At 35.4% G+C, this 72089-nt stretch overlaps 1 long non-coding RNA gene across 1 annotated transcript; it reads left to right on the top strand.

Moving 5' to 3' along the window:
- Nucleotides 1-11950: 11950 nt before the first annotated feature.
- On the top strand, nucleotides 11951-46498 carry LOC126949370 (uncharacterized). Its single transcript, XR_007723689.1, has 3 exons — nucleotides 11951-12047; nucleotides 44333-44427; nucleotides 46456-46498. It is a non-coding gene; the product is annotated as an uncharacterized LOC126949370 (long non-coding RNA).
- Nucleotides 46499-72089: the final 25591 nt, after the last annotated feature.

Here is a 72089-nt window from a genome sequence, read left to right on the forward strand (position 1 = left end):
AGGAAGCCTATAACCCTATCAGAATGTTCTAACGAGAAAATTGATATTCAAGATAGAGTGTCAGAAAGAAGATCCTTTTACATTGATTCTTCACATATCTTTGGGCAATTCATAAACTTCTCATAGTCTAAATTGATTAATTTGAAAACTGAATAATAATAATTTCTCTAAAATAGCTCTTCCCAATGTGGTTGCAGGGATCAAAAGGACAATATGTAAGCATTTTAAGTATTCTAGAATGCAGAAGCACATTCTGAAGGAAGACAAAGCCTTTAAAAAACAGAATCCAGCTTATATAGATAGCTATGCAGAAAAGCAATTTAAAACTAGCTTTCAAGAGCTTAGAACTTCTCTACAACCATTCAAAGCATGCATAGTCAATAGATGTAAACTGACTTCATCATATTTCAATGGCACAATGGTAGAGCATGCATAGGTCTACATTATCCCGGTAAAATAGAAACAGTGCTATGTGCACAACTATATGCCTCTAGGAGACAATTCATACCAATTTACAGACTGACAAAATTGATTCAGTGGACACCATAAACCTCTACTCTCTAGTAGAGCCTGTGGAAGAATCTATTAAGTTTTAAACAATCACTTTTTAAATCATGAACAAGGTGTCCTAACCTATATAAAGTACAGTATAATATAGTACGTGCATGTTACTGAAGTACTGCCCAGTAGAGTCCTATGAAATCATTAAACACTACACTCAAAATAAAGAAAGATTCCATTTTCAGAACATTCAAGTTGCTGCCTGAATTTGGCTCTATAGATTCCTGGCTCAAGCTGAACACTTAGTCATCCTCAGTTAGAAATGTCCCCTGAATCTGACCTCACACATTATGCCCAATGCTATAAATTGTTGTTGAGTTGTAATGTTCACTTACTCTGCTTTATTAGATACGAAATGATTATCATTGCGCAAGCTATAATTGCCTTTATCGAATTTGACCACTTGAAGACAATTGATGAGAGATGCTCTGTTGCTTGCATGCTGTTACAAATTTTAGTCAGAAAGCCCTATCTATTCCAGCTAGCGAAAAAATTGTATGAAAAGAATGGCTTCAAGTTCACACACTCAAAGTCTAAGTCACTGTCTCAGAACCACAAAAACTGATAATTACACACATGGGTTGAAATTGTCTAATGTTCATATGCAGCTAGTCTTAAAATATCCATTTATAGCTAAAATATGATAATACATGCCCTGTGAGCATTTGTTCAATTTTTAAATGCAGTATTTTAGAATATAAGGGCAGACCTGATACCTTATTTGCATTAGAAAAATAAATACATTTTCCATATACGATCAAATTTTCTGTATGAAATTTTGAATTCTGTAGATTTTAGCTTAGGCAAGTAAAATATAGTATTTGTACAAATATCCAAATATCTGGAGGAAGACAATGATATATGGTGGTTTTCTTACAAATTACTATCTTATGTAGTACTTTTTGTATTGTTTTTCTAGGGCAGTTATAACAAATTACAACATCTTAAAAACTAAAGAAACTTGTTTTCTGACAGGTTTAGAGGGCAAAGTCTAAAATGAAGGTGTCAGAAGAGCCACACACACCCTGCAAAGGCTCTAGGGGAAGATCCTTCCTTGCCTCTTCTAGCTTCGGGTGGCTCCTCAGCTTGGGGCTGCATAGTTCCAGTCTCTTCCTATGTCTTCACATGGTTTGCTCCTCTGTGTGTTTCAAATCTCCTGCTGCCTTTCGCTTATGAGGCCTTATAAGAACATCTGTTACCAGATTTAGTACCTACCCTAAATCCAAGGTAACCTTATCTTAAGATTCTGAATGTAACTATATCTGCCAAGACACTCTTCAACTAAGGAAACATTCACGAGTTTCAGGGTTTAGAAAATGAACATTTTTGGGGAGGTAGGGAATGGCATCCTCACTATATTCTTCTAAACTCACTATACTCTTCTAAAATGTTTTAAGCATTCTTTTTTTTTATGTCACGGAGGTTACTAATACAAAAACTGTAAACTTCTTTTAAAAATTAGTTATGGCAGCTTAGTCTATAAGCTGAAATAGATATTACTTGCTCTATATTACAAGAGTGTTATAAGAATAAAATAAAATATTAAATTTAGCAATAAGGTGAAATAAAATTATATATGTGAAAGAACCATAAAGAGTGAAAGTTTACTAAAATAGCATGCATGAACAAGGGGCAGAATTATTATATCTTCATTTTGTTTTGTTTATGATAGTCCCTCTAGCTTGAAAAACAAATGATAAGATGGAAAAAGAATACTCTGTCAACGATAGTATTCAAATATCGGTTGGACAGACAAATCAGGTGAGGTGACACAATTCATTTAAAATATGCGCTATAAAGGAGTATCACTAACTTTCAAATCTTTTAATGTACTATTAATAGATTTAGTATCCATAAGTATCAGCTTTATTCACAGTCTGAATTAATTTATTTCAAATAAAAAGGATATGGTTTAACTCTCTTCAAAAATTTTACTTAAATTGTCATTAAATTTCAACTATTCTGTAATATCGTTATATTACTTATATGATGAATAACATGTTTTGAAATATGTTCTTCAAAATATGATGCCTTTTGTCAAATACATAGTCTGTTCTTAGGATAGATTTTCTAAGAGATTCTCTAACTGCTGTGACTTGGATAATTGATAAGTTGTTCTGTGCACTATGGCAGCTTAGTTGGAACTGCTTAATTCAGTCCACAATGCTTTATGCCTCTTCATACCGGTAATTCAACTTTACTATCAAGAGACAGACAATTTCATTAATCAAAGATAATGAATTTGTAATCTACACATTTATATTTAGACAGAATATTATCTTGCTGATGATTTTACTTAAATACAATGTAATGTCTTTCTCTAATAATTATTTTCTGATTGTTAACTGACTCTTGTTTCTAATTACATATTTTGACACTTTTTTCTCTTGTGATTTCCTACCCCATCTCCTGAGGTTTGCATGCCTGTGTAGACTAACATCCTCAGATGCCTGCCCTTCCCCACTTATATGTCCTTGCTTTAGTTTAGCTTAATGCTTTGGGTGTACTTAATATTCTCAATTTTTTTGGTAATCACTGTTCCCTGCTTCTATAATAGTCAACCCGCTTCTCGGTGTAGCTCAATGTGATATGCAGACAGATGTAACGGTCTGCTACTCTCTGAAAGCTCATGTCTTTCTACCTCTAACATGCTAAACTTTGAAGACTGAAAGAGAATTTGGCAATTCTCTAAAATATTCACAATTATATCACAGAAAATTATTCTAATTGTGAAAAGGCAAAGTAAATGGAAAAAAACAACAATATGAATGTTTATGTGAGTGCGGTTCAATTCCATATGTACAAAAAACAAACACAACTCTATAAGTTGGATAATCATATTGTCTGACATCTCTAAATTTTTCTATGAAGATGCCTTTTGGTGGGAAAGTCCTATCTAATAAATAAATATAATTAATTATAGATCATCATATTCCGCCTTTTTTGAAGGTGAAAATAAACCTACAAGATAAAATGACATGTACGACCCCAACATTTTATACCATGGCTTCTAGATAAGGAAACCATGAACAATGCCAGCAAATGAACTAATGAGCATCTCTCTTCTTCTCTTCCCTATGTATCAACAGCAATAGAAAGAGAAAATATCAGCATAATCTTATTGATAAACGAACACTCTTGATTCCTATCCTTGTTTCCAAATGCTCATAAATTAAGATTCTTTGCTTCTAAAATTTCCAAACGTAATAGTTTATAGGATCCCAGAAATCAAGCTTTGGGGACTTTTTTTTCTTATTAAGTGAGATCAAGCAATGAAAATACATACTCATACAATATGAAGCTTTTACGTTCCTGTTAGCCAGCCAATTTCAGTCAGCCAATTATTTTTTTTTCAGCCACTCTTGGCAGTTGATGTGCTATTCTCATGTTTGCTCTTTATTATGCTTCATGAAATATGAACGATATCAAGGCAGAACTATATGGTGGGCTCCTCAGCTAACTTCTTAGCTGAATTAAAAGAAACGTACCTGTAATCTGCACACAAGTTTTATGACTCTAACATGGTAAGCCATGTTTGAGTTTTCATTAATGATCTCCTGAGTTTAGATCTATGTTCCTTTGATGCTTACTCAAGTGATGCCAAAATCAAATCGAGCATGCATAGAAGCAGACACTAGTGAAAAAGCTAGTAGGTATCTCTAATGATATATTTTTTAAATATTCTTTCATATTAGAAAGACACATAAAAATGACTTTTAAAGGGCATTTCAATGAAATATGCCTAATATATAAATATGAAATACTAACAACTGAACAAAACAGATACATTTCTTCTACTTATTAGAAATCAGTTTAAAACTTCTGTATCATAGATGAGACTGTATAATCTCCATTCATAATGAGATCATCTTGTCTACAAAGTACATTTCAATGTTTACTTTGTACTACTGCATGCTTGAAATTCATTTTTCTTCTAATATTTTTAACTTCAAGAATCTATATTCCCTTCATTTTTGATAAATTATTTATTTCTCTTTGGAATATTCTGTCTTTTTTCTTCCTTTCTTTCAACAACACTATTTTTACAGTCGTTTCTACGTAGTGGGACATCTGAAAAGGCTCTGAAGTAACTAAGATGACTAAGATGTGGTGCTTTCTATCAAGTAGTCAACTACTGCGGAGCTTAAGGAAGGTGACAATTATAAACATTGATTATCTTTCTAGTTCAAATAGAGACAAAACATATTTATATATAGACATACACACACACAAAGGAATATCTTACTTTGGTATGGGGGGCTATTTCTTATACAATAACAGTAATATAAATTTACAAACACAAATTTAGCTACAGATCATGATCTTATGACAGCTCTGAAGGTTAATTCTTTTAGCGTCTAAGTAAATTCACTTTTGCATGTACGAACGTGTGTGTGTGTGAGAGAGAGAGAGAGAGAGAGAAGGGGAGAGAGAGAGAGGAGTGGAGGGAGAGGAAGAAAAAGAGTTTTGCTATATTACAGCTTTCTTAGGAGAAACAAAAATGGCAGTGTTGAAATTCTTAGCTATAATATACTATGTTGAATGAACTCTTAGGAAATATAGCCTACATTGTTACATATTAAATATGGCACCTGAGAAAATAGTAATAGAATAAGTGCACATGATTTTGGTTTTTCTGAATGAGAAATCATTAATCCTTACAGCCCCTTTAAGCAAGTAATTTAAGACAAAGTGTGCTCAACATTTTAGCCACCCTTATCTCCAACCAAGGTGCTTGACATCCCCTCACAGATTTCTCAAAGCCATATTTGTATTTGTTTGCTAGGGCTACCGTAACAGAATAGCATAGACTGGGCAGCTCAAACAACAGAAATTAATTGTCTCACAGTTGCAAAAGACAGAAGTCTGAGATCAAAATGTTGGCAGGGTTAGTTTCTTCTGGGGTCTCTCTCATTTTCTTGTACATAGCCACCTTCTCCCTACATCTTCACATGTTCCTCCCTCTGTACATCTGTTTTTTCTTGTAAGCACACCGGTCACACTGGATTAGGTCTCACCATAATGACCTCGTTTTAATTTAGTTACCTCTTTAAAGACCCTGTCTTCAAATACAGTCTACATTCTAAGGAGCTTGGAGGATAAGACTTCAACATATGAATGGACAGGGGCGCAGTTCAGTTCATAATGCCCTATTCTGTTGCTTGGTGGGAACAAAAGCACCCGTTTGATACAAGACACAAGATCAGAATCTTGACATTTTGTTGTTCTAAATTTGACTCATAATTTATCACAGTTCTTTGAGATCTTGAAATCTCTTGAGCAGTAGGTTTTATATTAAAAAAAAAAAAGTTAAATCCTTTCAATGGCATCAACCCAGCTAAGAAGAGTATTAGGCAGTATTTTGAAAACTGAAAGAGAATTTGGCAATTCTTTAAAATAATCACAATTATGTAACACTGAAAATTATTCTAATTGTGAAAAGGCAGAGTAAATAGAAAAACAGCAATAAAAATGTTTATGTGTTTATGTGAGTATAGTTCAATTCCATATGTACAAAATCCAAACACAACCCTTTAAGTTGGATAACCATATTGTTACAGTCATCAGTGCTGAGGACAAGAACTTTAGAAGTTATAAGGTAGTAGCTAGGGAAATTTTTATGTCTAGTGGTCAATTATGGCCATTTAAATTTCACTATATAGGAAATAGTTTACATCACTCAGTATAAAGGCCAGCTCTTCCCTCATTAAAATGGAGAAATCATCAATCCAATATTATGTCTAGATAAGTAAATAAATAAAAATCCTAAGAAATAAGCATGGGAGATATCGGGGTCATAAGTATTTATGCACTATGGTTTTTTTGCCCCCAGTTTTGCAGTTATTTCAGTTTAAAAACTGCACTTCCAGTTACCTTTCCTGTAAGGTGAAAGATGAATACCCTCTAAAAACAATATTAAGCCTTAAGTACAAGTTACCCACCATGCTGGCAAGTGAAGTCACACTACTCACCTTCTGTCTTAGTGAACATAGGAATGAAATTATTGACATAATTTAAATAGATGTCAGGATAATATCCTCACATTTTTGCCCAAGTTATTTCTATCTACTAAAAATAACTTTATGAACACACATCTAACACTATAGTTTATGGTGGTAAATTGGAAAAGTCAACTTATATGTGCATAATATATCTGTGTGTATATATGTTTTTCAATCATCATTCTATAACACAGAAAAACATTCTGTGTTTGGATATTTTGGTTTTTCTTGTATAGTGTGGTGAACACCAGGAATTAACTAAATCAGCCATCATCCCATTCTTTTTCAATCTGTAAATTAAGCCCCATCTATTTAATGCATTTTTGTGGAATTTGAAACTACAGGTAAATGAAAGAGAAGCCAGCTACTTGCTCTTTAGGGGCTATTTTATTTTTCCTTCTTGCACAAAAAATGTTTATTAACATGAAGATTCTTTATACCACATTGCAGTCCCTATGGTATCTATTCTTCAGCTTTCTGGATGTTAAAAGATAGAGTAGTAGCAATGCCTTTGGATTTCTAAATTCTACATAGCAGTTTAAGGCACAGAGTTTATTCTTAAATTCAAATTCTGATCTTCAGAGTAGCTTCCCTGGGGGGTCAGTTCTAGTAGACAGACCTGCAGTTTAAGATTAAGGTCTACCGCTCCTCTAGTCCTTCTAATAATTTTGTAAACATCTGATTATCTCTATTTAATCTCTATTAAAATACCTAGTGTGGCTCCTGTTTCTTACACTGTATTTTGAGTGATAGCAGTGGTTGGTAAGTGAGTGTCAGCCTTTAAGGAATGAAATATGGTTTCATTGAATATCACATCAGAGAACATTTCCTTATTCCTAAAAACAGAATACTATTAATTTATGGCATATAAGGGCAATATAGTTACTTAAATTGTCCCCTAGGGTTATATGGAACAAATAACTTATTTATCTCACTGAGGTAGAAAGTAAAATGATGATTACCAGAGGCTGGGAAGCATGGTGGGAAGAAAGAATAGAGGGACTGGGAAATAGGTAAAAACATACAGTTAGATAAAAGGAATAAGAGCTAGTGTTCACGATCACAATAGGGTGACTATGGAGTTTGGAATGCTCCCAACACAAATAAATAAATGTTTGACATGATAGATATCTTAACTATCCTAATCTGATTATTACACATTGTATGACTGTAATATCACATGTGTTGTGTAAATATGTACAAATGTGTATCCATGCAAATTTAAAAACTTTCAAATTTTAAAGAATAAACTATTGTAGACAAATATTTAGTAGAATTGATAGGTGATCAAAATACTGTTATAGTGGAATTAATGAACACAAGAATGAAAAATATGACAGCACTGAGCATTTTAAAAATTAAAAATTTTAGAGTTTTACATTCTCAGATCAAGATATGGTCAGAATATCAGAGAGTTTCTATGACTACACACACATGCACATACACACAAACACTCATAGTTCTTTTAAAAACAAGGTCAACAAAATGAAAATATCAGGAACGGAGTCTAATCATGTAGATTACTTAATTACAAGTGGAATTCTCACCCTGTTCGGGTTGCTTCTGTAGAAGTTTAATCACTTTAAGCGAAACTTGAGAGTGCAAGCACCAGAAAACTAGGAGAGCCTCTCCTTGAATTTCAGCACAGTACCTATTTTCCTGTTTCTCCACTGGATTAATATCTTTGATCATATTAGAAATTGAATTAAATTTGCTTTTCAATGCCATTTTGGTTGGATATATCACCTAACTTTTCCAAACTTCAAAGGTAAGTTTAGGCCTTTTCCTTCAGGAGAGCCATTTAACTAAAATACTGTGAAACTTATCGATCTCAAAACAGTCAGAATACAAATAAGATGAACTTCAAAACCTTTAGAACACGAAGATGCCACACTGGGAATCTGATATGCCTCAAGACTATGAGAGCATGAGATTTTGAGGCTGAGAAAAATCAAGGACTGTATTACCCCAACTGTGAGATTGTGAGAATGCACATTAATAGAATAACTGCACACTGAGATTCCAACGCTGCAGGAAACTTTGAGATAGTTAGATATTAATAGTGCAGGACTGTCAGAAACTGATGTCAGGAGACTGCAAGATTTCTCGACCACATGATTTATTTCCACCCTCCTGTCTCTAGTCTCTATTTTCTCAGTAAAAATCCCCATTTAGGATAATTAGTTGGCAGAGAGCATTGTCTTTGCTTTGGATGTTACTGTAGATTCAAATCCAGCACACAAACCAATGTGTCAAAAGATTGACCAGTGTTTTCCAATCTAAAAAAAGGCATCATTCCATGGTAGGATTGTTCCTCTGTCTGTCTAGTACCCAACATCATCTGGTATCAAGTCTGAACACATCTTTCGTTCCTTAGTTATCTAGGGATAGCTCAACTTTATGGTTTCCAGGGCTTTCATATTTCTTTATTTTCAGATCTCTCTTATGGTTTTAAAGAAAAGAGTGGATTTTTAAAAGTGTATATGGCGATAATGAAAACTTTCATTTTCATTTATATCCTAACTAGAAAAAGACCCATATAATATGTTTTAATATTTGGTAGTTGTACTCCTCAGGATTCTTCAGTAGTATAAGTGGTTTCTGTTTTGTGTTTCTGTTTTTGATTTCTCATTGTTTTTCTTTTATCTTTACTGAAAAAAAGTTATTAAGAAATAACTAGAATATGACAAGAACATTACTGATACAATTTTTTAAACATTATTTTGGCGTATGCCTAGTTGTACCTAGAAACAAAGTGTTTCTTTGTATCTGATAGCTCATGGACAGAAAAAATATCCAGTTAATACACTCGCATACTCGTGTCATTCTCTTCATCGTTTAATAATAATGTGTACCATGGGAATATTGATGAATTTTAAGTAAATGTATTACAGTATTATGTCAGAACATGAGGTACTGTCTTCCTCCTACTGCCTCCATAAGGGGACTCAAGGACAGCTATATATATATAAAAACTTTCCTCATTTATAGCAGACAGCAGGAATTAAGACAGTTAACTTAAAAATCAGAAGTCCTGAGATCAAATACTAAATCCACAGCCTAATATTTTGTAATCTTGACCAATTTCACTAACCTCTCTACTCCCTAAGATTTAGTTTGTCTGTACATAAGAGTTAATGATGGCAAATACCTTAGAGTATTATGTCAGATGTAATGATCGAATGCAGGCAAAGCACTTATAACTCTGCATTTAATGACTTTTTCCTTCTAATCCTCTCATCTCCTTGCCTGTTGCACTTCTTGTGATCTCTCTGCTTTTAAGTTAAAATAGATGCTTTTCTGATAGTATACTGTAAATATTTGTAAATAAAACTCTAATTGTCTACTGATCTTTTGTAATCCTCACATCTTGTAAAGAAAAATAATTTGCCAGGAAAAAAATGTAAACAAAACTATTTTCTTTTGTAAAACCCAATTCCATTGAATTTTCTTTAAAAATGTTCTGAAACTTGAAAATAGCTTTCAATTTGTGATTTGGTGAAGTAGGCTATGGAAGTGATTTCATGTCAACTAGTTGTGTGACATCAGATTTTCTCTGTTGTCCTCTGGTATAAATTTCTTCAATTAAAAGTGAGAGAATATTTGGTTATGATCACTTAGAACCTATTTGTGTTTTAAAATACTTTGAAAATAAATACAGGTAATACTTTGTTTTATTACCATTTTAAAAATCAGTTTAACCTAGTTAAATCTTGAAGCTATGAGAATATTTCTTAAATCTGATTCCTTAAAATTACTAATATTTTGGTACATACCCCAATAATGTGACTTGCCATGATTGAAATAAGTATGAAAATTTTGAGGTTAGAACTTTTTTTAAAACCTAGACTGATCATTCTTGAAAATTGCTGTTTAAATTGAAGGAGTCAAAGATTACTAAAAAAGTAACATTATTTGTCAAGGTATATTTAAGTGTGTGACAGTGACAAATAATAGTACTTGGAGCATTTATCTTCAAAGGAAGGAAAGAAAAATTAGGGCCTAGAATAAAGTCTATGCAGCATAGCTTGCCTGGAGCAAGGATTATAATCTTTGTTCTGTCTCCTTCCTTAGTGGAACTCCAGGGAGTCCACAGCCAAGCCCAGTAGTTGTCACAAATGCCAAAAGCACAACTTTATCAAAGTAATGTGCTTGCCCTTGCCACTAACAGGGCTATATGACTAAATTCTGCCTGAAGTGTACAATGTGAGTTTACTGTGTGACAACAGGGGTGTTCTTTGGTTCCTATTCAAATGTGACTTATTCCATTGTGGAAGAAATAGGCAATTCTTTATTTCTTTATTTCTTTATGGTGAGTAGTATATTAATATTTGAAAAACAATGCAGTGAAAAATTCAGTCAGAGCTCTGTTTCTATTCCTTCCCTGGCCAGAATTTAAGAATATTCCTTAACCCAGATTCTGGGTAGAGTGAAGATAGCTCAATCCTATTACAGAGAAAAATTAAAGCTATCAGCCCATAATAAATTTGTGTGTGTGTGAAATAAGAAAATTCCTGTCATAAAAATAATTATCACTAGAAATCATAAAAACTATACCTGATAATTGCAAATACTTTTGTGAATGAATGAATGGACCTGGGCATTGTTAACAATTCAAATAATTTAGTTGTCACATATGGGCTATGAAATACACATTGCTCTTTTTTTTTCATACACTAGTTTTCTGCAGAATGTGACTGAGTATGGTCATCTATCATTGATATTAAAATATCATATACTTATAATTAAGTTCTCACTTGGGAGAAATAGCACATCATATTCCTGTGGCCATGGATGGAGTAGACCTCAGCTTCAACTTCTGTAGTGCCCTTAAAGACAGAAACAAATACACACAATAAAATCTTCAACTTTGAATCTTCGTAAAACTATGGAACAAGTGAAATTCTTAAAGGTAGACTCCTAAGGTTGAAGTATATTACTTAGGTTTATCACTTTGTTGAATATATGTAAGTTGAGAATCAGTTACACTTTTTTATAAGGCACAGACACTCAATTGATGCTTGAATTGCTTGAAAGAGTGAAACAGTGACGATACAATGAAACTCACAACATAGTTTTAATATGTAGACATCACTCTAAAACACTGGGAAAAGTCCCTTCTGAGGCCTCTACAGGGTATGTTCAAGAATAATTACAACTTGGATGTAAAAGTTGGGATAGGGTTGGGGGATGTTGTGAATTTAATTGTATCCTCTCTCCAAATTTATATATTGTAGCCCTAATCCCTAGTGTGACTATGTTTGGAAATAGGTTTTTTAAAACGTAGTTAAGTGTAAATGAAGGTTATTACAGTGGAGCCTTTTGTCCTTACATAAGGAGGAAGCGATAGCACAAGTGTGCGTGCTCAGAAGAAAGGCTATGGGAGGGCACAAGGAAGATGCCCATCTGCAAGTGAAGGAGAGAAACCTCACCAGCAGCTTTTCCTGCCAGCACTATGATCTTGGGCTTCCAAGCTCCAGAACTGTGAGAAAATAACCTATATTTTTTAAACGAACTAGTCTATGGTATTCTGTTACAGTAGTCTTAGTACACTAATACAGAGGATATAGGAGTTTGGGGCAAGGAAGGCATAAAAGTCAACCAGAGTTAGGCAGGGCACAGTGGCTCACGCCTGTAATCCCAGCACTTTGGGAGGCCAAGATGGGCAGATCACCTGAGGTCAGGAGTTTGAGACCATCCTGACCAACATGGAGAAACTCCGTCTCTACTAAAAATACAAAATTAGCCAGGTGTGGTGGTGAGCGCCTGTAATCCCAGCTACTCAAGAGGCTGAGGCAGGAGAATCACTTAAACCCCAAGGGCAGAGGTTGTGGTGAGGCAAGATTGCGCATTGCACTCCAACCTGGGCAACAAGAGCAAAACTCAGTCTCAATAAACAAGTAAATAAATAAATAAATAAATGAACCAGAGTCGTGGTGTTAATATCTATCAGTTGGGTGATCCCAGATTGGCACATGAGACACTCAAGAAATATTTCCTTATATTGTTTTCCCAATAGCTATTGTCAGTAAAGAAGCCTTATGAATAAATACTAGGTCTCTGGGTATGCTGATTTCTCATACTGTTACTGGATTCTGTTCAGACTCAGAAAACTTAGACTTCAAAACTTGCCAGACATAGTACCCCAAATCAACCTTATCTCTATAGGGCACAACAAGGTGGTTAAGCAGACGTTCATTTGGATTGGCTCATCTCAACTAACACAAAACCAAGCCCATTTACTAAAGCATAGTTTTCTGTTTCTGTATATAATTTCATATATCATAGCCCTTTGATGTGTTAAGCAGTTGACTCAAGAGTAGATATTTGTGGGTTTTGTTTTTTTTTTTCCCCAAACCTAGATGCTCTACAGATAAAAGCCCACCACAGTCATCATCTTGAAAAAGTTTAGAAGTTGGATATGGCCTATAGTCTCTTGACTGGTTGATAGAGAGATGCTTACTCCAACATCCTTATAGTCCAGACTTGCATAGAACTTTAACCTTTTGATTCTGAAATCTTGACTCTTAAATATAGGAAAAAGTTAACAGTTGGTGAATATCACCCTGGGGTTGGCATAAAAATATAAGAGATCATCAGCAAAAGACAAGCTTGTAACCTAATTCTGCCCTCAATCTTTTGATTTATTGTTCTTTATTTGTGACTGTTCAACAGAGACACTTGGTATTACTTTGCCTACTTTCGTGCAAATATAACCAGACACAGGATTGATTGACTCTGATCGTATTTGTTTCCCTGGAGACTTTTGTCTCTAAAACTTTATTTTATCTATACCATTGACCAAATATAATTCATTGTACGGCATAGTTGCCCACTAAAAACTCAAAATTCAACCGAAGCACCAGAATATGTACTCTGTAAGTGTTTTCCAGTCCAAATTCATTGCAAGATACCATTACAGAAAAGAAAATAAGTACATGGGGCAGGGTCTTGGGAGTGAATTTTTTAAGGAACATTTTATCTCTTTGGTAAAGATCATTAATTATCATATAACAAATACATGTAATCATCCATGGTGAGTCTGTTTCTGAAAAACTCAACAATCAATAAAATAAGGATTATAGGAATTTTCTAATCTATTTAAAGTGTTCCAAGGACAAAATCATGATGATTCCAGGCTAATGTAATAAATCATTTGCATGGAAAGGATAAAGCATGAAGCAACAGTGGTCTAGAGAGGACATCTATTGTCTCTAACAAGCAGGGATCAGGCTATTTTCCTTCAGATTTTCACTTGCTTTCTTCCCCTAATTATATAGTGATTCTAAAAGCTGAGGTTCTCATGTAAATGATGAGTGGGAACATGAGGCAATTTGACAGAAAATGGGCCCAGTAGCTATTCTTAAAGTTAAATATAGAGCACATTTTTCTTATCTGCCATCATATTTTATGGCACACATGAAATATTTACATTAACTACCCTTCAGTTATTTACTATGTATATCCTCCAACGCTTACTTCTCATGCCATCCCCCAGGTAATACTTTCAAAGTTTAAATACGGTATAGTCAAATCACTATTTAAAATCCTTAAACCCCTATTGCTCTGGCGATAAAGACCTAAATTTTTATGTAACCATCATGGTAGCCATTGTTTACTTATCCATCCTCATCTCACACCATGTCTCTCTTAGCTCCACATAGCACAATCACACTAGTTCTGTTTTTTATTCCTGTAATGTGTCAAACTCTGACCTGCCACATGAACAGTGCACATGTTATCCTGCACTGAAAAATTCTTACATCACCTCTGCCCCTTTCCCGTCCCTTTTGACAAGATCCCTTAGACCTCAGCTTAAGTTTTAATCATGCAGGAATGACTTCCCTGACCTCCGAGTCTTAAGTTACTAATCTTTGTTACCTTTCCTCATAGGACAGAGGCCCTTTCCTTTACAACAATTGTAGCAGTTTGTATTCATACATCACTTCTGATTACTTGATTAATTCTTTCCCTACTCTTATAAAATCAGGGTCACATCTTCCTCAGTACTGTCCCCTTCATTCTGAACATATCTGTCAAACACACACACAGAGCAAGTGTTTGTGAAATAAATGAATGAATTTATACTTTAAAGGATTATACATAACAAATTCCCAAACATCACTAGGTAATGAGGGTAAATCTGTGTATAATATACAACTAGGAGTTTTAAAGAAAGACAGCTATTAGTATGCATCTTAACTAACCAATGATAAATTGTTAAAGTAATGGAAAACAAATACATACACTTCAGGCTTTATAAAACCTGATTAAAAATGATTAAAAACAGGAACATGTAATTACTAATGACAACTTTAATAGATTCTGAGGATACAAATAGGTAGAGGGGTTGTGCACCTAGGTATTGATGCCAATCTAGTTTTAATGACTGTCATACTTTAAATCAAAATTCCTTCATAAATGATACCTTTCTGGTACCGAAACTATCTATATGTGCTGAATTTGAAGGCAGCATTGTTTTTCTCACACACCAATTTCCTGCAACTCCTAGCTCAGCTCAAAGTCTTAGTATACTATGGGAATAATTTCAAAATTTGGTCATTAAACAAATCTATAACAAGAGATATGTCATTCTTATTCTTGATAACAAACAGATGTTCAGAGCAGCTTGTGTCCAATTATGATACGAATGCTTAAAATCTGCGTTAATATACAATCTCCAGTCTTTGTAATCAGAGGCAAAGATGAGCATGCTTTTTCAGAGAATTTATTTTAATGATGCTTTAATGGGTAGTACAAGCTACAATGAATAAAGTCAGTGCTGACAGGTGGCACAAAATCCAAAGACAAGCTATCTTTCCATACTCTACAATGAAGATTTGGTGGTTACATTTTTTTTCACTCTACTCTTACTTACTTCTTTTTTTCACTCTACTTCTCTACTTCTTGACCAAAATGGCCACAGCAACCATACATCACCTCCAGTGTTTTTCTAAATTACATTATGGAATGAATGGCTTATCATAGAATCTCTTGTGGAAAGCAAACAAATGTCACAGGATAAATTAGGTTACACTGGAAGAACCATATTCATTTCCTAGGAAAAGAGAAAAAAGAAAAATTAAGAACATACACTCAAAAGACACAAACACTATCTTTAGTGTTTACAGGTTTTACCTTGTAATTACAATAAAATTGTTTGTGTGTGCCTATATGTGCCTGTGTGTGTTGTATGTGTAGTTTCTAAAATACTGCATGGGATTTCTAGACTTTATAGTAACAACTTTAGAAGTTGTCAGTTTAGAATTTCCTCACTCAGAACTTTGTCAAAAGACTGTGATGTGCCTCACAGAGAGCCTTAAGGACACATGCTCAATAAGTATTTGTAAATTACATTTTGTAAGCTTTTGGTCTATTGACTGTATTCACTTTCAACAATTTACTCATAGGAATTAGAATTTCCTTTAGAATACGGTGAATTATCTAAGAGCAAAAAGCTGTTGAATTTCTAATAAAGGATCACCCTCATCAATCCTGATTTATTGAATTATCTTTTATTTCATCTGGTATCGATACTATGGTATGATGGTCTCATTTATCAAACAAGCTATAGAATCAATAGTAATTAATTGAATAATTAATGAAGGGGTGGCCTGCCCCTCCACACCTGTGGGCGTTTCTCGTTAGGTGGAACGAGAGACTGGAGAAAAGAAATGAGACACAGAGATAAAGTATAGAGAAAGCAAAAGTGGGCCCAGGGGACCGGCAGTCAGCATACCGAGGACCCATGCCGGCACCGTTCCCTGAGTTGCCTTAGTATTTATTGATAATTATCTTTACTATCTTAGAAAAAGGGAAGTGACAGGATAATAGGATCATCGTAGGGAGAAGGTCAGCAGTAAGACATATGAATAAAGATCTCTGTGACATGAATAAGTTTAAGGAAAAGTGCTGTGCCTTGATATGCATATGCAAACATCTTCGTAAACCTTTTTAGTGCATAAAGAGCAGCATCGGCCGGGCGCGGTGGCTCAAGCCTGTAATCCCAGCACTTTGGGAGGCCGAGACGGGCGGATCACGAGGTCAGGAGATCGAGACCATCCTGGCGAACACGGTGAAACCCCGTCTCTACTAAAAAATACAAAAAACTAGCCGGGCGCGGTGGCGGGCGCCTGTAGTCCCAGCTACTCCGGAGGCTGAGGCAGGAGAATGGCGTAAACCCGGGAGGCGAGCTTGCAGTGAGCTGAGATCTGGCCACTGCACTCCAGCCGGGGCTACAGAGCAAGACTCCATCTCAAAAAAAAAAAAAGAAAAAAAAAAAAAAAAAAAAAAAAAAAAAAAAAAAAAAAGAGCAGCATTGCCCTAGCAAGTCCCACCTTTCACCCTAAGGCGGTTTTTCTCCTTTCTCAGTAAACAGAACATACAATCGTGTTTTACACCAGGATGTTCCATTGCCCAGGGACGGGCAGGAGACAGATGCTTTTCTCTATCTCAACCGCCAACAACCGCCAAGAGGCCTTCTTTCCTCTTATACTAGTCCTCCTCAGCACAGACCCTTCACGGTGTCAGGCTGGGGGACGATCAGGTCTTTCCCATCCCACGAGGCCATATTTCAGACTATCACATGGGGAGAAACTTGGACAATACCTAGCTTTCCTAGGCAGGGGTCCCTGCGACCTTTGGCAGTGTACATGTCCCTGGGTACTTGAGATTAAGAGAATGGTGATGACTTTTAACCAGCAAGCTGCCTTCAGGCACTTGTTTAACAAAGCACACCCTGCACAGCCCAAAATCCTTTAAACCTTGAGTCACCACAGCACATGTCTCTTGCAAGGACAAGATTGGGGGTAGGGTCACAGATTAACAGCATCTCAAATACAGAACAAAATGGAGTCTCTTATGTCTACTTCTTTCTATATAGACACAGTAACAGTCTGATCTTTCTTTCTTTTCCCCACAATTAATTTACCAATTAAATTCCTTAGATAATGAAATGAATAAAATCTTTTTATATTAGGTAGTTAAGTATACATTCTAGAGAAGAATATTGATTCTGTTAAACTCAATTGTTTAAAAGTTTGATACATTTTAAAATCTTATATTGAGATTATAATTGACCCAACTACTATTTTTTTAATTTTTTTAAATTACAGAGCATTAGTGGTATATAAGTAATACAAACTATCGTAAATGGAATATCAAATGATAGTAATTATTATTAATAATAGTGTTATCTATATCTAATAATAGAAAGACTACATCATGGCTTTAGAAGATTATCTTTATAGTAATTATGTTCAAACTTATGATTATGTATACAATAATTAATCTGTTTATTGGAACAAAAATCTCGAGATGGACTAGTGATTTTTGAACATTTATGTATGAGTGAAATTATTTTACCTTAATAGCAAGCCTTCTCTCTAGGACAACATTTTTGTATATGTATTTCTAAATAGATAGGATTTACTTAAAAGATGTTTTATATTTTACAATAGAAATAGAAAATAAAAGTATAATTAATTGATGTGTTAGTTATTTCCCATATATATATATTGAATATAAGATTAATGCTTACATGCAGGTGAGCAGTGTAAACATATACATTGTTTGAATAGTGAAGAATAACCAAATCATTCCTAAGTTATCACATTTCTGATAAGTTGACCACCATGGGAAGATCTGCAGAATGAAATCAACTACGAAAGGTATAACTTCTAGTGATCAATATGACTGGGACAAAAATTAATAATGTATTAATATTCTTAACATCTGCCTTTCTCTCCAACATATTCTTTGGCATTTTATGAAACTGAATAATGAAAATAATAAGAAGAGGCAGAGGGGAAATTTTTTTCAGAATAGAGTTGAAATTACTTAAGAGGGCTCTAGGGAAATTGTGGAATTAAGAAGAAATGCCAAATGAACTGGATAAAATGAGTTTTATATGACTGCTAATATTTGAGGGGGAATCATCAACATGTAGGGAAAATCGACAGTGGGTAAGACTTTAAGAAAAGTATTAAGTATATTTTTTTCATTAAGATTGTTTTCATTTTGATTTCCATGTCCTCAAGGCATGGTTTAATGATTAAAATGAGTTTTAACTCAACTTAGTTGCTGATTTGTGCTTCTTTGAAACCATTTTATTTAGATACTGGACAAGCTGAGTATCCACTTCACATTTTTGTTACATACACCAATGTCTATAATAAAAACTAGACATCTCACTTCATTTAAAAATCCAGTATTTTAAAGGATGTGTTAATAGGTCAATATTCTTTGCTTAGTTTTTTTAATGTAAAAGTATTTTATTAATGTATTATACTTATTAGAAATAAAGTCTGTGAATAAATGTGGTTAATAGTTTCACATTAAACAAGTCAATTACATTATGACAGAAAATTAAAACTATTAATTGTACTCAAATTGCAATGGAAACAAAAATATAAAATTTTTCACAAGTTCAAATAAGTGGAAGCTGTTATACATAAGGAGCTAAGCAAATATCTACATCAATTTTTTTTTGTTTTTTTTTTTTTTTTTTTGAGACGGAGTCTCGCTCTGTCGCCCAGGCTGGGGTGCAGTGGCCGGATCTCAGCTCACTGCAAGCTCCGCCTCCCGGGTTTGCGCCATTCTCCTGCCTCAGCCTCCCGAGTAGCTGGGACTACAGGCGCCGCCACCTCACCCGGCTAGTTTTTTGTATTTTTTTAGTAGGGACGAGGTTTCACCGTGTTAGCCAGGATGGTCTCGATCTCCCGACCTCGTGATCCGCCCGTCTCGGCCTCCCAAAGTGCTGGGATTACAGGCTTGAGCCACCGCGCCCGGCCTACATCAATGTTTACTTGTCATCTCAAATCTATAGATCTATTTCTATAAGTTTATAACAACATTTTTCAGAGGTGCAAAAATCTGAATGTTCTGCAGTAAAAAAAAAATTAAATGACATATGTTGCATACATAATTGAAAACACTATGGATTTTAAAGAGTGAATTATATTTTTATGGATTTATCAGAGGTACAACCATAATTTATTTTACAATTTAAAAAATCAATCTTTTTAATAATGTGTTAATGCTATTCTGTTTTTATTGTACAAGGAATCATAGTATGTATATGTTCATGTATTTCAATGTTTTTGAGGATAGACAATTGTGTAATCAAGATCATACTACATATGAGTTTTAATTTTAAAGGAGTTAGAACTTGAATGATTAAAGACATATTATCAACTTCTTGTTTACAAATTCATAGTGTTTAATTTGTTACGATTCCCACTTATTTTTGTCTTTTTACAATATTCAGTAAAGTGGAGAAGGAAAAATGTATTTCAGACAACTCAAGTATTTATAGTTGGTATACAAATGTACACTGCTTAATTATAAATTATTACATTTGCTTGCTACAACTTAAATAACTGTAGCAATCCATGTTATCTTTACAGTATCGAAACAGTAAATGTCTGCCATTACTGATTTGATAAAATATAACTTCCTTTGTGAGTGCACTATTACAGTGAAATTATACTTCCGTTGATGTCACATTATATGATTATCTAACTCTTTGTAAATATAAGATATTCTGTGCTTGGATACCAACTTCTAATATTATGAAAGTAATACTGTCTACTATGAATTACAGGAACTGTAGAATAAAAATCAGTAAAGGAAACTGGGTCTAATAACTACAAATTTACTGTGTAAGTAAAGTGACCTTAAGATTTATGGTCAGAAAGCACAGGAGAGACAGAGCAATGTTTTTTCTTCTTCCTCTGTTGATCATTGTGAGAAGATAGATACATGGGCTCCTCAGATGTAAAATTTAACATTCTGAGATTCCCCGCTATTTCGTCCACCTTAGAATTGCAAAGATGTTTTAAAGTTATCCGTTATTTTCTACAGTTTTTTGACCCAAGACAGCAGCAGTTCTTCCTTTTTGTGACAGTAAAATTAAAAATTAAGGCAATCACATAGACTATTTTTCTTCAAGAGTTTTGTAAACGCATGATTCCCTGTTTCTCTCTTTTATCTCTATCTAATTTAAGGGGTAAAAGTGGAAGCAAATAGCCCAGTTCTGTGCCTATTCCACTAATGCAGGCAGGAGGGGTAGGTAATAGGAAGTAACACTTAAAGTCATGTTCTGGAGATATTGGAAGAAGACTCAACAGGATTTTCTGATGACCTAAATGTCAAATTTAAGACTGAGGCCAAGAACTGCTCTAAGGATAACTGTAACTCTAATGTCCTATGGCATGTCAACTGATGCCATAAAGAAGAGAAGAGGTCCCCAAAAGAATGACAGAGATTAACTAGTGATCAAGTAGGAAAATCATGAGAGTGGCATTCGGATGCAATGGGAAGAAAGTGCATCAAAGGGAGACAATCATCAATGAGATCAAATGCCACGTAAAGATCAATAAAGACGAAGACTCGTAGAGATGAAGAAAACTAATTAGATTTTTTTTTAATGGCACTTGCAATAACAGTTTTAGTCAATTGTTGAAGACTAAACATAAAAAAAAATTGCAAGGAGATCACCTACCTTACTTTTAGGCTCAGTTTTATGAGAATTATGGGAGAAACAAAACCTGATCGAATTTGTAAAAGCTGTGGGGAACACGAGTGCCTTCAAGAGGGGGGAAGTCTCTGTTAGAGTGAAAAAGTTATGAGGATGATCAGAAAACAGTTTGAGTTTGAAAACCATAAATAGAAGGAAAGGTAAAGAGTTACAGGAGCTGGCAAGGATGAGATTGATAGAACAGAATATTTGAAGATCATACAGAGATTGGGCTCATGGGATAAAGTGCCCTCTTTTGTTGACTGATATAAAAAAGATAAAAGATATAATGAAACACTGAAAATAGTGTCATTCAGACATACATATTTTAATATTACATATACACCCATATATGTATATCCACCTGTTCCTGATTTTCTATTCTCATCACAGCTGGAATCTGGGCATTCCAATTTCATAGTGCCAGTCCCACAAACCAATCATCTTTCAAGTGCCCCATAGCTTTCCCAAAAGAGGAAATGCATGTTACTTTCTCTCTGAGTGATTGCTTCTGTTATGGCACTTTCTCACTGGTGCAGAGCCAAAGCTAAGGGAAATGGCTGTTTGTATTGTTCTCTCTTTGCGGGCCAAATGGAAAATAGCAGCGTTTTTAAACACCTGTTTTGAGACTTCTCTAGTTACAGAAAATAGTTGAGCATGACACAGATGAGCAGTGAGAATAAACTGAACACTCAAAGAATAATACAATGATACTCAACTGTGAAACAAAATTAAAACAAACAAAAAATTGCATGGATCTTGTACGAGAGGTACACTGAATGTTAAATAAAACACTTCCTGAACTACTGCAGTTGCCTGCCACCCAGGATGCCATCTGCTACTTAGAGTGTGACTTTTCTCTTTTTTTTTTGGCATATTGATGGGAATAAACATATCTAGGTAAACTTGCTGTGGTCTAATTAATCAAAATTTCATAATACCTCTTGAATTAGGGTGGCAAGTCAGGGAAGAGACAGAATTTAAATACTTATTAGTCTCTAGTGAACATATCTGTGCCCTAAGCATTTTCTCTAAATTGATTGACTATTTCTCAAGTATACAGCCCCACGTGAAAATGTATGCAAATGCTCCTCCAATGAATACAATCACAACATTATTTTAAACGTTGTTACATTTGTAGGCATTTTTGCCAGTATGTTTTCTCATTAAAACCACATCTGGGAATCTGATGTTTTCATGTTTAAAACATTTTTTTTAAGTATGTATTAAGCTATTTAGAGGGAACTACCTTTTTGCCATAGTAGAGTGATAATGACTTTTTAAAAGAGGGAACACTTTGACTTTGGTAAAAGGTGAAATCATAATTGTAGATCATGAGCTAACCCTTCCTTGACTCATCTTACTCAATATTGATCCAATGTTCAGTATCTCCCGAATTTATCAAAATATTCAATAAAGCAAATTAATAGTAAATATATTATAAGGTATAAACCCAATCACTCACACCAGTCTTAAATTCATACAGAATAAACTACTATTCAGAGAAGTGACAATCAGATGTTTTCAAACCTGTTTATGTTTCAGAACACAGGCTCCCAGGCTCCCTCTCAGATGTACTGAATCATCTGAGGAGTCTCATTATCTGTAGTTTATACGGCCCTCTAAGTGATATAATGCATAACGGAATTGGAAAACATGGAGGTAAGCGATGTGAACGTATTTGTCTGGCATAAGTGTACTTTCAGGAAAAAGAAAGCAATGATATGGAAGATACTCTCCTTTTGGTTATTAATCAGTATTCAAAAGTTATAATTATCCATCTTGAGAGCTTAATATCTCAGCTTGAATTAGTTTATCAAATCCTTTATTATCCAACAGTTCTCTTCAGGTGGCAGAATGGGTTACATTTAGTTTAGGGTGAAAAGAAGATACCAAATATGAATAAGGAGACAGAAGGCATTGCAGGTATCTCTTGCATTTTCACAATTATGTATGAAATAGCTTATGTTAGAGAAAAAAGCCAGGCTCCAGTTAACATTAAGTGACACCAGTGCTTAGTCTACTTCATTATAATTAAATTTCTAGATGAGAATACTGACCAGTATAACTAGGGAGGAAGGATGGTTTACAAGTAGAAAGAGTTCCTCAGGTATATACTAAAATGGAATTAAATATTGGAAGTAAATTACCTTTAGTCTTGATGATGATGTAGTTACTATAAGTAATCAAAAATCACAAAGTGCCAAAGTGCTTCTGTGTACTCCAATACATGTTTTCAAATGCTACTGGCTAATTGATCAGAAAGCTCGTGCCACATTTCTTGGCTGTGTTACGAGATTTTCTTAAAGTGAGGCGACATACACAGGGGTCTGCACAGGGAGCCTTGACATGAGCCTGAAAGTTTTTCATCCAAATCTATCCCCTGTTGCTAAATTCGGACATTCCATAATAATTTATGTTGTCATTCTGTTAAGTCCTGTCTTCTTTTTTTCTAAAATTACATAGAGGTAATTATTCTTATGAGAAATAATATATTATTTCACTAGCTTAATAGTATAAATTAATGTATAAATATTTCTGTTTCTGTTAAAAGAGATTAGGTGAGATTTGGGTACTTTATGGAAAACAAAACAAAAAACAGCAAAATGAAAAATAAAAAAGAAGGAAGACCACCATTTTCATATTAATAATTTATCTTGAAGCAATCCTTTTTCCTTGGGCAACACTTACTCTTCTGCCTTTCGAGCAAAACAGTAGGACTCTGGTCACTGCTATTATCTAGGCACCCAATATTCAGATTCCCAAATACCCTCAACATTTGGCATTCCTGTTCACATCTCATTCCCAATGACAATGAATGATTTTTAAAATGATTCCCCAAAGGAAAGCTGATAAACTGTTTACCCCACTGGGACAAAGGAATATTTTATTCCATGTATTTGGGTATTTTGTTGATATAGTATTTATGAATAAAACTATATAGTTTTTCTTAGAAAAAGACAAAATAAAATATAATTATTAATTTGACATTTTCTGTAGGATTTTAAAAACAAGGAAACAAAAAATACTACACTTCCTTTGAAAGTTTCTAGAATTAGAATTTGATCTAAATTTGTGACTTGGTGGACGTAGAGAGAACAAAAAGGCATATATATTTCAGCCCAGAGGCATATGTTTTTCTCTGAACTAGCAGATTGTTTTCAGAAACATTCCACAGACTGCCGGGAGCTTTGCTCTGTATTCTGTGCCATTCCAGGTAGGGTCAATAGATAATAAAGCTTCCCCAACACATTATCTAATCATGGGCGAGGCTTTTAGCTTTATTGCAATCACTATACTGTATGATAGAATAGAACTAGTAATGGCTTAGCTTCTCTGGACTGGAGGCAGGAAGTACTTTACAAATTTGTCTCAGCTGCTTTGCATCAGTTGCAAAAGTCATTTCTCTATCGAACCGCACTTCTGTTAGTGCTTTGCACACACACAACTGGGACCAAGAATAAATCAGTCATAATTTAAATTGATCAAAACTCATGTTCTATATTCACATTTTAAAATTTAGTACAAAAACTCAGTCTCCAGAGATATCAAAGACCCCTAATAATTCAGCAGTTTATTTTCAAGATGCGTGGTTCAATTTGATTATGGCTTTTTTACTAATGCTAAAGACCAATTTTGTGTTGACATAAGATTTAAAGGTTGAAATTAGAGATTGAATATTAGAACAGTGCTTTAAGTAATTAATATTTTCAAAATATATAGAGAACATATGAATATAATTCTGATTTGGGCAGATTTTGACATGGGTTTTTTCTAGTTCATGAAACAATTTTGTCATTTTTAAGCTTCAGATGAACAACTCTCAGTCTATTAAGACCCCAAATCTAAAATTAAGTCTAAGTGTATTCCATGCAAAAACTAACCATCGGGACTGCACCTTCAGCGAATGAGGTCGTGGAGTCTGACGTAAAACTGGAGTGCTTTTTAGCTCCTAGTTTGGTATAAGAATATGACCCATTTGCACTATCTTTAATATTCTGTACTTTTTTGCTTTAAGAAATTATACTTATTTTAAAAAATGAAAGAAAAATCATCAAAAGGGTACAATTAAAATAAGCATAAATAATAAAAAGAAATTTATCAAATGTATTTTTATTGTATATATTTAGATTTATAATATGATGTATTGCTATACATATACACAATGAGATGATGGCTATAGTCAGGCAGATTAACATATCCATCATGTGGATATCCATTGCTACAGTCAAGTAAATTAACATATCCGTCTATACTCTTTGTGTGCATGTGTGTGTGTGTGTGTGTGTGTGTGTGATAACAGTACCTAAAGTCTACTCTCTTAGCAAACTCCCAGCAGTATATAACACAATATTATTAACTATAGTTCTTATGCTGTACATTAGATCTCCAGGCTTATTTATCCTCCCTGACACTGTACCCTTCGACCTTCATCTTCCCATCCTCCAAGCCACTTTTCTACTCTCTGTTTCTATATATTTGAGAATTTAGGGGAGACATTTGAGTGTGTGTGTGTATGTGTTTTGATTCCACACACAAGTGAGATCATGCAGTATTTTTATTTCTGTGCTTGATTTATTTCACTTAGCATAATGTCCTCTAGGTCCTTCATCGATGTTGTCAAAATAGCAGTATTTCCCTTTTGAAGAATGAATAAATAATAATCTGTTATACACACACCACACGCACACAAATATTTTTCTGTATCCATTTTCTTTATCCGCTCAACTGAAGTGTCCACAAATTCATTGGACACTATTTGTGCATTCTCTTTGTGGACACTTCAGTTGTTTCCGTATCTTGACTATTGTTAACAATGCTGTGATTAACATGGGAGTGCGTACATCTTTATGAGGTGTTGATTTCATTTCCTTTGTGTATATATGTAGCAAAATGATTACTGGGTCATACATCAGTTCCATTTTTAATTTCTTTGGCATCTCTATATTGTTTTCCACAATAGCTACACCAATCTACATTCCCACCAACAGACTACAAGGGTTCTCTTTTCTGCACACCCTTGCCATCACTGTTATTTCTTGTGTTTTTGGTAATAGCTATTCTAACTGGTGTGAGGTAATATTTCATTGCGGTTTTGATTTGTATTTCCCTGATGATTCCTAATACTGACCAGCTTTTCCTATACTGTTGGCCATTTTTACTTCTTTTTTAGAGAAATGCCTATTCAGGTCCTTGGATCAATTTGATTATATTATTTTGTTTTTTGATCTTGAGTTATCTGAGTTCATTAGATATCTTGAATATTAACCCCTTACGTGATATATGGCTCACAAATGCTTTCTTCCAATCAACTGGCTGCCTTTTCATTTTGTTTATTGTTTCCTTTGCTGTGCAGAAGCTTTTTGGCTTGATGTAGTCCCACTTGTTTACTTTCGCTTTTGTTGTCTGTGCTTTTGATGAGATAACCCAAAAATTCTTGCTAAGGCCAATATTAAGGAACTTTACTCCTATGTTTTTTCTGGGAGTTTCAGATCTAGTGTTCAGCTCTTCAGTATTCATTTTGAGCACATTTTTGTGTATAGTGTAATACAAGGGTCCAGTTTCTTTGTTTCATTTTTCTGTTTTTTTTTTTTTTTTTTTTTTGCATGGGAATATCCAGTTTGTTTAACACCATTTATTGAAGAGACTACCATTTATCTATTGTATCTTATTGGGGTGTGAGCAAAAATTGGGTAAGCATATATGATTGTGTTTATTGCTGGGCTGTCTTTTCTGTTATATTGCTCTTTATGTCAGTACAGACATATATTTTTATGTCAGTACCATATTGTTTTGATTATCATTGCTTTTAATATAACTTGAAATTAGGGAGTGTGATGGCTTCAACTTTAACTTTCTTTATTAGCATTACTTTGGCCACTTGGGGTCTTTTGTAGTTCTATACAAATTTAAGAATTGTTTTCTTTTCATGTAAAAAATGTCAGAGCAATTTTGACAAATATTGCATTGAATCAGTATATCACTTTAGGTAGTATGGAGATTTTAATATATTAATTCTTCTGACACACAAAAACTAGATATTTTTTTCATTAACTGTGTCTTTCTCAATTGCCTTCATGAATGTTTCATAGTTTTCAGTATAAGCATCTTTCACTTATTTGGTTAAATATATTCCTAAGTATTTATTTCTTCTTGATGCTATTGTGAATGGAATTGTTTTCTTGACTTCTTTTTTGAGCATACCATTAGTTGGTGTAAAAAATCAAACTTATTTTATGTATGTTGATTTTATATCCTGAAACTTTACTAAATTTGTTTATTAATTCTAACAGTTCTTTAGTGGCATCTTTAGGGTTTTTTATACATAGGGTCATGTCAACTTGCAGACAGGAATAAAATGAACCTTAAGGAAATCTTATTAATAATTATATTCCAAAAATTAGATAATCTAGAGAAAACTGATACATACATAGAAACTTTAATCTATGAGACTGAATTAAGAAGAAAGAGAAAGCCTGAGCAGATTATTAACAAATAAAGAGATAAAAGTAACAGTCAAACACCTCCCAACAAAGAAAAGCCCAGGACCAGAAAATTTTATGGCTGAATTCTGCAAAATATTCAAATATGCATAATACCAATCCTTCTCAAACTCTTCCAAAAAATAGAAGTAGGAATAATAACTTCAAACTCACTTACAAGGCTGGCATCATCCTAACACCAGAACAAAAACACCACAAAAAGAGAAAACTACAGGTAAATATCTTTAATAAATCTATAGGCAAGAATCCTAAATACTAGCAAACCAAATTCGGCGACACATTAGAAAAATTGTATGCCATGAACAACTACAATTTATCCCTGGGATAGAAATTTGGTTTAACATATGCAAAGCAATTAATGAGATACACCATAATATCATAAAGAAAGATAAATACCACATGATTAACCCAATAGATATAGAAAACATATTTGACAAGCTTCAACATTGTTTCTTAATAAAAGTGCTCAACAAAATAGGTTGCTAATAGGTCTAGTACCATGTTAAATAGTAGTGATGAGGGTGGGTATCCTTGCTTTGTAACTACAGAAAAAGCTTTCATTTTTTTCTGATTAATTATAATGAACACTGTGAGTTTTTCATTATTGGTCTGTATTAGGCTAGAGACTGTATTTGTCTGTTCTCATGTTGCTATATAGAACTGCCCAACACTGGGTAATTTATAAAGGAAAAAGGTTTAATTGACTCACAGTTCCGTATGGCTGAGGAGGTCTCAGGAAATTTACAATCATAGCAGAAGGGGAAGCAAACATTTTCTCCTTCACATGTCAGCAGGAAGGAAAAGCACTGAGCAAAGAGGGAAAACTGCCTTATAAAACCATGAGATTTCATGAGAACTCACTCACTATCATGATAACAGCAGCATCGGGGTAACGACACCATGATTCAATTACCTCCCACCAGGTCCCTCCCACAACACATGGAAATTATGGAAACTACAATTCAAGATGAGATTTGGGTGGGGACACAGCCAAACCGTATCCCACCTTAGCCTCTCCCAAAGCTTATGTTTGCACATTTCAAAACACAATAATGCCTTCCTAACAGTCTCCTAAAGTCTTAGTTAATTCCAGCATTAACCAAAATGTCCAAGTCCAAAGTCTCATCTGAGATAAGAAAAGTCCCTTTTGCCTATGAGCCTGTAAAATCAAAAGCAAGTTAGTTACTTCCTAGATATAATGGGGATAGATGCATTGGGTAAATACACCCATTTCATATGGGAGCTATTGGCCAAAATGAAAGGACTTCAGACCCCATGCTAGTCCAAAATCCAACAAGGCAATAGTTAAATATTAAAGCTCTGAAATAATCACCTTTGACTCCATATCTCACATCCAGGTCACACATATGAAACAGGTCATCTGGCACAGCCTTGGGCAACTCCACCCCTGTGGCTTTGCAGGGTACACCTCCTCTCCCAGCTGCCTTTACAGGCTAGTGTTGAGTGTCTGTGGCTTTTCCAGACACATGGTGCAAGCTGCCAGTGGATCTAACATTCTGGGTTCTGGAGGACAGTGACCCTCTTCTCACAGCTCCACTAGGCAGCACTGCAGTGGGGACTTTGTGTGGGGCTACGACCGCATATTTCACCTCTACACTGCCCTAGCAGAGATTATCCATGAGGTCTCCACTCCTGCAGTAAACTTCTGCAAGGACATCCATGCACTTCCATACATCCTCTGAAATCTAGGTAGAGATTCCCAAACCTCATTTCTTGACCTCTGTGCACCCACAGGCCCAATACCATGTGTTAGCCACCAAAGCTTGGGGATTGCACCCTCTGAAGCAACAGGCTGAGCTCCACTTTTGACCATTTTCACTGTCGCTGAGACTTGGGGCACCAATTCCCAAGACTGCATAAAGCAGCAAGGCCCTGAGCCCATCCATTTTCCCTACTAGACCTCCAGGCCTGTGATGGAAAGGGCTACTATGAAGACCTCTGACATGCCCTGGAGACATTTTCCCCATTGTATTGGTGATTAACATTTGGCTTATTTTACTTACACAAATGTATGCAGCCAGCTTGAACTTCTCCTCAGAAAATGGACTTTTCTTTTCTATCCCATTGTCAGGCTGAAAATTTTCCAAACGTTAAGCTCTGCTTCTCTTTTAAGTTCCAATTCCAAACCATATCTTTGTAAATAAATAAAACTGAATGCTTTTAACAGTGCCCAAATCACATATTGAATGCTTTGCTGCTCCTAAATCATCTCTCAAACTCAAATTCCACAGATCTCTAAGACTGGGGCAAAATGCCACCAGTTTCTTTGCCTAGCAAGAGTGACTTCTAGTCCAGTTCCCAACAAGTTCCTCATCTCCATCTGCGACCACCTCAGCCTGGACTCCATTGTCCATATCACTATCAGCATTTTGGTCAAAGCCATCAATGAGTCTCCAGAAAGTTCCAAACGTTTCCACATCTTTCTGTCTTCTGAGCCCTCCATGTCTCTAGAAAGTTTCAAACTTTCTCACATGCTCTGTCTTCTTTTGAGCCCTAACTTCTGCCTGTTACATAGTTCCAAAGTTGCTTCCATATTTCTGGGATTCATTACAGCAGCATGCCACTCTCTGTGGTACCAATTGACTGTATCCATTCTGTATATAAAGAACTGCCCAAGAGTGGGTTATTTATAAAGGAAAGAGGTTTAACTGACTCAGTTCTGCAGAGCCTCAAGACACTTACAATTATGGCAGAAGGGGAAGAAAATACATCTTTCTTCACATGGTGGCAGGAAGGAGAAGGGGTGAGCAAGAGGGAAAAAGCCCCTTATACAAACATCAGATCTCATGAGAACTCACTATCATAGGAACAACATGAAGGTAACCCCTCCATGGTTTAATTGCCTCCCACTGGGGTCCCTCCCATGACATGTGAGGATTATGGCAACTATAATTCAAGATGAAATTTGGGTGGGGACTCAGCCATACCATATCAGAGACTTTTTTTTCACTATGAAAATGCTTTTATTGGAGTGCAATGTCAACACACACAACAAACAGCAAGTGAACAAATAATGAGACATGGGAATTATACAACAGATTTTTCATGAATAAAGATTTCACATTTCTTCTACTCTTTACCCAGTTACAGAATGCTCTAGCCTACTTCCCCTTCAGCCCAGTCCTCCAAACTTTCCTCCTCCTTGGCCATAGCATGCTGGTGCTCCTGATACTTGGACACCAGGTTGTTCATGCTGCTGTCAACCTCAGTGAACTCTATCTCATCCATGCCCTCATCCAACTACCAGTGCCAGAAGTCCTTGCATCTGAACATGGCCATGAATGGCCCCAAGATACACCTAAACAGCTCATGAATAGCTGTGTTGTTGCTGATAAAGGTGGCAGACATGTGGCAGACTTTTGCAACATAACAAAGGCCAATAGTAAAAAGCCCACAATTTATATTACAACTAGAAGAAAAAAAAATGAAAGCTTTTTCTCTAATACCTGGTATATGGCAAATATGCCCACTCTTATCACTACTACTTAATATGATACTAGAAGTACTAACTAGAGCAATTAGACAATAAATAAATAAATACATACATACATACATACATAAATCCATAAAACATCCACATCAGAAAGAAGAAAGCAAATCCATTTTATTGCATATTAAAAATAAAACATTATATCGTACAAATTATCTAATATAATAATAATAAATTCCATTGTAATATAATGTCTTTTTGGAAATTATTTAAAATCCTGCCAGTGAATGATTTTCATATCACCTTAATAAGTTTAATTCATGTGCCCAATATGGGTTTCTTCACAATTTGAACATACTGCATATAAAAGTAAAATTTTTATTTTTGGCTATCTATTTTATAGCTAATTTTAATTAAACAGCTTTTTTTCTAATATTTCTTGAGATAATAGGAGGGTGTTTATAATGCCATATATACAAGATTTTCACAAGTGGGTTATCAGGTTGTCTCATAAATTATATCATAAGTTTGGTCTAAATTTTTACGTTGTTATAGATTCTATAAAATCATTTACATTTTACATATTTTTATCTTGCAAAACCCTTCTGGGTTTAAATGACAGTGAATGCTTAAACTTGAAACACATTTAAAAAAAAAACTTGTTTCCAAAATGGTGGCATAAATGTAAGCTGGCTTCACTCATCCCCACAGAAAACCAAAAGACAATTACGTAGCATTGAGATCAACATCAGCAGTATCCCAAAACCCAAATATGAGGTTGAGTCAGTTCTGTGGGCCACAGAAACATAAAAATACTTCAAGCAGAGGATAAGGGAATCGGATTTTTGTATGAATGATACTCCATCCCCAACCTGCCTGGCATCAAACACAAAGGAAATTTTCCCAAACTTATGGTTTCTTCACTGGAAATAGTGAGACTGAGGAGGATGACTAGCTTCCAAACCATCTTAGGCTCTTTGACAGGAGAGCTGTTGATGAGTCAACCCAAAGGAAGCATCATGTGAGCCTAAAGAGAAATATATATCTGACAATAGAGACCAAGGAGAGAGGCAGGACTGTCATATCCAGTCCCTGAAACCTCTGCTCTGTAGCTCAGCCAAAAGAAATGGCAAATTAGCATGGCTATTCAGCAGAAACACATGTCAGCAGGTACATTCCACACAGGGCCTCTGAGCACAAGCCCCTTGCCAATACCACCACACTGATGATGTCCTTTTGGGACCTTGTCCATTCCATATTGGCAAAGCTCTGGTCGATTGCTAGAGCTGAGACAGACCTGGCCTTTAGGCCCCATCTAGTCCCAAAATAGAGGAAGTGACCTAGCATAATAAAATATAAGAAATTCAACAGATAATTTATGAAGACTCTCTAAGCAAAGATAACCAATAAAACCCAAATCAAGTCAGAGATAGAAGACTGGAATAAATAATCTTTCATTGCAAAGTCATAGACATGCATCCACAAGCAACAACAGAAAACAGGGAACCACAATTTCCCAAACAAGCAAAGCATGGAACCACTGAATGGCCCTGAAAAGATGCCAATACATAAGTTATCTAACCAAGAATTCAAAATAGCAGTTCTAATAAAAATCAGCACTCTCCAAAATTATACAGAAAGGCAATTCAAAAATTTATATGAGAAATATGACCAATAGATTGAAATAATTTTTAAAATTGAACATAAATCTTGGAATTGGGAAGTATACTTGCTGAACTTTAGAATTTATTGCAGTATTTTCACAGCATAATTAATCAAGTGAGGAAAAAAATCAGTAAGCTCCGACAGGCTATTTGAAATTACACAGACAGAGGAGAAAGGAAAAGAATAAAAAGAAACAAAGATCACCTATAAGAAATAGATAATTAACTAAAAAGACCAAATCTAAAAATTATTGGTGTTCAAGAGAAAGTTGAGCAAGAATATGTGGTAGAAAGATTATTAAAAAAAAAAAAAAAAATGGAAAACTTTCCAAAACTTGAGGAGGACATAAATATTTAGAGACAGGAAGGACAGAGAACATTAAACAAATTTGACCCAAATAAGTCTATGCTAGGGCCTGTAATAATCAAAGACCAAGAACAAAGAAGTAATTTTTAAAAAGCAACAAGTTAAAAAAATATAGCATAGAAAGGAACTCCAATTAATACGACAACAGACTTCTAAACAGAAGCCTACAGGCTATAAGAAAGTGAGTGATATTTCCCAGTCATTGGAAGAAATAAAACTGTCATCGAATAATACTTTATCCAGCAAAGCTGTTTTTTCAAAAAACGAAGGAAAGACAATGTCTTTCCCATACGAATGAAAGCTGAAATAATCCATCATCACCAGACCCATCTAACAGGAAATGCTAAAGGGAGTTCTTCACTCTGAACAAACAAACAAACAAACAAACAAAAACAAGCAAAAGAAAGCAAAACACTGATGTACAAAAAGAAAGCACTTGAAGATATAAAACCCACTGGTAAAATAATGTGCAAAGAGACAACCCAGAATACTGCAACACTATTAGTGTAATGTACAATTCATACTAAAAATAGTTTTTAGTATTAAAGCTAAAGTACAAATATATCAAAACAATAATAGGTACATCAACTTGTTAAGAGACAGGCAATATGAAAATATGTAAATTGAGATGACCAAAAGTTAAAAGATGGGGAATCAGAGTTAACATCTAGATAATTGTTTTAAGTTCTTTCTTTTTTAAATTTTTTTTGTGATCTAAATAAGTTGTCATCTTATTAAAATAAGTGGTTAGAGCAATTAAGATATTTCTTAAAGTCTCATGGTAACCACAGTGCAAAAGTCAATAATACATACACTGACAATAAAAAGCAAAAAAATTAAAAAAAACAAAAACATACTAATAGAGAAAATAATTGAATCACAAAGGATGACAGTAAGAAAAAAAGAAAGGTAGAGAAGAGTTACAATGCAAGCATAAAACAAGCAGCAAATTGGCAGTTCTTAGTTATCAGTAAGTTCTTAGTTATCAGTAAGAACACGAATGTAAGTGGACTTAATTCCCTAATTAAAAGAGAGTAGCTGCAGTAATAAGAAAACAAGACCCAACTATATGCTGGCTGTAAGAAACCCACCTCACCTATAAATACACACATATTTTCAAGGCAAAGGGATGAAAATACATACTCCATGCAAACGGAGACCAAAAAATAGGAGTAGTTAAAATAGACTATAATTAAAGACTAAAAAGAGACAAAGAAAATTACTGTATAATTACAAAGGGGTCACTATAGGATTAGGATATATTAATCATAAATATTTGTGCACCCAATACTGGAACAAGTATATAAAGTAAACATTAATAGATATAAGAGAGAAATAGACTGCTATACCACAATACTAGAAGACTTCAGCAACCCATGCTCGGTAATTGACAGACCATGTAGACAGAAAATCAACAAAGGATCATCATAGATAAATGACACACAAAACCAAATAGGCCTGACATTTACAGAACATTCACCAGACTGCTACTGAGTACACATTCTTTTCATCAGCACATAACATTCTCCAGAATATGCCATATTTTAGGCCACAAAACAAATCTCAACAAATTCAAAGAAGGAGAAATTATATCAAGTATCATTTCTGACCATAATAGAATAAAACTAGAAAGCAATTACAAGAGGAATGTCAAAAAATATACAAACACATGGAGATCAAACAACATTCTCTGAAATAACCAATAGATCAATAAAGAAATTAAGAAGGAAATTTAAAAAAAAAAAAACTTGAAACAAATGAAAATGGAAATAAAACATAATATATATTGGATGCAGCAAAAGCAATATTAAGAGATAAGATTATATCAGTAAATGCATACATCAAAAAAGTTGAAAGACTTTAAATAAATTACCTAATGACGTACCTCAAGGAATTCAAAAAGCATGAACAAACATAATTCAAAATTTGTAGAATAAAATAAATAATAATTAAAAGATCAGAAAAAGTAATTTGAGACCAGAAAGGAACACAGAAGACCAACAAAATGAAAAGTTTTTTTTAAGATAAACAAAATTGACAAACCTTAGCTAACCTAATAAAAAAAGGAGAGAAGACCCAAATAAATACAGTCACAAAAAAAGGGGACATAATGACTAAGATCACAAAAATACAAATAATCATTAGAGAGTATTACAAACAAATATACAGCATCAAATTGGAAAATTTGGAAGACATAGATAAACTCCTGGACACATACAGCCTACGAGGATTGAACCATAAATAAGGGGATTGAAGCCATAACAAAATATCTCATCAAAAAAAGTCCAGGACCTGATGGCTTCACTGATGAATTTCACCAAACATTTAATGAAGAACTAAAACCAATTTGTCTCAAACTTTTCAAAAAGATGAAAACAAAGGATGACTAAACTCATTCTAAAAGGCCTGCATTAGCTGGACACCAAACCCAGACAAAGAAACTACAGGAAAAAATTTAACCACAGGCAAGTATCACTGACAAACATGAAAGCAAATATCTATCTTCAACAAAATTCTAGCAAATTTAATTCAATGGCATAGTAATAAAATCATTCACTATGATCAAGTGGTATCCTTCCCAGGGATGTGAGGATGGTTCAACGTATGCAAATCAGTAAACGTGATAGATCACATTAACAGAACCAAAAAACAAAAACCGTAGGATCATTTCAATAGATGTTGAAAAATATTTGATAAAATTCAACACTCCTTTATCATAAAATCCCTTAACAAACTGAATATAGAATAACTATACTTCAAAATATTAAAGGCCATATATTACAAACCCACAGCCAATATCTTGCTGAATGTAGAAAAATAGAAAGCCTTTCCTCTAAGATCTGGAATCACACAAGAATGCTCACTTTCACCACTTTTATTCAACATAATAATGGAAGTTGTGGCCAGAACAATCGGACAAGAGAAAGGAATAAAGGACATCCAAATTAGAAAGGAAGAGGTCACATTAACATTAGAGCAGATGACAGAATCTTATATTTAGAAAAAGATTCCACCAAAAGACTTTTAGAATTGATAAATTCAGTAAGATTTTAGGATACAAAATCAACTAACAAAAATCAGTATCATTTATGTACACCAACTGCAAACATACAAATAATATAAAAACCTAGGGATCAATTCACCCAAATATGTAAAAGATCTATACAAGGGAAACCATAAAACACTAACGAAAAAAATTGAATAGGATAGAAAAAATGGAAGGATATTTCATGCTTATAGATTAGAATTACTATATTATAATGGCAATATTACCCCCCAAAATTTACAAATTCAATGCAATTTCTATCAAAATATGAATAAGATGGTATTTCTATTACACTATTCACAAAAATAAGAAAAGTCTTAAAATTTATATGGAACCACAAAAGACCCCAAAGAGCCAAAGCAATCCTGAGCAAAAGGAACAACACTGGAGGCATCACACTTCCAGACTTCTGAATATATTACAATGCCGTAGTAACCAAATAAGCATGATACTGGCATAAAAACAGACACATAGCTCAGTAGAACAGAATAGAGGACACAGAAATAAATGCATCCATTTACAGTCAACTAATTTTAGATAAAATGCAAGAAACATCAAATGGGAAAAGGACAGTCTCTTTAATAAATGTTTTGGGAAAAGTTGGATAGCCATAGGCAGAAGAAGGAAACTAGACCCCTATCTTTCATCATGTACAGAAATCAAATAAAGATGGATTAAAGACTGAAACTTAACACCTGATGCTATAAAACTACTGGTAGAGAACATTGAGGAAACATTCCAGGACATTGGTCTGGGCAAGTTTTCTTTGTGTCAGACCTCAAAACACAGAAAACCAAAGTGAAAATAGACAGATGTGATTACATGAAGTGAAAACGCTTCCTCCATATGGAGCTCAAACAACTCAGTAGTAAGAAAACAATCTAATTTTTTAAAATGGAAAATATGTGAATGGACATTTAATAAAAGAAGATGTACAAATGGCCAAAGGGTATATGAAGAAAATGCTCAACATTATTAATCATCTGCTAAATGAAAATCAAAACCTCAGTGAGTTATAATCTTACTCCAGTTAGAATGTATTTTATCAAAAAGGAAAAAAGGAAATAACAGATGCTGGTGAGAACATGGAGAACAAGCAACCGTTGTGCATTGTTGATGAGAATGTAAATTAGTGTGGCCTCTAATATGGAGTGTTCCTCAAAAAACTAAAAATAAATCTACCCTATGATCCAGCAATTCCACTACTGGGTACATATCCAAAAGAAAGGAAAACAATACATCAAAGAGATATTTGCACTCCTATGTTTATTGCAGCACTTTTTTCACAATAGTCAAACTATGGGATCAGCCTAAATGTCCATCACTGCATGAATGGACAAAGAAAATGTACTATATACAAACAATGAAATATTATTCAACCATAAGAAAATTAAATTTGCAGCAACATGGGAGGAAGAGGTCATTGAGTTAAGTAGAACAAGCCAAAACACAGAAAGACAAATACTGATTCTCACTTATATGTAGGTCCTAAGAAAATGGATCTCATACAGATATAGAGTAAATTTCTGGTTATAGGAGGCTGGGTAAGGTAGAAGCAAGAAGAAGATAATGAGAGGTTTATTAATGGGTACAAATATACACTTAGAAGAAATAAGGTCTGATATTTAATAGAATAATAGGGTGACTCCGTTCATATTAATTGATTGTATATTTCAATACAGCGAGAAAAGAGCACAATGTTTCTAGTGTAAAGAGAAGATAAATATTTTAGGTAAAAGCTATCCCAGTTACCATGATTAGATTATATGAATGTGTCAAATTATCACATGGATTCTGAAATATGTACATCTAACGTGTATCAGTAAAAAATATAATAAATCTACTTGTAAAAATTACAGGTTATTTTTGCAATATCAAATCTCTCAATTTACTTTGATGTTATTATACTGCCTTTTTTCCTGGCATTTTATGTAATAGACTATTTTTAGCAACTGAGGGAAAAACATTCTACTTAAAACCTGAGTTTTTTCTAAATAGGAAAAAAAAACCCAATAATGTAAACATCTGCTTTAAAATCAGTAGGCTATATGCATTCATCCAAAATCTATTTTAATATATGACTTACATCTTTTAGCTCAGATATGTAGAAATTTTTTCACAATAATATATTTGAATAATTACTTTCTTTTTCAAAATTTGAATTTTTTTTTTTTTTTTTTTTTTTTTTTTTTTGACACAGAGCCTTGCTCTGTTACCCAGGCTAAAGTGCAGTGACACGATCTCGGCTCGCTGCAACCTCTGACTCCCAGGTTCAAGCGATTCTCCTGCTTCAGCCTCCTGAGTAGCTGGGATTACAGCTATGCACCACCATGCCCAGCTAATTTTTTTTTTTTTTTTTTTTTTTTTTTTTTTTTTTTTTTGAGACGGAGTCTCGCTCTGTCGCCCAGGCTGGAGTGCAGTGGCCGGATCTCAGCTCACTGCAAGCTCCGCCTCCCGGGTTCACGCCATTCTCCGGCCTCAGCCTCCCGAGTAGCTGGGACTACAGGCGCCCGCCACCTCGCCCGGCTAGTTTTTTGTATTTCTTAATAGAGACGGGGTTTCACCGTGTTAGCCAGGATGGTTTCGATCTCCTGACCTCGTGATCCGCCCGTCTCGGCCTCCCAAAGTGCCCAGCTAATTTTTATATTTTTAGTAGAAACGGGGTTTCACCATGTTGACCATGCTGGTCTCGAACTCCCGCCCTCAGGTGATCCGACAGCCTCGCCCTCCCCAAGTACTGGAATTAAAGTGCGAGCCACTGCGTCCAGCCAAAATGTGATATTTTAAAACATTGTACAGAGCTTGATTGAAAACATTTTTTCAGACATTAGTAAAATGATTTTTACAATTTGCTTTATTTTTATTTTTACATTATGTCCTCAAATTACAGCAGTCTCCTCAATGATAGAGACCTTGCCTATAAGGATTTGCCAACCTTCCAATCCAGTAAAATTTGCCATTTGCCAAAGAAAGATGTTTAAACTTCATTAAATGCTGATGTTCAAGGTTTTTTGAAATACGAAATACCATATTCATCTTAAAATAATTTTTCAATGTCACTTATGTATTATTAGAAGTATAATAACTAGACTCAACTGTTGCAAAAAAATTGTTTTACTGCTAAGAGAGAGGACAAATATACTAAGGTCTTATTTTTAATAAGTTTTTCACTCATCTGCTTAATAAATATAATCATGTGGAGATCTTCAATTCAGAATTTCATGAAATGTGTTTTTTGGACTTTCTTTTACACTTGTTGCAATCATCAACATTATTTCAGTGGGAATTTAATGGTATTCATGATAATGAGCTGAACAGAATTCCGTGGTGACATGTGAGGAACTGCCTATATTTAAAACTGTGAGACCTTTGTAAATATCTTTTGAATAATGGTTGGGATAACTGAGAGACAAACAAAAAGTACTATTTGTTCAGCAAAAAGCTAAAGGGCCAAGAAATATAGCTAAAGTCTCTCCTTAGAACAATTTTGAATGAAGTATTTCATTATAGACAAGTAGAGAAACTCAATACAGTTCCAATATGAAAAAGTTTTTGCCTGGAATTGATTGACATGTGAAAAAATGAAGACACTTTTGAATATAAAAAAGATGGACAAGAAACAAATCAAAATCAACTAGAAGTCCATATGGTTTTGTTGTTGTTTTGTTTTTTGTTTTCCCCAGACTCTCTCATATAGTAAAGGTAAATAAGCACTGTAGGAATCTTATTGTTATATCAGGTCAGGAGTTCATATGTCATGAAATTGAACACTAAATGGAATTTGTTACGTTCTAAGATAGAGAAGCAAAATATAAGTCATTTTTCAATTAAAAATGAAAATTATTATTGTTCTTACACAGCTAAAAATAATAAATTAATAGTCACCTGTAGGGGAATATGCTTCTGTGTTTAGTAAAACATGTAGAAAATGTGTTTATTTTTTAAATAAAATAAGAATTAAGGGCAAGAACACTGATACGTGTAAGGCAAAAATACACATTGAATAAGTGCCATTTTACCTTAAAAATTAGATTCAAATTATTATATTTATCAGGAGATCTCAATTAAAAAATGGAATGTGTTTTTAGTTTATGAACTTCCTCAAAAGATTTTGACCGGAGAAAATCTAAGAAAAACTTACCACAATTTTATGTATAGTCAGAAATTAATTACCCACATTCTTGATGGAGTGCTTAGAAGCATATTCCCTGAAAATAACAAGATTTGAACTTTAAGATTTATCCATTACATTTGTCCTTCTAATGCCAATGTGCCTAATTTTATAGTATTTGTAATTTTATCTTCTTACAAGAGCCCAACAGCTTTTATAGGCTTCAAGGCTCACAAAACTTATATCTACCCATAGAAATATTATAGCTTAGATTAAAGTAACAGGCACAATTGATAAAAAACATTGTTGTCATCATTGTCAAGTACATGCTACTTTTCCATAGCATTATTCTGTCTCCATGTTAAAAAAGCACTTTGAATCCCTCATTTTCAAGGTGTTCTGTGATATTTGTCAATCTCTCTGTAAGAAACAAAATGAGTTGCTGTAATTGCTTTTAGATCAAACTGAGAAATGCTCGTCAGAAATTGTTCACAAACAGTTGAATTGCAGCAGCATTATTTGTACTTCTAATGTTGAAAGACTATAGCATATCTTGAATGTGTCATTATTTTTAAGAGAGCTTCTAACCTGGAGAAAGGCAGTAGCTACTTTTCAATAAGCAAAATCTTGACTTAAAAAGTATGTTACACTTAACTTGTGATGTCAAATTTTATTTGTAGATTTGATGGGTAAATAGAAAATAATGGCTTCATCATCTCCTGCCAAAATGTGCATGCATGTGCATATGTGTATTTGTATGTTTGAGGAAGGTGGTATGAGAGGTAGAGGGGCCTGGGAGCAGGTTAAAAATTAAAGTAGGAGGGAAAAAAGCATAGAAAAGAGAGTAGACATCGGAGTCCTCAGCTGCTGAATTAATGAAAATGTTATTGCCATTTTTATAGGCATTTCAGAGGAAATCAGAGTGTAACCTGTCTCAATATATGAATCCTAAGGTCTCTGGCCCCACAATCTTATTGCTGAATAGGATCAACCTAGAAATTTGCAAATTATATTTAACAAAACTTAAACGTAGATCCAGACAGTAAATCTAACCCACTTTTAGCAGTGAGCATTTTTATCTCCATCAGATAGCTTTCAGAGCCTTTTAATTGATGTGAAGATTAAAACAGAAAAGAAAAAAGTCTTTAAGAAAGTGATAAGAAGGCTGCTGCTACAGTTTGGACATTTGTCATGTTGAAATTTGGTCCCGATGTTGGAGATGGTGCCTAATGGAAGATGTTGGAATTATGGGGGTGGAACTCTCATGAACAGATTAATGTCCTCCATGGGAGGAGCTGAGTGAGTTTTCACTCCGTTAGACTTTGGGAGAATTCCCAGAAGGGCAGTTGTTAAAAAGCGCTTGGCACCTCCATTTCCTTTCTCTTGCTTCCTCTCTTTCCGTTGCCTCCTGGGTTCAAGCGATTCTCCTGTCGCAGCCTCCAAAGTAGCTGGGATTACAGGTGCATGCCACCACACCTGGCTAATTTTTTTAATTTTTAGTATTGACGGGGTTTCATCATATTGGTCAGGCTGGTCTCAAACTCCTGACCTCAGGTGATCTGCCTGTCTCAGCCTCCCAAGTGCTGGAATTACAGGCATGAGCCACCACATCCAGCCAATTTTTTTTTCTTTATAAATTGGCCCAATCTCAGGTATTACTTTGTCACGACACTAAACAGACTAACTTAAAGATGATTTTCTTTCATTCCTACAAAGGTCAATTACATATACTTTTCTTGTGCATACTCCCACATGTAATCTTCGTACTTATCTTAGTATGTTATTGTATTTGTATGAAGTATCTTCAGTTTAAATTCTATAGCTTAGAAGAAAACATAATAATTTTGATCTTTTTTAATAAAATGTGTATGTAGTTTTCAATATTAACATGAAATTCTTGTTATTTTATAATATGCCTATGATCTATGCTTGCATCTTTACACTCTGCTATTTACTGTGTATATTAAATATTTATGTTAAATTTTAACTCATTGTATGTTTCTTAAAGGTGTTGTGTCTTCTTACATTTATGCCATCTACATACTGTTTGTTTGTGGACTTCTGTTACATGTAAAAGACTGCATTAAAAGAATATGTCCCTCAGATGATTTTTTTCTGATTCCCAGAAAAGAGATGGTTCTTTATGTTTAATCCCTGATATGGTTTGGCTGTGCCCCCACCCAAATCTCATCTTGAACCGTAGTTCCCTTATGAGAGGAGCCCCGGTGGGAGGTAACTGAATCATGGGGGTGGTTACCTCCATCCTGTTCTTGTGATAGTGAGTGAATTCTCACGAGATCTGATGTTTGTATAAGGAAATTTTCCCTATTGTCTTAGCACTCCTTCCTGCCACCATATGAAGAAGGACATGTTTGAAGTAAGGTGCTGATATAAGGATACCTAAATATGTGAAAACAACTTTGGAAATGGGTAACAGGCAAAGGTTGCCACAGTTTGGAGGGCTCAGAAAAAGACAGGAAAATGTGTGAAATTTGAAACTTCCTAGAAAGTTGTTGAACGACTTTGACCAAAATGATGATAGTGATATGGAAATGAAGTCTAGGCTGAGGTGGTCTCAGATGGAGATGAGAAACTTGTTAGAAACTGGAATAGAGGTAATTATTGGTATGCTTTAGCAAAGAGACCAGCAGCATATTTCCTCTGCCCTAGAAATCTGTGAAATTTTGAACTTGAGAGAGATGATCTAGGGTATCTGGCAAAATAAATTTCTAAACAGCAAGCATTCGAGTGTAAGTCAAGCATGAAAGTTTGGAAAATTTGCAGCCTGATTATGCCATCAAAACAAAACAAAACATTTTCTGGGGAAAAATTCAAGCCCCTTGCAGAAATTTGCATAAGTAATTAGGAGCTGAAAGTTAATCACCAAGACAATGGGGAAACTCTCCCAAGGGCATGTCAGAGACCTTCACAGCAGCCCCTCTCATCAAAGGCCCAGAGGCCTACAAGGAAAAAGTGGTTTTATCTGCCCAGCCCAGGGCCCAACTTCTGCTCTGTGCAACCCTGGGACATAGTGCCCTGCATCCCAACTGCATCAGCTCCAGTCATGGCTAAAAGGGGTCAATGAACAGCTCAGGCTGTTGCTTCAGAGGGTACAATCCTCAAGCCATGGCAGCTTTCACGTGGTGTTGGGCCTGTGGGTGCACAGAAGTAAAGAATTTAGGTTTGGGAACCTCTGCCTAGATTTCAGAGGATCTATGGAGATGCCTGGATGCCCAGGCAGAAATATGCTGCAGGTGTGGAGCCCTCGTGGAGCATCTCTGATAGGGTAGTGTAGAAGTGAAATGTGGAGTTGGAGATCCCACACAGACTCCCCACTGGGACACTGCCTAGTGAAACTGTGGGAAGAGGGCCACCATCCTCTGGACCCAAAAATGGTAGATCCACTTACAGCTTGCACTGTGCACCTGGAAAAGTCACGCATATACTCAATTCCAGCCTGTGAAAGCAGCAGGGAGGGAGGGCTGTAACCTGCAAAGTTACAGGGGTAGAGTTTCCCCATGTTGTGGGAGCCCACCACTTGGCATCTGCATGACCTAGATATGAGACATGGAGTCAAAGGAGCTAATTTTAGAGCTCTAAGGTTTGACTGCTCTGCTAGATTTTGGACTTGCATGGGGCTTGTAGCCCCTTCATTTTGGTCAATTTCTCCCTTTTAAAATGGGTGTATTTACCCAATGCCTGTACCCCCAATGCATCTAGGAAGTAACTAACTTGCTTTTGATTTTACAGGTTCCTAGGCAAAAGGAACTTGCCTTTTCTCAGATGAGACTTTGGAGTTGGTCTTTTGGGTTAATGCTGGAATGGGCTAAGACTTTGGGGACTGTTGGATAGGCATGATTGTGTTTTGAATTGTGAGGATATGAGATTTGGCAGGGACTGGGGGCAGAACGATATGGTTTGGCTGTGACTCCACACAAATCTCATCTTGAGTTATAGTTCCCATAATCACCTTGTCAGGTGTCATGGGAGGGACCCCAGTGGGAGGCAATTCAATCATGGAGGTGGTTACCTTCATGCTGTTCGCATGATAGTGGTGAGTTCTCATGAGATCTGATGGTTTTATAACAGGCTTTTTCCCTTTTGCTCAGCACTGCTCCTTCTGCTGCCACGTGAGAAGGATGTTTTTGCTTCTTCTGCTGCCACAATTTTAAGTTTCCTGAGACCTCCCCAGTGCTGCAGAACTGTGAGTCAGTTAAATGTCTTTCTTTATAAATTATGCAGTCTCAGGCAGTTCTCTATAGCAGCATGAGAACGGACTAATACAATTGAGTTGTAAAGTTTGAGTGTTTGTGTCCTACAAACATCCATATGTTGAAATCCTAACCCCCAAGATTATGGTATTAGGAGGTGGGGCATTTGGAGGTGATTAAGTCGTGAAGGCTCAAATATGATTAGTGCCCTCACCAAAGAGGCCCAGGGAAGATTGCTGCTTTTTCCATCATGGAGACATAAGAAAGAGATGCCTTCTATGAACTAGCAGGTATTCCCTCACCAGATACTGAATTTTCTAGTGCCTTGAACAGGAACTTTCCAGTCAGCATAACAAAGAGAAATAAATTACTGTTGTATATAAACCACCCATTTTATGGGTGTTTTTGATTATAGATTTTTTTGGTTATTGTGCTCCATTTTGGTTATATAAGCACAAATATACTAAGATATCCCCCTACTTATTTGCATAATGCATTGTATAATTGTCTTACTATTTCTTTAACTATACATGTGTGCTTATTTCACTATGATTGATTGTAAGTAGACAAATAACACAGGCTTCATCTTACCTATCTTTGTATCAACTCTCAGTCCAGTCACACTGTCGTCTCTATTACTTCACTTTTGTCTAAAACATATACAGGTGTGTTATTTAATAAAAAATGTAGGACTGGGTACATTTTAAGTTATGTGATTTTTTTCATTTAGTCTAAAATGCATCATTTGATTTATTTTTTTTTAATTCAAATAAACCTAGGCAATAGATATTGTAAGTATGCACATTCTTAGATATGAAAACTAAAGGATCGTCCACGAGGTTAAAAGTTGTGCTCAAGTTCACAGAACTGAAACATAAAAGAGCAACATTCTCAAATATTAGATCACTAACCCCAAAGGTCTTGAAATCTTCAAACACTGTGCTAACTACCAAAATTTTAAAATTTTCTGAACACTGAGTTATTTCGCCTCATATGTCAGTATTCCCAATATTAATATCATTTAAATAAAAGAGAAAGGTAGCAAAATGTTCAGGTACTAATGTGATATTCTATGAGTGATCATTAACCTTATAGAGAAAAAAAGATTAATATTTTGTTATAAAGTCTCTTTCATATGTCTTGATTTCAATATCTTATTGAAAGTAGATGTGCATGGACAAAGACTTACATAATTAATTGAAGACTATTTTTCCTAGTGTAACATGTCATTAATCATTCAATAATTACCTATTATGAACTGTTCAAAATGTATTTGTGCCATGATGTTCAGATTTGTGCATAATGTATAATTTCTCCAAAGCAACAAATCAGTTTAAAGCTTATTGCTAATGTTCTTTCTTCTTTGAGGAAGTATTACATTGATATTGTAAAATGTGCAAAATACAAAATGCACTAGTCTTCAAGTATATAGCTATAATAATATTTTCATATATAGACAATCATGTATCTACTTCACAGGCTAAGATATGAAACATATCTAGCTACCAAAATGATTATTTATTCCCCATTTCTTGGCAGTTCAGAAATAATATAAATTTTGTCTCCTGTGACCATAAAGAAGCTTTATCTGTTTTTGAGCTTCATATAAATGGAGCCAGGCTACAAGTGCTTTTTTCTTTCTTCTCTCAACTAATATCTGTGAGATCCATCAATGTGTCAGATATCACATTTTTATTATTCATTTTTTGACCAACATTTGGGTTTTTCCAGTTTTGGTGTAACTGGTAGTAAAGTTAATGTGAAAATTCTTGTACATATTTTTTCATTAACAGATGGGCTCATTTTGGGGTAGATCTCTAGGAATAGAATTGCTGAATCATATAGAGGGCCCATATGTAAATTGTAAGTTGATGTTTTAATGGAAAACATAACATATTTACGGATAAGAAAGCAATATTCAGAACTATATAGTGGAAATATGTATAGGTTTGAGCTTGAATTGTGTCAGCATTATATTAAAAGTTGTGTAAGATAAACATTGTTTTTCTTTTCTTACACAGTCAACACATAACAGACACTATTTCCCTTCTGGTTATCAAGGTGAGTGTTGGATTTTCTTTTACAAGCATCCAATCAGTTATCCACTGGACACCAACTGGGTGTCTTATAATTCAATTCAATTCTGACACTCTCTACCTGGAGTTAGTCAGATCCCACAGGTTAAGGGCTCAGTCACACAGGACTTTTTTCACTTCAGATGTTAGCTGCAAGTAATAGATTGTCAGCTAAACTTCTGACCACCTTGCTATAAATCTGGATTCCCACTACCTTCTCCCTGAGTTTGATTAATTTCTCAGGATACCAGTTTATTACAGAAGATATTGCAAAGCATACACATAAACAGCCAAATTAAGAGATTATGAAGGACAAGGTATATGGGAAGGGGCTTGGAGCTTCCATATCCTCTCCGGGTGCATCACCTCCCAGGCACCTCCAGGTGTTCAGCCATATGAAAGCACTTCAAACCCAGTTATGAGGGGCTTTTATGGAAGCCTCAATACATAGTCATGACTAATTACTCTATTGGCCATTGATGATCAACTAAACCTTCAGCTCCTGTCTCCTTCCTGGATGTGGGAGAGTGGGATTGAAAGTTCCAACTCTCTGATCACTTGATTGTTTCCCCTGGCAACCAGTTCCCTATTCTGAGGCTATCCAGGAATCCATCAAGAGTTGCCTCGTGAAAACAAAAGATGCTCCTAAGAATTATACAGGAAATTCCAAGGGATTTAGAAACTCTGTCAGTGCTCCTTTCACTCAGGAAATTATAGAAGTTTTAGGAGCTTTGTGTCAAGAACGAGGGACAGAGACAAATAGAGTTTACATATCTCTTATTATAGTATACTATAGAATAGTAAATTGAGTTATTTAATTTTGAGTTAGTACATATACTTATTGGCAATTTAACTTGACTTACTTTTACTTCTATATATTTTGATATAAATATGAAGAAAATAGATAATCAGGTTAGTACACAATAGTTTTGTAAAAGTAGCTCTATAAATTGTTCTTTTATTTTTATAAATTATAATACAATTTATAGTGTTATAATTTTGTGAAATCCCTGGATATGTTTCCTTCAATAATTTTAAAAAATTATTTGCAGTACTTTCATCCTAAGACAAGAGTTTAATACTCCATCACTTCAGAGCAAAGATGGGTGGATTTTGCTTAGAAACTGAAGGAAAAATGAATTCTTCATTGGGAGGGAAGAATTCTTCATTGGGAGGGAGCAGAGAAGGCTTTGGGTGGAATAAACAAACTAACAGCCTATCTGTATCTATCAGTAAACCAGAATTTCATCATTTCTCACTTCTAAGCTTTGGTACAAAAGGGAAAATTGGGAAATATTGAGAGGACAAAACCTCAGATAAATAGGAAAGGAAAGCTAACAGCAAATGGGCATGTGATCTTTTTTACATTTATGAATCTGGAACAAAGGACATCACAAAATACTGTATTTCATACAGAGGGGGGGTGCATTTGTCAGTCATTTAGGTCTGCATGTGACATAGGAATGATAACTATATTCTCATGTAAAAGGTAACAGAATTGAAAACCTGTGCACCTGCCATGGTGTAGCCTTGGTGATGGGTGAAGTAATCCTGTAAGAATAAATGTTAGGTCAACTCCTGAAGCCAAGAATGGGGTGAAGCACATGTTTCACTGGTTTTAGAGTATTTGTACTGCTTTTATGGAAGTGGGTCAAATGAACCTTAGCCTTGTGTTTGGAAGGGTGGGGCAAAGAACCAAATCTTTGGCATACCAGGAGATTAGTTACAACGGTAGTGAATACCTCAGCAGCCAGGGCAGATGTTTACGGGAAGAAATATAGTGGCATGTGTCAAAACTCAAAAACAGTCTGAGATGAGGAATAATCGCTGTCCAGGAGCCGGGGTCCTTAAACCACCATGGCGAGTTTGCCTCATAACCAAAATTTAACTTAAACATAGTTTGAAGGGAAAAGTAAGGGAAAAAATGGTAAGAAAGAATAACAAACCTCAATACAGAGTTTAAATTTAAAATTGAATAATACATGAAATTATTAAATAGTTCACCCATTTAAACATAACTGACATTTGCTGCTTAGATACATTCTAAGTAGAAGTTAATATTTATTTTTTCCTCCTTCCTTTTTCATGTCATTCCTCTGTATATTTAGATTTGTGTATGTGTGTGTGTGCTTTCAAGATGTAACTGTATTTATGATTATAGAAACAATGTAAGTTAAGCCTTCTAGTATAATTATATGTCATTGGCAAAAAGCCCAGTTGGGATATGCAAGAATGAGTTAGAGGGCAATAAATGACAAAATCAAATGTATGTGCATCTTTTAAATGGGCAAAGAATCTTTAAAATAGATGGAATATGGATTAATTGATGGCCGCAAAGCCTTGAATTGAGTCAAAAATTCTATGTTGAAGAATTCCTTCACACACCCACTCATAAACTTAAATGGTTCATAATTTCTGTAACACACAACACACCTACAGAGGACTTGGAATGTCTGTGATCTTTTCCAGGCAATCCAAAATATAAGGGACATACATTCATTTTTATTATTTTTTTCCTACTCCCTTCCGGGAAGGTCACCCCCTGTCAAGCAGCCTGTTCTCTCAGCCATTCTCTCCTGGCAAGTCATCTTTCAGGATCTCAGTCAGAACAAAAGCAATTTAAACCCTTACATGTGCTACTATTCCTTTTCCCTTGACATTTTATTATGACAAATGTCAAACATACAGAAAAGCATAAATAATTTTACAATGATTCCCCACATGCTTACTACCCAGATGTTAACATATGTATTACACATGTATTCTTTCCTCTACCATTCATTCCATCGTATATTTTCATATTTTAAAGTAAGTAATGCAAAACTGACTTCTGAATTATGTAAACCACATGCCATAATTAAGTAAATTCCATGCTATGCTCACTTATTCAGACTTTCAACTTTTATGAATTATTGAATACTACATGTATTCGTGCACTGACCTACTGCTGCTCTATACCCGGGGGATAAAAAAGAGTTAAAATGTTTTAACAAATGCCCCTTTGAAGTAGAAATCATGTTCTCATTTGAACAATAATTTTTATATGGCTTTATAACACTTCTAATATTTAAATATTTTTGTCTTATATGTACTATCTCAATCTCTGAATCAACTTATATAATTGCTTTCTTTCCTACATGTTAGTATGGCTTCAGATCAGTAATATCCAAGCTATAAAAACGCAAACTGAAGAAAAGTCTTTGTTCTGGTTCCAAATTTTGCACTCTTTTGTTGTACAGCAGTTTTCCCTTACCCATGATTTTGCTTTTTATGGTTTCTGAAAATGTTAAATGGAAAATTTCAGAAGTAAGCAACTTATACATTTAAAGTTGTGTGCTGTTTCGAGTAGCATGATGAGATCTCATGCCCTCTCTTTGCCCCCCAGCTGCTGAACATCCATCATTGCTCTGTTCACCATCTCCATGCTGTCGACCTGCCCATTAGTCACTTAGTAGCCCTCTCAGTTATCAGATCAACTGTCATGGTATTGCAGTGCTTGTGTTCAGTCACCTTTACATTACTTAAGAATGCCCCCAAGTACAAGAGTAGTGATGCCAGCAATTTGGATATACCAAAGAGAAGCCGTAACATGCTTCCTTTAAAAGTGAAGAGGTGAAAGTTCTCAACGTCAGGAAATAAAAAAAAAATAATATGCTGATGTTATCAAAATGTACTATGGAAAGAAGATATCTTCTGTCCATGAAATTGTGAAGAATGAAAAAGTAATTTGTGCGTATTATATACAGAGTTTGGAACTATTTGAGGTTTCAGGCATCCACTGAATGTCTTGGAAAGTATTCCTCATGGATAAGGAGAGACTGCTGTACTGCACTCTCTGCACAATTTTTCTGAAGTAAACTGGAAATAAAATTTAGCAAGTATGCTGATGATTTTCTACTTTGTTATGTGTAAAACTCCATTGCTTTTGCTCTTCATCTTAATTTTGCCACCTAGTTCATACTACTACTATACAGGTCCATAGGGCTTACTGAGAAGTGCTTGACATTTCTCACATAAGGGTTTCTTTTTAAGTATTCTGTAAAGTAGCTTCATTAATGAGCATGTTGCTTGGAATTATCAGATATTTCTGCTGAGCATTTTTAAAAATCACCCTTTACTCACACGACAAGCTGTTTTTTTTTTGAATACTGTGGGCAGGCCGTCTTACATGTAAAGTTAAAAGAAGACATTTTTAAAAGAACACGAGCAGAATTTAGAAAGCCAGCATTTTTGTCAGTGTGAAATAGAATGCCAATGTTAGAGAAAATCTCCTGATATCAGGATCCAGAAGCTTCTTTGGTACAGAATAAGTCAAACGTCCAAACATAACATCAGGAAATAACAAAGCTGTTAGCAGTTTTCTTGTACATGCTAGGGACGCAAATCACAATCTGTCTTCCAGAAAATACCACCTGGAAACTTTGAAGAGGAATATTCCTGAAAGTCTCCCAAAAGACAAAAATAAGTCCTACTAAATTTTACCAGACTGCAAATTTGATGAAGAAAATTGTATAATACTTTCAACAATTGCATTCTCTAGTTTGTATAACCAGGAGTGGGATTGCTGCACCAAAAGTCAGAGGCATACACAGAGGGTTTACCAAATTCAATTTTAATAAAAATTCCATACTGTTCATTATAAAGCTTGCACTATTTTGAATCTCTGTCAACAGCAAATAAATTTTCAGATTTTACCACATTGTTCCTATCATTTGATGTTATTACACATTTAATTTTACCAATTGTGGTAGGTATGACATAGTGTCTCTCTGGGGCTCTATTTTGTATTTCCCTGTTATCTATGCACAAAACTTTACCTTTTTAGACATATAGGTATCTATATCTTTGTATCTTTATGTCCTATGTATGCCATAAAAAACAATCTCTTAAGCGGTTGTATGATCAGTCAACAACAAAACTGCATGGCTATCTTGTAATGTAAAAGTAGCAAAGCGGTGTTGAAGACCACAGAGTCTGCAGTCAGACTACTTGGATATGAAGTATGTCTGCCACTCTTTCTATCTCAATGAACTTGGGAAAGTAGTTAACCTATCTGTGCCTCATTTACCTAGACTTTAAAACTGATACAATAACATACATTATATGTTATCATGTGTTAGAGTTAAGAGTATTATATTGAAAAAATACCCAATATGTTCAGCACATAGTAAACAATGTACAGTCATTAGCAAGGAACATAGAGTGTTGTATTAACACCTCCGTCTGAACATCCCAATGGAATAGTTGAAGAAAACGAGCCTCAGAAGAGCTGAATGATAGGCATTTCAGTGACTTACTCCAAATATTTCTGGTACAAAAATCTAAAAATAGAATACTGCTTTTATCGATGGCTTAGCTGCCAATTGGACTTCCAGCCTAATGGATACACTCAATTGTATAGTAATTAATCATCAATATGACAAACAGAAATGATCATCAGTCGTGTGTTTATATTATTCTCTCTGTTCCTTGCCAGTATCTTGTGATCTTAAAAACCACATTTAGAAACTAGTTAATTTGTAAACTGACTAGATTGTCCAGAAGTCAGCTGCAGACATTTTTTGAGGTAAAAGAAAAATTTCTTCCATGGCTTTAAGAAAATAACTTTTTAAAAATTGAAAATAGTAAGTTCAAACATAAATAATTTAATTTTTTAACATCTAATTGTTTGATAATGTCTACTTAATGATGTTTATTTATAAATTATATATTCTTAAAATATATTTTAATCCCACCTGGGTGGACTTCAGCTGTCAATTTTCAGAAAAACTGTTTGTTCTATAAATGGACTGATTTCTAAATAGAAACTAATTTTTCTATTCATTCATTCATATATTTTTTTAAAAAATTAAATAGTCAATGGTTTCATATTTTGGAAATAAAGGGATCATGATTTGGCTTTTTTGACATTCATTTTTTCAACAATTCCATTGGGATATTCAGACAGTGAGGTGTTAATAGAATACTCTGTCTTCCTTGCTAATTCCCTTATATTATTTAATATGTGCCGAATATGTTTCCAAGTATTTTTACAAATATAATAAATAAGAGTCTTGGCCGGGCGCAGTGGCTCACACCTGTAATCCTAGCAATTTGGGAGGCTGAGGTGGGTGGATCTCTTGAGGCCAGGAGTTCATGATCAGCCTGACCAACATGGTGAAACCCCGTCTCTACTAAAAACATAAAAATTAGCTGGGCATGCTGGCATATACCTGTAATCTCAGCTACTTAGGAGTCTGAGGCATGAGAATTGCTTGATCCCATGAGGCAGAGGTGGAGGTGACCCAAGATTGTGCCATTGCACTCCAGCCTGGGTGACAGAGTGAGACTCTGTTTCAGAAAACAAAAAATAATAAATAAATAAGTAAAATAAATAACACTCTTTATCATCACCATAAATCTCTGAGGTATGTGTATTTTCATCCTCATTTTAAAGACTAGGTAAATGAGTCATATATATGTATATGTTATCTTATTGACTTATAGTTGAGTAGAGCCAGTAAATATTAATTATTGGGACTCACATCAACTGACAATTCATGCTGATCATTTAAATAATTACTGTGAAGGTGAATTTTATATATTAACTTGGTTAGGTCATAGAGCACCCAGATATCTGATCCAACATTATTCTGGGCATTTCTGTGACCATGTTTTCAATAAGTTTAATATTTACATTATTGGACTTTGAAAAAACAGATTGCCATCAGTAATATAGTTGAAGTCAGTTGAAGGCCTGAATAGTACAAAAAGAAAGTCCTCCCCCAAGCAAGGCAGAAATTATCTAGCACATTGCCTTTGGACTTCACTGACTTTCCCAGGTTCTATAGCAGATGGCATTCAGACTTAAGCTACAACATCAGCTTTCCTTGGTCTCTAACCTGATGGCTGGCCTACCCCGTAAGTTTTGAGCTTGCTAATGTCCATATCATGTGAGTCAATTCCTCAGAACAACTCATTTCTATATATACATACATATTCTATTATTTCCATTTCTCTGTAGAACCATGGCTAAAGAAATTACTATAACAAATTACATATCCTCAAAACCTTTCTACTAAGACCGATAAAATTTTACTTTTCTTGCTGTTTTGGGAGGTGGGGTACAAGTACACTGGAATATAAATGTATATAAAAACACATACATACACACACATATATAAATTTATTTACCCTACTTTATCATAGGACAAGCTTTATCATGTAAGTGTTTATAAGTTTATATCTTTTTAAAAGTTGTATTTTATTTTTTCTTACAAATAATAATTATAAATATTTATGGGGTACAATGTGTTTTACTACATGCATGCATTGTGGAAAGATCAAATCAGGTGTTTGTCACCAAAAGAAAATGATAAATATGTGAGGTAATGGATATGATAATTAACATATTAACATGTGATAATTAACATGACAATTATCATATTCATGACCTCACATACTTATTTCTTTTTGGTGATAAACACTTGATACTGGGTAATTTATAAAGAAAATGTATTTAATTGGCTCATGGCTCTGCAGGCTGTACGGGAAGCACAGTGGCATCTGCTTCTGGGGAGTCCTCAGGAAGCTTCCAACCATGTTGGAACACAAATGAGTATCAAGCACATCACATAACAAAAGCAGAAGCAGGAGAGAATGAGAGAGAGTGGAGAGGAAGGTGCCACACGCTTTTAAATTACCAAATCTCATGAGAACTCACTCCCTATCACGAAGACAGCATCAAGCCGTGAGTGATGCACTCCCATAATTCAAACATCTCCCACTAGGCCCCACCTCCAATATTAAGGATTACAACTCAATATGAAATTTGTATGGAAACAAATATTCAAGCTATATCAATAGCTTTGTAATATATTTTGAAGGCTTTGTTGTTGTTGTTGTTGTTGTTTTTGTCCAGTATTGCTTAGGCTATTTGGACTCTTTTTCAGTTCCATAACAATTTTATAATTTTTAAAAATATTTCTCTGAGAAAGGACATGTGGATTTTGATGGAGATTGCATTGTAACTTTAGATTGCGTTGGGTAGTATGGTCATTTTAACAATATTAGTTTTTCCACTCTTGATTATAGAATGTCTAATTGTTTGTTTCTGTCCTCTTGGATATCTTTCATCGGTGTTTTATAGTTTTCCTTGTACAGGTCAATCACCTCCTTGGTTACATTTCTTCCTGGGTATTTTATTTTTCTGTGCATAGCTATTGTAAATGAGATTGCCTTCTTGACTTTATTTTCAGCTATTTCATAATTTTTGTGTAGAAACACTACTAATTTTTGTGTTTATTTTGCATCCTGCAATTTTACTGAATTTGTGTATCTGTTCTAAGCATTGTTTGGTGCAGTCTATGTTTTATTCTAAATATAAGTTCATATTGTTTGCAAACAGAAGCAATTTGACTTCCTCTTTTACAATTTGGCTGCCTTTCATTTATTTCTCTTGCCTGATTTCTCTGGCTGAGATTTCCAGTACTATGTTGAATAGGAGTGGTGAAAGTGGGCCTCCTTGCCTTATTCCAGTTATTAGAGAAAAGACTTTCATGTTGGCTCCAGGTTTGTCATATGTAGTAGTCTGTTCTGATCCTGCTATTAAGAACTGGTTGAGACTAGGTAATTTATACAGGAAAGAGGTTTAATTGACTTACAATTCTGCTGGACCGGGGAGGTCTCAGGAAATTTACAATCCTGATGGAAGGGGAAGCAAACACATCTTTCTTCACAAGGTGGTAAGAAAGAGAAGTGCTGACCAAAGCGGGAAAAGCCCCTCATAAAACCATCAGATATCGTGAGAACTCACTCACTACCACAAGAACAGAATGGGGTAACTGCTCCTAAGATTCAACTACCTCCCACCAGGCCCCTCTCATGACATGTGGGGATTATGGATACTACAACTCAAGATAAGATTTGGGTGGAGACACAGTCAGATGATATAATCATATATGACCTTTATTATATTTTAGTGTATGTTTCTTCTGTGCTTAGTTTGTTGATAGTTTTTATCATGAAGAGATCCTGAATTTTATCAAATGCCTTTCCTGTATTTATTGACATGATCATTCTCTTGATGTGATGTATCATGTATATTGATTTGTATATGGTGAACCATCCTTGCATTGCTAGTACAAATCCCACTTGATCATGGTATACTATCTTTTTGATAGTGCTGTTTGATTTGGTTTGCTAGTGTTCTGTTGAGAAGTTTTCTGCCTAAGTTAATCAGGAATGGTAGGCTGTAGTTCGTCCTTGTCCAGTTTTGATATCAGTGTTATGCTAGTCTGGTAAAAGGACTTAGGTTGAATTTCCTAATTTCATGCTCTTCAATTTTCTGGAATAGTTTGAGAAGGATCGGTGTTAGCTCTTCTCATATTTGATAGAATTTGGTAGTGAATCCATTTAGTCCTGGGTTTTCCTTGTTGGAGGAGTTTTTGTTACTGAGTAAATCTCACTTTTTGTTATTGGTCTGTTCAGACTTTCTATTCTTCCTAATTTAGTCTTGGTAGGTTGCGTGTTTCCAGAAATTTATCCATTTCCTCTAAGTTTTCCAGTTTGTTATCATGTAAGTGTTCATAATAGTCTTTGGTGTTCTGTTTATTTCTGTACTATTAATTATCATGTTACGTTTTCCATTTTTTATTTTATTTGGCTCTTCTCTTTTTCTTTTTTGTTTACTATACCTAGCAGTCTATTGATTTTTTTTCCTCAAAAAACCAACTTTTGATTTTGTCATGATGTTCTACTATTTTGTGTATCTATTTCATGTATTTCTTTTATGATCATTATTATTTCTTTCATTCTACTAATTTTGGGTTTGATTTGTTCTTGCTTTCCTAGTTAACTGAGATATATCATTAGATTATTTATCTGAAAACTTTCTGCTTTTTGATGTAGGTGTTTATTGCTATAAACTTCCATATTAGGACTGCTTTTGCTCTATCCCAATGGTTTTTGTATATTGTGTTATTTTGATTTGTTTCAAGAACTCTTTGGATTTTCCTCTGAATTTCTTCATTGATCCAATCACTGTTCAATATAATGTTGTTTAATTTTCAGTTTGTTGTTTAATTTGTACAGTTCCAAAGTTCCTCATGATATTAATTTCTGGCTTTATTCCATCCAGTTCTGATAAAAGGCTTGATATGATTTCAATTATTTTAAGTTTGTTGGGACTTATTTTGTGACCTAACATAGTCTGTTATAGAGTATGACCCATGTGACAAGGACAAGAATGTGTATTCTGCAACCATTGGATGAAATATTCTGTCAATATCTGTTAGGTCCATTTGGTCTAAATTCCAATTCAAATACAATGTGATTTTTTTGTTGTTGTTAATTTTATGTCTAGATAACTCATCTAATGCTGAGAGTGGAGTATGAAAGTCCCCAACTATTACTGTATTGGACTTAAACTCTATCTTTAGGTCTAATTATATTTGCTTATTTATTTGGGAGCTCAAGTGTTGGGTGCACATATATTTAGAATTAGAGTATCCTCTTGTTAGATTGATCCCTTTATCATTTTATGATAACATTCTTTTTCTTTTTTTACTGTTTTTGCCTTAGTGTCTATTTTATCTGATATTAAGTACAGCTACTTCTGCTGTTTTTTGGGTAAAGTATGTTTCTTGTAGGCAGCATATAGCTGCATCACTTTTTTTAAATTTATGTGGCCAGCCTGTGTATCATTTAATTGGAAAATTTAATCAATTTATATTCAAGGTTATCAATGATATATGAAGTTTTATTCCTGTCATACTGTTAATTGTTCTATCACTGTTTTGTATATACATTATTCCTTTTTCTCTTATTATTTGTCATTGTAATTTGGTAATTTTTTGTAGTGGGACCATTTGAGACCTTTCTCTTTCCTATTCATTTGTTTGCTTTAACAGTGAGTCTCATACTTTTGTGTTTCTCACTTCAGTCAGAAGGGCTATTATTTTTCCCCCATTTGGTAGTTTGTCTGTTTACTCTATTGATAGCTTTTTTTTTTTCTGTGAAGAAGCGTTTTAGTTTAGTTAAATCTCACTTATTAATTTTTGGTTTTGTTGCAATTAATTTTGGCACTTATTCCAAAATACTTTGCCAAAGTCAATCACAAGAAGAGTATTTTCCTACGTTTTCTTTTAGAATTCGGATAGTTTGAGGTCTTACATTTAAAATTTTAAGTCTTAAATCTTTAATCTATATTGAGGTAATTTATGTACATGGTGAGAGGTACAGGTCCAACTTCAGTTTTCTGCATATGGCTCATCAATTATTCCAGTACAATTTATCAATAGGGTTTTCTTTTCCCATTACTTCTTTTTGCTGGCCTTGTCAAGGATCAGATCATTGTAGGTGTGTCGCTTTATTTCTGAATTTTCTATTTTGTTCCATTAGTGTATGTGTCTGTTTTTGTACCAGTAACATGCTGTTTTGATTACCATCATCTTTTATTCAACATAGGACTAGAAGTCCTGGACAGATCAAAGGAAAGAGATAAAAAGCATCCAAATAGGAAAAGAAGAAGTCAAATTATCTCTCTGTACTGACAATATGATTTAATACTTAGAAAACATTATACTCCACCAAAAGGCTACTAGAACTGAAATTATTTGGGTAAGGTTTCAGGATACAAAATTGATTATCCAAACATTGGTAACATTTCTATACACCAATAATGTCTAGGCTGAGAGTCAAATCAAGAAGACACTTCCATTTACAAGAGCAACAAAGAAAATGAAAACCTAGAAATACAGCTAACCCAGGAAGTGAAAGATCTCTACAAGGAGAACTGCAGAACACTGCAGAAAGAAATCAGAGCCAACACAAACCAATGGAAATATAGTCCATGCTCACGGATTGGGAGAAGCAACATAATTAAAATAGCAGTACTGCCCAAAGCAATCACAGATTCAGTGCTATTCCTAACAAACTCCCAAAATCAGAGAATTAGAAAAACAACTGTTGTAGAATTTATGTGAAATAAAAAAATGAGCCTGAATTTGCAAAGCAATTCTGAACAAAAAGCACAAAGCATTTTCTAATATTTGAATTAACTTCTGTAGAGGAAGACATTTTTTTCTCAAGATGTGCCTATGTTGATGGTTGGGAAGGGTACCTCAGCTTTGATTCTGGATTCTTGCAGTACAGTAGTCTTCATATGATTTCACTGACTGTGTACTGCATCGGAGATGTCTGTAATTTCCTCGGTGGCTTGGCTGCAGTGTTTAGTACAGGCCATGGTGAGGCTTTGCCGAGGAGAGAATGTCAGGTGGGCAGTGCTCAAGCCTTGGTGATTACAGTAGTGGCCCGAGCATGCCTGTCATTTCATGCCTGGGCAGCATGTGTAGACATTAGATTTAGCAGGTGCAGGTGGTCCAATTTTTGGACTTCCAGGCAGTTTGCTCAGGTGTTGGCAGTGGCAGCAGTGGGCCGGATGGACAAGTGGGTCCTCAGGTCCCTGGACATGGTGTGCGGCATGAGTGATGGTAGTAGTCATAGTAGGACAACTCTTCAGCTCACAGCTGGCACTCAGTATTTTTAGTAGTGGTCATAATGAGCTGGGCAGACCAGTCCCCAGGCACTCAGCTGGCATGTGTTGGTGGGTGTCAGTGCTGTTTGTGGCAGGCTAGGTGGGCATGTCTTCAGGTTTCTAGGGGGAGTTCATATATGCCTGAGGTGGAGGAATGGTCAGGGTAATTTCCATGTCCATAGGCAGTATGCTTGCACATTGTAAGAGGTAGTTCCAGGCCAGGCGGGCTGGACTTTAGGCCCTCAGTGGTGTCCGGAGTCACATGCTGTAGTAGGTAGGGCCAGATGATCTGCAATGGTGGCTGTGGAGAGCCTGATCTCAGGGCACATGCTAGAGCTCAGAGGTCATTTTGATGGTGGAGAGAGGGTTGCTGTTCACAACCCCAGAGAGGCAGCTCTTAAACTCAGGGTACTGCTCATTTTGGTTGCTGGTAGCAGTACCAACTGCATTGGTGTGTGACATGGGGAGGGATCCTGGCATCTGGATGTTAGCACAAGCCCAGAAGTTGTGCTTCTGGTGTAAGCCAGGTTGCAGTCCACAGCCCCAGACAGGCAACTCTTAGACTTTAGGTAATACTTGCTTCGTTTTCTGGTGTCGGCGGCAGTTGTAGCAGTGCGTGATCAGGAACGGGATCTGGTCCCTGTCCAGGAGGTAAAGCTCGGAGCTCTGCTACTAGTGAGGGCAAAAGAGGGAGATGAGACTACTCCGCCCATAGACTAAGGCAGGCACCTCTCACGTTCTGGATAGTACATGTTTTGGTGCCGTTTGTCCTGGGCAGCCTTGTCAGTGTGTTGCATTGCCCCTTCTCTGGGGAGCAGGACTCTATTTGGTCTAGAGTGCTGAGGACCTCAGCACTGTGCCAGCTATGTGCCAGTGCAGCTCTCCAGGTGGATGCTCAGGATGTCACTGGGGGTTTTGGGGATGGAGAGGTCCAGGGACTATTGAGTCCCAAAGAACAATCCTGTCTGGTAGAGGCTGAGTTGTCAAAATTACAGTGTGATGCTGCTGCTTATGTCTTTAGGGTGGGAATATATGACCCAGTGCAGACTCCCTCTATAGAGCAATGTCCACATGGGGTCCCCAGGCTGCCCTCCGTGACAGCCCAGGGCTTGTGTGTGTACAGGAACTCTCCCATGGCTAGGGTCACAGTAGTCTGCGGTGAAAACGTGGACCACTGAGGGTTTCACTTAACCTTTCTCCACAATATTGAGCCTCTCTCCCAGCTCCCAGCCAATCCCAGAAGAGCTGGGCGTCACAGTTCCCTTTCCTGCCGTGCTTCAATTGTTTTTCATGACTTCTCTGTTGAATTTCATTGTTCTGCCTCAGATGCTCTATGCCAGATGTGATTATCTATTTGCAATTTTGGCTTTTTTTTTCCCCCTCTGGAGACAGCAAGTGTCCAATACTTCTAGTCAGCCACCTGGCTTGAGAAATATGTAATATCTTCTTAAATACCATTTTTTTCTCTTGGATGTTTATATTTGGTTGCCAAAGTTCCTTTTTTGGTAGATATTTAACACCCTGAAGGAATCTTTATGACATATTTTAGTAGTATTTTAAATTCAATAACACATCATATTTTGCCAGAATAAATACAATGTAAACTCTCAAAATTCAGATTTAATTTCTAAGTTCAAGTTTCTTCCAAAAATAAAATGGAATATTATATATACCACAACTATAATTCAGTGTGCTTAATATACCTCTTGTCTCTTACCTATTGTTGTTTGTGCCTAGACATTTTTCACTTTTTAAGCTTTGAGGGTATAGTTACAAGCCTCTGCAAGGATGCTTCTTCTCAATATCACATTATACATTTGTATTTCTTTGTTTTGGCTGGGAATGTTACAACACTGTTAATCCTTTTCTTTTCTTTTACTCTATCACTTTAAGAGTTTGGTATAAACCTCTACAAAAAAGTGTTATGTATTTCAAAATTGGGAAAAAGTTCATATTTTCCTCTACTTACACATTTTGGAACATCCTTTAGCTGTGCACACTGATGTAATCCCAAATCTGGGATAAGGTTTGAATCCCAGGTTTGAAGGATAAGGCAGCTGCATAGCTCTCACAATAATGGCTAAGAGAATACAGATGTCATGTCAGAAACATGGGATCTGTGTGCATAGAAACTTCTCCTTCTAAAAAAGTCAACATCTGCTCATTATAAACTATGTTTGAATGGATAACAGAAAGATTTAAAAGTGTTCTGATCTTCCACATGAAGATTTCTAATAACTAGATTTTTAAAATATGTCCATTAGTTAATTTTGCATATTAATAAATATTTTCATCGTCATATTTAAATGGATTGAATAATGTATAATCAACTTTTTAAAAAAATAGAAATGAAACTCACTTAAAAATATTTAAAACTACTAAGATGTTTTAGGCAAGTGTTCAGACTAGGTAATGACTTACTTTTCTTCTTTATTTACTATGGAAAATGGGCCATGAATCTGTGTTTATTCACTTATGAAGTGATACTATGATAATCTAAAATGCTTAATTTGCCTGAAAACTGACACAATTCACTCTTTTCTCATCATCTTGTTTGATGTGATAGCTTTATCCTTTCTTCAACTACAGAAATCATCCATATCTCAGATCTTACATGCAATATTCCCTTTCCTTAGAAATCAAGGAAATTTTAAGTTCTAAAGTCACTCTACTGCACCTAACTCAATAGTTAAATATTTAAGTTTGTCATGATAAAGGTTGACACATATTTCTAATATAATTTTAATTTTTTGTATCTCTTCTTTTGATTTATCTATAGCTAAGGTTTCTACTAAACTCATACACATATACTGGTATGATTACAGGAATCACACAAATACATATAATTATATTGGAGTATTAGACAGCCTCAGAACTTTGGATAGCACTGTCATGTTGGGGTGTGATGGTTAATACCAAGTTTCAAGTTGATTGGATTGAAGGATGCAAGTATTGACCCTGGGTGTCTCTGTGAGGGTGTTGCCAAAGGAGGTTAACATTTGAGTCAGTAGGCTGGGAATGGCAAACCCACCCTTCATCTGGTGGGCACAATTGAGTCAGCTCCCTGAGAATATAAAGCAGGCAGAAAAACATGAAAAGGCGAGACTAGCTGAGCCTCCCAGCCTACATCTTTCTCCAGTGCTGGATGCTTCCTGCCCTCAAACATCAGACTCCAAGTTCTTCAGTTTTGAGACTCAGACTGGCTCTCCTTGCTTCTCAAGCTTGCAGACAGCCTATTGTGGGATCTTGTGATCACGTAAGTTAATACATAATCAACTCCTTTATGTATCTATCCTATTAGTTCTCTCCCTCTAGAGAACCCTGACTAATACATAGTTTAGTACCAGGAGTGGTTCTAGAGGAACACAGTATTAAGTATGGAGTTTTTTCATTGGTTTTGGTGTTTCTGAAGTTGGCTGTTTAATATGATTAGACTAAAAAATGCTAAGGATTCTTCTTCTAATAGTATGGAAAACACTGATAGTCCTTGGCATGAACTGTTTAGAAAGTTATGCAAAATAAATGATTTGACACTCCTGATTCATCGCTTATCAGAGGCAAGGAGGTTAGTAACTCTATACATAATATACTTGACCATATGTGAAGAACCAAGGAACATATTGAAGCTGGTTGGTTGCTCCTAAGTTCAGTGCACAAAGTGATGAAAGAAAATGATGAACTCAAGGATTCTGTCTCCCAGCATCAGAAGATAGTGAGCCTCAAATCTGCCAAGATTGCCCTGAGTGATTCTTATCTCCTGAAGAGAAAGAGCTGAAATTGTGGAAAAACAGACACAAGCTCTTATCATGTGAGTGACTGACCTGCAACGAAAGGTGCACGCACAGCCTCACCAGGTGTCTACTGTTAAATTGAGGGCATTGATTGGAAAAGAGTGAGACCCTGCAACTTGGAATGGGGATGCGTGAGAGAACTCTTATGAAGCTGGGGACACAGAGTTTGTAAACTCTGATGAAATTCTTTTGTTAGAAGGAACAGCCTCCCTATCCCCAGTAGTGGCAACATCCCCTCTCCAATCCATGCTGCCATCAGCCTTTCCACCTTTGTCTGAGGTGATAAATAAACCTGTGCTGCTTGAGGCAACAGCGATGGCCTGCCCTGAGGCAGTTGGCAGGCAAAATAATGTTGATTTTCCTCAGGAGCCACCTCCAAGACATCTGTTTGCTTCTAAACCTATAACTAGACTAAAGCCCTGGTGGGGCCCTAGAGGTGAGGTTGAGAGTATCACCCATGAGGAGATGCACTACACTAAAAAAGAACTGCTTGAGTTTTCTAATTTATATAAACAGAAATCTGGATAACAGGCAAGGGGATGGATATTAAGGATATGAAATAATGATGGAAGTAACATAGAGTTGGATCAAGCTGGATTTATTGATTCAGACCCACTAAGTAGTGACTCTGCTTTTAATGCAGCTCAGGGAATTAAGAAAGTTTCTAATAGATTATTTGCTTGGTTAGCTGAAATATGGATTAGAAGATGGCCCACTGTAAGTGAGCTGGACATCCCTCATCTCCCTTGGTCTAATATAAAGGAAGGGATCCAAAGGCTTAGGGACATTGGGATGGTGGAGTGAATTAGTCACTTTAGACCTACTCATGCCAGTTGGGAGGATCCAGAATATATACTCTTGACCAATGACTTGTGAAATAGATTTGTGAGGGAAGCACCTGCATCTTTGGAGAGTCCTGTATGTCTTCATCTTTGAAGAGTCCTGTTGTTCTTCTCTGTATGTCAGATCTAACAGTGGGAATCACAGTCACTCAACTACAAAATGTAAATACAATGAGGGATACCAAGATGGCAGGGGCCAAGTGGTGGCTCTCAATCATCAAAAGCGAGGTGGGCACAGCTACCAAAATGGACAGCAGAGACAAAGCAGCAATCAGAATAATCTGAATCATGTAGAGCTCTGGCTTTGGCTAATTAATAACGGTGTTCCTAGAAGTGAAATTTATAGGAAGCCTACTACATTCCTGCTTAATTTAGCTGAGAAGAAAACTTTCAGGTCAAAGGATAAAAGACTAATTTGAATTACAAAAATAGAGAATCACGATTCCTCTATCAATTTCCAGACTTAAACCAGTTTACAGACCCAGAATTCCTTGAATAAAGGGGAGACTGGGTTCCCTTAAAGAAGGACCACACTACATTACCAACAATGTATTCAGTGAATCTTTCTCACACCCTTCCCCAAGGAGACCTCTGGCCTTTTACCAGGGTAACTGTGCAATGGGGAAAGGGAAATGGTCAGAGATTTTAGGGACTACTGAACCCTGACTCTGAGCCGATGTTGATTCCAAGGGACCCAAAACATCATTGTGGTCCTCCAGTTGAAGTAGGGGCTTATGGAGGTCAGGTAATTAATGGTGTTTTAGCTCAGGTCTGACTTTCAGTGCGTCCAGTGTGTCCCCAGACTCATCCTGAGGTCATTTCTCCAGTGCCAGAATGCATAACTGGCACAAACATACATAGCAGCTGGCAGAACTCCCACATTGGCTCCCTGCCCCATAGGGTGAAAGTTATTTTGGTGGGAAAGACCAATGGAAACTATTAGAGCCTCCTCTAGCTAGAAAAATAGTAAATCAAAAACAATATTGCATCCCTGGAGGAATTGTGGAGATTAATGCCACCATCAAGGACTTGAAAGACATTGGGGTGTGATTCCCACCACATCCCCGTTTAACTCTCCCATTTGGCCTGTGCAGAAGACAGATGGATCTTGGAGAATGACAGTGGATTACTGTAGGCTTAACCAATGTTGACTCCAATTGCAGCTGCTGTACCAGATGTGGTTTCATTGCTTAAGCAAATTAACACATCTCCTCATACCTGGTGTGCAGCCATTGACTTGGCAAATGCTTTTTTTCCATTCTTGTCCATAAGGCCCACCAGAAGCAATTTGCCTTCAGCTGGCAAGACCAGCACTATACGTTTACAGTCCTACCTCAGGGATATATCAACTCTCTGGCTTTGTGTCATAATCTTATTCAGAGAGGTCTTGATCACTTTTTGCTTCCACAAGATACCACACTGGTCCATTACACTGATGACATTATGCTGATTGGATCCAGTGAGCAAGAAATAGTAAACACACTGGACTTATTGGTGAGACATTTGCATGCCAGAAGATGGAAAATAAAATCAACTAAAATTCAGGGAACTTCTACCTCAGTAAAATTTCCAGGGGTCCAGTGGTGTGTGGCCTGCCAAGATATTTCTTCTAAGGTGAAGGATAATTTGCTGCATTTGGCAACCTCTACAACCAAGAAAGAGGCACAATGCCTAGTGGACCTATTTGGATTTTTGAGGCAACACATTCCTCATTTGGGTATGTTACTCTAGCCCATTTATCAAGTGACTCAAAAGGCTGCCAGTTTTGAGTGGGGTCCAGAACAAGAGAAGGCTCTGCCAAAGGTCCAGACTGCTGTGGAAGCTGCTCTGCCAGTTGGGCCATATGACCTAGCAGATCCAATTGTGCCTGAGGTGTCAGTGGCAGATAAGGATGCTGTTTGGAGCCTTTGGTAGGCCCCTATAGGTGAATCACAGTGGAGGCCTCTGGGATTTTGGAGCAAGGTTCTGCCATCTTCTGCAGATAACTACTCTTCTTTTAAGAGACTGCTCTTGGTCTGTTACTGGACTTTGGTAAAAAGTGAATGTTTTCCTATGGGTGATCAAGACACCATGCAACCTGAACTGTCTATCATGAACTGGGTGCTTTCTGACCCATTTAGAATTAATATTTTAAAATTTACAGCAAATGGTGTGTCTAATTGTAAAAATGCTAGAAAAATTTCTTTAACATCTGTAGTAGTTGGCTATTTAACACATTATTAGTTTTGAAACTATTTGTAGATCTTTATGCTTGTTCTTATTATTGTAATTATTTTTACCACTAGTAACACAATTTTTTAAAATATCAAAGATATTCCAAACTTCTTTCCTTAAAAAGACACCTAATGTGAAAATTTAAAAGATAAATTAAACTATATCTGACCACTAACCAGAGCATTCCTTGGAGAACTGGAATGCACCAACTTGCATTGGTAGCCAATTAAGCAGTGTCATAGCTATACCCTATTGTTTTTAATCATAATATTTTTATTAAGGTTAATTATAAATGTTTCTGATTAAAAACCTAGAAGAGACCACAGAGATAATTTGAATAATCTCCTTACCTACTGAAGATCTGTGGACCACATGGATATAAGGTTTGCCCTTATTCACATAGCCAGTAAGACAGCACTTAGACGCAGCTCCTATTTAAAATACAACTTAAAACAAGTCATTATATGCATTTTACAACTGTGTATTTATATAACAAAATTATTTATAACTAAAATTTTAATTAATAAGAGACCTGCTTAATTATAGGCATATGCTTATATGAATACCCAGCGTGTTTAAGCATTAGTAATAACATAGGTACTCTGGTTCCCTCCTCTTCATTCTTAGGACAAATATTTATCTCACACAGAAATAATAATTATTTAAAAAGTTTTTTCTTTGATTTAAAAATTTTATTTCCTCTTTCATACATTTTCTTTACATTGTTTTGGACTTACATGTCTAATTATGATATTCAGGAAAGGGAATTTCCATCTATTTTTTAAGAATATGAGCTCCAGAAAAAGGCAGTACACATTGTACAAGGCCAGGTTTACACCTTATGTACATAAGGGAAGAAATGAACAGTAAGATATTCATAGGTAATCAAACTTCCACAAAATGCTTTTTAAAATATTGATTTGATTGATTATAACTGCATTTGAATACAGTAAGCAACTATTAGTGAAATCTTTTATAATGAGGAAATGCAAGCATTTTGCATCTCATCTGATAGCATATGTACCAAATGCATCTAAGGAGACGCTAATTCCAACGATATCATATTTCTAATATACTTTCATATGGCATAATTAAAGAATCCCGTCCTCCTTTCAATGGTGAAGTAAATTCCATGGTTTATCTCGTTTCTGTCAATGTGTTTCACTACTCATTTGGAGGCTAAAAATATATGACAAAGCAAATAAAAACAAAAGTACTGACACTGCAGTGTTGTTCCTTGAATCATTTTTATCTTCATATTTCAACTTTTACAACATTAAGTATGAAAAAGTAAAGATCCTTCATATTAACGAAAACCAACTGTGTACTCTAAAAACACACACACACACACACAGAAAGACACACACACACACACACATATCTCTCTTGCTAGAAAAAATAAGAACATTTATGCCACCTAAAAGTAATTGGTCATCTCTTACAAATCATTCGCCTGAAGACTAAGTAATCAACAAACTGAAATCACATTGAAATAAATGGCAATTGTTTATTAAAAGATACCAAAATAATTATGAGAACTATAGTTTCAATTAGAAAGTGTATAAAACATAACTCATATTGCAGTCAGAATCAGCATGTAGGATGCCTCTGGACTCACTGCAGAAATTAACTCTGTCACCAATTGGACTCCTCCAATCTCTACCTGAACTCTTCCAGTTAAAAATATTCCCTCTAGTCACAATGTTTCAGATTTCCTTGTTGAAAGATGTCATTGTAAGCTAAAGCTCACCTCTCATGTCTTCCTCACACTGCTCTTAGTTCTGTCCTAACAGCTGTAACAACTAAATCCATTTTCAGTTTGTAGCCCATTAATATTTGAAAACACTTATACTGTCTTTTCTCAGATACTTTAAAATAAATATCTTATTTATTTATTTATTTATTTAGAGTCTTGCTCTGTAGTCCATGCTGGAGCGCAGTGGTCAGATCTCAGCTCACAGCAACCTGTGCCTCCTGTGTTCAGGTGATTCTCCTGCCTCGGCCTCCAGAATAGCTGGGACTACAAGTGCATGACACTATGCCTGGCTACTTTTTTGTGTATTTTTAGTAGAGATGGGGTTTCACCATATTGGCCAGCTTGGTCTTGAACACCTGACCTCAACTGATCTGCCCGTCTTGGCCTCCCAAAGTGCTGAGATTATACGAATGAACCATCATGCCCAGCCTAAAGTAAATATCTTTAGAGGTCATGGTTTTTTGTCTGTCCATCATCCATCTTTACCTTTCTGCTTCATGATAGAACTTACATTTTGTTCAATTACCTACTTTTATTTTTTCAGGTTTGATGCTTATCAAGAAAAGATACCACCCTAAGGTTCTGAGATTTGTCATGACGAAACTAATCATAGTAATTCCAATCACTTTGACAATAATAGATTCAGAAATCTACGCTTAAGTCAGTTAGCATCTGTCATTCACCTGGCCAAAATTACTGATTTGTGGGTGAACACCTGACCTATGTCCAATCAGAGGCAAGTAAGAAAGCATCAAGTCTCACTTGCCAATGCAGTAAGTTTTGAACAACAAGAGACCCAGTTTGGGGAATTAATGACCCCAAGGATAAAAAGTTAAGACCATGACATTGCGGAAGCACTGACAAATCGAAAGATTGAAATCTGATGTACCTCTGAACTTCAAATTATATAGGTTTACAGATTAAGATCATTTGATGGTTTCTTCCCCCTATTGCTTCTTAAAAATGTATGCATGTGTGTGTGCATATATTCCTCCTGGGGAAAAAGTTCCCAAGTCATGTAATCAATAAACATGATAATGTAAAAAACAATTTCTTTTGTTTCTATTTGTGTTATTTTCCCCACATAAACATTTCTATACAGTGAGACGCATGATGGTATAAAATGAGCAGGCAACAGTGTCACTGTGGAATGTCATTCTCACTGATTTATCCCACAACTTTCATTCCTTTGGGTTCAGATCCTGGGACACCTTGTTAAAATGTTAAAATCTTATCATAAAGGAATCGATCTGTTGCTCGGCAATCCTTATCCTTAAATCATTTTATCGATAAAGTCAGCTAGTCAGCCACTTAGCTTAAGTGAAAGCCCACAGAGGAAATCAACATTATCTATGTTATAATATTTCTGAGTCTATCTCTTCTACGAAGTATGAAGGCTTAGAGGCTGTTGTGAATTTAGAATTAAAAATATAAGTGACTTGGATAAATATGCATTATTATTCGCTTCCTTTAAGAGACACGGATTCCTTCGATTAAAAAGCCAGAAAGACATTAGTTAATGTAGTAACTACCAACAACGTAAGAATCTTCGCCATTCTTTTAGAAGTCCGGTAATTTGTTTTTCTGAAATTGAATATATTTGTTTACTGTCTCAGAGAGACATATATATTTCTAGAATCTTGTGAGGCTTTGATATCCTTTGCCTGGGTACCAAACTTTTTCATGCATAAGCACTTTAATGTACTTCCAATGTTTTAGTTTGACTTTGTTCTTCCAGTGGCTGAGCAAATGGCTCATTTGCTTTTTTTTGTTCTTGTTGTTGGCAAATATCTTCCAGTTACGAGGGTTTTATTTTTTATTGCTTTTATTTGTAATCACTGTAAATGATACATTATAAATGAAACAAATGGTGTTTCTAATCAATATTTTAAGAGACATGGTATATTTATATCTACAAAGTTAATTTCATGGATTGTGTTTTTTAATTCTACTTCCTCAAATTTCCTAGAAACTTAGACTATGAAAAAAAGAAAAATTTAGAAATTATCTTAAAAACTTGTTCTTTTATTTTGCAGTTTTGAAGAGAGAGAAACAGAAGCTGTGTTATTCATTTATATTCACCATATTTGTTGATAGCAGAGCTAGAACACTTAAGGCAACTAAATTTTCAGTGCTATCTTACTATTGTGCCAGTTATCTATTGCAATAATAATGCTATGTAACAAACAATTAAACAATAAACATTTATTAGCTTACTAGTCTTTAGGTTATCTGAACCATTATTTTTTTATTCCAGGTTGGGCTCAACTGTTCTCATCTGTGCTTGATTATGCGTTTATGGTCAACTGATGGGTTGGCCGAGGGCTGGCATTCAGGCCTTCTTGATTGGAATCTTTCACATCTCTGGACACTGGACTTGGCTATTTTGTTTGACTGTGCCCCACATGATCTCTCCTCCTTCATCAGGTTACCCCAAGCTTGTTAACATATTAGGGGCAGCATTATAAAAGTGCGATTGAATGCACACAAGACCTCCTGAGGCTTTGGTTTGTAACTCATATACCCTCACTTCTGTTGCAAGATACAAAGCCAGCTTAAATTCAGGAATTGGGGAAATGGATTTATTTCTAAAGGAAGAAGGAGCAAATTCACATTGCAATAGTGTGCATAGAAAAAGGGTTAAGAATCTGATCACATTCACAATCTTTCTACTACAAACTACGCGGACTTTTTTGTTGTTTCTATTTCCATTCCTTGAAAGCTCTCTTTATCCTCAGCTTCATGCATAACCTCAAAAGTAGCATCATCCATCCCCAAGTTCTTTGATTTTTACTAACATATGCAATGCTGACAAATTACTATTCCATAGTGTGCTTTTGGTCATAATCTATGGCATGACTCATTATCATTATGGAAGCCCAATTTTTGTCTTCTCCTTGCTATGTCATTACTATTCTACTGTATGATATTTGATATCTGATTAATCAGTTTTAGGGCAATTATTTTAAGATAAAACATTTAAAAAGTTATTTTTAAGAAAATGCACTTTTTTCACTCTGACAGGGAAAGCAGAACTTTTCCAAGCTGGAATTGGCCAAAGCATTATGGTTGTCTTGAAAATGGAAACCAAGTGTAAAATCTTAAGTTGCCTCTACCTTGCTAATTAGCACTGAAGTCCTTCTTGCCCAGATACAATCCTCTTTAGTTTCTACTTAGTTTCTATGTCATGCATATATGCCTTGACAACAATAAACTGCCCAACCTTTTCCAGATTAAATTCTAACAGATAAAAAGTGACTACAAAAATATATTATCATGTAGTCGTAAGTCCCATAAAAAAAAAATAAAGTTTTGTTAGGGGAAAGACAAGAAATCTTATTTTGTCATAAAATGGCTACTGTAATGAGACCTGGAGTTAGTGAGAAAGTTATTCCTTATCATTATAGTAGTTCTCAAGTGTCTTTATGGCATTAGAAAGACCTAGATTTGAATCTGAGCACAATGGTTGATTGCATGGCCTTGAACAGCTGACATAACCTTCTTGAGCCTTAGTTTCTTTATTCATAATATATGGTTGTTTGAAAATACTTTGAGGAATTGGCATAGGGCTTAAACAAGGCAAAACAAAATTAGACTCTCAGAGTGCCTTTCTTATATCAGAGGCTACAAAAACATTTGCCATTTTATAAACTGTATTAGTGCTCAAATCTACGTAAATGTGAAAGAAATGCAGATCATCTTCTGAAGTGACTTGAAATCTTTTTGACTAAGTTTTATTGGGGAATGGTGGTATATTTCTGAACTTATTTGTATTCTTCTTTGTGCTAGATTCAGCATTTTCTACTGCTACTATACCACATTATTTCTTTAAAACTCCTCTGACAGCATCTTTGAGATGAATGAATGGTTAGTGTCAGTGTCGCTGACCTGTTAAGAGGACCAAATTTGGATCCAGTACAACTGGTTTTCAATCTAGATCTGCCACTTAGAGGACCAAGTTTGAATCCAGTACAGCTGATTTTCAATCTTAGATCTGCCACTTACTCGCTGTATGATTTGGGTAGAAATCGTTCTCTCTTTCTGTGCTTAAGTTTCCAAAATAGGAAAAAGGATGATAAAAATAGCACCTACATTATGAAGCTGATATGAATATTAAATAACACAGTTCCTAACACATTAGAAGACATTAGAAGTCTTCCATCTCGTGTAGTATTATTATTCTCTAAAATAAAGGGTGGTTGGCAGGGCGCGGTTGCTCACACCCATAATCCCAGCACTTTCGGAGGTGGAGGTAGATTGAGGTCAGGGCTTTGAGATTAGCTTGGGGCAACATGGTGAAACCCCGTCTCTACTGAAAATACAAAAAATTTAGCCAGACTTGGTGGCAGGCACCTGTAATCCCAGCTACTCAGGGAGGCTGAGGCAGGAGAATCGCTCGAACCCTAGAGGCAGAAGTTGCTGTAAGATGAGATCGCACCACTGCACTCCAGCCTGGGTGACAG

The sequence above is a fragment of the Macaca thibetana genome, chromosome 2 (assembly GCF_024542745.1).
Source record: "Macaca thibetana thibetana isolate TM-01 chromosome 2, ASM2454274v1, whole genome shotgun sequence".
Lineage (NCBI taxonomy): Eukaryota > Metazoa > Chordata > Mammalia > Primates > Cercopithecidae > Macaca > Macaca thibetana.